The sequence below is a fragment of the Bos grunniens genome, chromosome 29, assembly GCF_055505025.1.
Source record: "Bos grunniens cultivar Pamir isolate PY7600 chromosome 29, Bosgru_T2T1.0, whole genome shotgun sequence".
NCBI lineage: Eukaryota > Metazoa > Chordata > Mammalia > Artiodactyla > Bovidae > Bos > Bos grunniens.
Genome location: NC_141193.1, coordinates 7,210,678 through 7,277,714, shown reverse-complemented (window position 1 = coordinate 7,277,714; position 67,037 = coordinate 7,210,678). Strand labels below are relative to the sequence as shown.

The 67,037-nt window shown below is 54.0% G+C and overlaps 4 protein-coding genes and 3 long non-coding RNA genes across 18 annotated transcripts; 3 read left to right on the top strand and 4 right to left on the bottom strand.

Annotated features, from left to right (window-relative positions):
- Positions 1-2,755: 2,755 nt before the first annotated feature.
- Positions 2,756-5,254, top strand: LOC147341875 (uncharacterized). 2 transcript variants are annotated; one of them, XR_015157942.1, is made up of 3 exons: positions 2,756-3,241; positions 4,413-4,580; positions 4,925-5,254. It is a non-coding gene; the product is annotated as an uncharacterized LOC147341875 (long non-coding RNA). The 2 variants fall into 2 exon arrangements; XR_015157943.1 differs by lacking the exon at positions 2,756-3,241 and adding an exon at positions 3,266-3,550.
- A 2,056-nt stretch (positions 5,255-7,310) lies between these two features.
- LOC147341874 (uncharacterized) lies at positions 7,311-11,013 on the bottom strand. The gene is made up of 3 exons (XR_015157944.1): positions 10,821-11,013; positions 8,624-8,706; positions 7,311-8,264 (listed from the first exon to the last, which is right to left on the bottom strand). It is a non-coding gene; the product is annotated as an uncharacterized LOC147341874 (long non-coding RNA).
- A 257-nt stretch (positions 11,014-11,270) lies between these two features.
- On the top strand, positions 11,271-18,811 carry KAT5 (lysine acetyltransferase 5). 4 transcript variants are annotated; one of them, XM_086384835.1, is made up of 14 exons: positions 11,271-11,301; positions 11,401-11,467; positions 11,795-11,863; positions 11,950-12,086; positions 12,373-12,528; positions 12,618-12,692; positions 12,794-12,868; positions 13,216-13,464; positions 13,549-13,638; positions 15,620-15,760; positions 15,844-15,937; positions 17,805-17,964; positions 18,089-18,170; positions 18,263-18,811. In XM_086384835.1, exons 1-14 carry the CDS (start codon positions 11,290-11,292, stop codon positions 18,395-18,397), a joined length of 1,542 nt encoding a protein of 513 aa, XP_086240961.1. In that variant the 5' UTR covers positions 11,271-11,289; the 3' UTR covers positions 18,398-18,811. The 4 variants fall into 4 exon arrangements, with proteins under 4 accessions (XP_086240961.1, XP_086240964.1, XP_086240960.1 ...); XM_086384838.1 differs by lacking the exon at positions 12,373-12,528; XM_086384834.1 differs by having other exon boundaries at positions 11,271-11,467.
- Positions 18,812-18,863: 52 nt separating this feature from the next.
- On the bottom strand, positions 18,864-20,069 carry RNASEH2C (ribonuclease H2 subunit C). The gene is made up of 4 exons (XM_086384839.1): positions 19,831-20,069; positions 19,459-19,637; positions 19,254-19,373; positions 18,864-18,995 (listed from the first exon to the last, which is right to left on the bottom strand). The coding sequence occupies exons 1-4, from the start codon at positions 20,000-20,002 to the stop codon at positions 18,969-18,971; spliced, it is 498 nt and encodes a 165-aa protein (XP_086240965.1). The 5' UTR covers positions 20,003-20,069; the 3' UTR covers positions 18,864-18,968.
- A 9,739-nt stretch (positions 20,070-29,808) lies between these two features.
- On the bottom strand, positions 29,809-42,375 carry AP5B1 (adaptor related protein complex 5 subunit beta 1). 2 transcript variants are annotated; one of them, XM_086384827.1, is made up of 3 exons: positions 42,142-42,375; positions 32,534-32,701; positions 29,809-32,429 (listed from the first exon to the last, which is right to left on the bottom strand). In XM_086384827.1, the coding sequence occupies exons 2-3, from the start codon at positions 32,681-32,683 to the stop codon at positions 29,946-29,948; spliced, it is 2,634 nt and encodes an 877-aa protein (XP_086240953.1). In that variant the 5' UTR covers positions 32,684-32,701; positions 42,142-42,375; the 3' UTR covers positions 29,809-29,945. The 2 variants fall into 2 exon arrangements, with proteins under 2 accessions (XP_086240953.1, XP_086240952.1); XM_086384826.1 differs by lacking the exon at positions 42,142-42,375 and adding an exon at positions 33,062-33,114.
- Positions 41,060-52,139, top strand: OVOL1 (ovo like transcriptional repressor 1). Of its 5 annotated transcripts, XM_086384833.1 has the most exons (5): positions 41,769-42,102; positions 42,575-42,590; positions 47,772-48,019; positions 49,679-49,868; positions 50,024-52,133. In XM_086384833.1, exons 1-5 carry the CDS (start codon positions 41,890-41,892, stop codon positions 50,317-50,319), a joined length of 963 nt encoding a protein of 320 aa, XP_086240959.1. In that variant the 5' UTR covers positions 41,769-41,889; the 3' UTR covers positions 50,320-52,133. The 5 variants fall into 5 exon arrangements, with proteins under 5 accessions (XP_086240955.1, XP_086240959.1, XP_086240957.1 ...); XM_086384829.1 differs by lacking the exons at positions 41,769-42,102; positions 42,575-42,590 and adding an exon at positions 41,060-41,475 and having other exon boundaries at positions 47,802-48,019; positions 50,024-52,139; XM_086384831.1 differs by lacking the exon at positions 41,769-42,102 and having other exon boundaries at positions 42,421-43,011; positions 47,802-48,019; positions 50,024-52,139.
- On the bottom strand, positions 43,041-46,370 carry LOC147341870 (uncharacterized). Of its 3 annotated transcripts, none has more exons than XR_015157939.1 (4): positions 46,230-46,370; positions 45,879-45,958; positions 44,077-44,212; positions 43,041-43,376 (listed from the first exon to the last, which is right to left on the bottom strand). It is a non-coding gene; the product is annotated as an uncharacterized LOC147341870 (long non-coding RNA). The 3 variants fall into 3 exon arrangements; XR_015157941.1 differs by having other exon boundaries at positions 44,118-44,212; XR_015157940.1 differs by having other exon boundaries at positions 44,077-44,209.
- Positions 52,140-67,037: the final 14,898 nt, after the last annotated feature.

Sequence of the window (67,037 nt, the reverse complement as noted above, 5' to 3'; positions counted from 1 at the left end):
GGCACACTTCAGGATCTCCTGCTTGCCAGCCAGTGCTGCTGTAGCCACTCAGACCATGCCCCCAGTCTCTCTGCTGAGGTGGGGGATCTGGGTCCCAGGGTGTCTGCCCCACTGGCTCTGAATTTCCTGGAGCTAGGCTGCCAAGGGTTTGGATACTGGACTGGAAGGAAGGGCCTGTGTTTGAATGATGTCTCTGCTAATGCTTGGCTCCGTGGCTCGGTTGAGTCCTCAGATTTCTGAGCCTTCGTGGTTCCCCTGTTAAATGGGTACAGCACCTAACCTGAGGGGGACGTCAGGATCAGGTTCATTCCTCCAGGAAGTGTTCACTGACAGTCTCTTTTGTGCGGGCACCTGGCTGGCTCTGGGAAAATAGGGATGGATGATGCAGAAACAGCCCCTGGCCCCATGAAGGCTGAGTTTGAGGAAGCCAGGAGGGAAGTAGATGTCATTGGTTGACAAGTAACTGGGGCTATGAGGTCTGGAGGTCTTCCTGAAGGAAGAGGCATCTGATCCGAGAAAGCATAATGGAGGGGGAGACAGAAAGAGCAGGGACCGGCCTAAGAGAGAGCTTGATGGGGGAAAGGATAGAGTCCAGGACATGGTTTGAAAGCCAACAGTCCTTACTTTGTCTCCAGCTCTAGAGGGTGAGTCTCTCTACCTCCTTCCCTCTCTCTCTTATTCTTTCTCTGTTATCCTCTCTCTCTTTCTTCCCCTTCCCCATGGATGATCCTGCTAAAACCATAAGTTAATCTTTACAGCATTTTTCTTAATACTTCATATGATTTCAAATAAAAATGACTGGAAAAAAATAAAAATGACTGAACATACGTACTAAAAGTTTCTGAGGTTTCTGTAAAAAAAGATATAATAATAATTCAAACATTTATTATTATGAACTAATACATCATAAGACTATGTCAATGACAAATAAAAATAATCTCTATCCGATTCAGACCTCCGATAGAAAAAAGAAAAGAATAAAAGGAAATAAACACATTAAATGTAAGTTAGAAGCCAATGATTGAGAAATAATACTGGATACATTTAACATTTAGAATTACCATTCTTAAAATGAAAAGATAAAACATACAAAGTTGATAACTGTTTCATAACAAATATTCCAGATGGAAAAATTTTTCTTTCATTTTGCATCGATCTTGGTCAAATTGTTGAATGGGCATCCACAAGCGTCTTCAACTAGGGAGTACGCATTCCTTTGTGAAAGCTCACTTCCTTAATCAGGAAAATGTTTTGTCTACTAGTCCTGATTTTGGTTTTGCTGTTGAAATCAATACTGTTAATTCAGATCAGTTTCTGGTTTCCTTTTGGAGTATTACATAACATCCACATCTTTTTTTTTTCTCTCTCTCATCTTGAAGTAGTCACAAAGAACTGTAGCCTACCATGAATATTTAAAATACTAGGCTACTGTGAACACTGTTGGGTAGTATTTGAATAATGTAACATTTGGGTCTTATAGCAAGATTAGCAGAACTACACAAAATCCCTTGGTGAAATGACCAAATTAAGAACCAAAAGGTGTTATTTCTTGAACACTATTCACAAAATTTGTATAAAGAATGCAAGCCTATAAATTTATTCATTTATATTTTAGTTGCCAGAATGATTCATTCATATGGAAAACTGGTCAACCTTAAAAAGGAATGAAATTCTGATACATGTTACAACATGGACAAATTTTAAAAACATTATTCTAAGTGAAATTGTGTGTGCGTGTGTGTGTGTGTGTGTGTGTGCACACGCATGCTCAGTTGTTTTCAACTCTTTGCGACTCCATGGACTATGGCCAGCCAAGCTCCTCCGTCCATGGAATTTTCCAGGCAAGATTACTGGAGTGGGTTGCCATTTCCTCCTCCAGAGGATCTTCCCAACCCAGGGATTTAACCCACGTCTCTTGTGTCCCCTGCACTGGCAAGAGGATTCTTCACCACTAGCGCCACTTCCTAGCAGTCCGACTACAAGGAGATCCAATCAGTCCATCCTAAAGGAAATCAGTCCTGAATATTCATTGCAAGGACTGATGCTGAAGCTGAAACTCCAACACTCTGGCCACCTGATGTGAAGAACTGACTCATTTGAAAAGACCCTGATGCTGGGAAAGATTGAAGGCGGGAGGAGAAGGGGAGGACAAAGGATGAGATGGTTGGATGGCATCACCCACTCAATGGACATGAGTTTGAGTAAACTTTGGGAGTTGGTGGACAGGGAGGCCTGGCGTGCTGCAGTCCATGGGGTCACAAAGAGTCGGACATGAGCGAGCGACTGAACTGAACTGAACTGAGCGCCACCTGGGAAGCCCAAGCCATATGCAAAAGGACAGATATTCTATGATCCAACTTGTATGAGGCGCGTAGAGCAGTGAGATTCTTAGAGAGAGAAAGCAGAAAACCGGCAATCAGGGTCTGGGAAGGGGGCACTGGGAGTTAGTGTTTAGTGGGTACAGAGTTTATGTTGGGGATGGTGAAGAGACTTGGAGACGGAAAGTTGAGATAGTTGCACAACAAAGTGAATGACAATGTCACTACTGCACACTCAAAAATGGTTAAATGGTAAATTTTAGGCGACGTGTATTTTACCATAACTTAACAAAAAATGACTCACTGTTATTAGCTAGGACCATGAACCATGACTCACATATGGTAACAGCCATTAATACAAGAAGCAGGACTGACTTCATCATGACTTCTCGCTTTCATAGTCCTACTTCTGCTTTTTGTTTTTAACTGACATTGGTGAGTTCTTCTGAAGCAGAATCGTTAAGCCTTAACTGTTGAGGCAGAGTTATAATACCTTTTTTTTCCTGGTTTTTTTTTTTCAGAATCAAGTCCAGCCATGAAATTTGTGGGGCCTGATACAAAATGAAAATGCAGGGCCCCGTGTTCAAAAATTAAGAATTTTCAAGATGTCAATGACAGAGCATTAAACTAAGTGCAGGACCCTTCTAAGCTCTGGGCCCTGGCTGCACTGGTCTTACACCCATGATGTCAGCCCTTCTCAGGATTTAGCAAACACAAATTTCCTGAGAAATGCCAAGAATGCATTCCCCCTGGAGACAGGGGGTGTGAAAGCAGAGCGTGTGGCCCAGTGACTGCAGCAAGCATTGGGCTGCCCCGAGGGGAATCCTCTTGGAAACAAAGCCAAGACACTGAGCAGGTGTGCGAAGGCGCCATCTTTGAGTCACAGAGTTGACCAGTCTTGGAGCTGCTCCACCTCCAGGGAGGTAAGAACTCCAGTTTATCTGAAGCTTATTCTTTTGTTTCCTGTTATGGTTGCCATTTCCTTCTCCAATGCATGAAAGTGAAACGTGAAAGTGAAGTCGCTCAGTCGTGTCCGACTCTTCGCGACCCCATGGACTGCAGCCTACCAGGCTCCTCCGTCCGTGGGATTTTCCAGGCAAGAGTACTGAAGTGGGTTGCCATCGCCTTCTCCGATTTATAATGCATGCACATCTCATCTCTTTTTTACATAATTTATTTATTTTGGGTTGTGCAGGGTCTTTGTTGCTGCGAGTGCCACTTTCTCCACTGGGGTGAGTGTGACTGCTTTTCATTGCCGTGCGCGGGTCTCTCACTGCAGTGGCTTCTTTTGTTGGGGAGTGTGGGCTTCCCTGGTAGCTCAGTTGGTAAAGCTGGTAAAGAATCTGCCTGTAATGCAGGAGACCCTGGTTCGATTCCTGAGTTGGGAAGATCCCCTGGAGAAGGGAACAGCTACCCACTCCAGCATTCTGGCCTGGAGAATTCCATGGACTGTATAGAGAGTTCCATGGACTGTATAGTCCATGGGGTCGCAAAGAGTCGGACGTGACTGAGTGACTTTAACACGGGCTTTAGGCGCACAAGCTTCAGTAAGTGCAGCACGCAGGCTCAGTAGTTGTGACACACAGGGTTTAGTGGGATCTTCCCAGAGCAGGGATCGAACCTGTGTCAAATCACTCTGCACTGGCAGGTGGATTCCCATGCACTGTGCCACCAGGGAAGTCCTGATGCATGTCTTAAAGAAAGGCCCTTTCTCATCTGTGCAGCCCCCTCTGGTTCCCCTCTAATCACTCTCCCTAAAAAACAACAACTCATATTAAAAATTTTTTTTTCCTTTCAAATGTTTTCTTTTCATGCAATCTCAAATGTGCTGCTTCCGTTTCCTTGGCCCCTACACAGCCTGACTTTCTCCCCCCAACCTCTGCAGAAGGTGCCCCTGAAGTCTGGGATGACCAGCCAACCGCCCAGCCCAGCTGGTATTTTCCTACCCTTGCTGCCATCCACGCTGAGGAGTCCCAGGCCCAGTCGGCAGCCTAGGAACCCCTGGCAAGCAGCCTTTATCCCTACGTTTTTGTTAATGTTTGTTTGCTTTAACGCTTAAATAATTTTTTTTTCGTTTATTTTTTGTCTGTGCAGCTTGTGATGTCTTAGCTCCCTGACCAAGGACTGAATCCAGGCCCGCAGAGCCCTAACTACTGGACCATGGGGAGGTCCCAATTTCTTATTTTTAAAGTTCCAATCTACTGAGAAATTAACACCTTGTCAATCTAGAACAACACTGGCAGTCATTCCTCATGCACTTCGGTAAGTCCCCTAGTTGGTAGAAGAAGGTTTATGCTATAGCCTCTCCTCTCCCATGGCCACAAACCAGCTTCCATGATGGGCCCCTGCTGCCCTCGTTCCTTGCCCCATCCCCACCAGCATTCACCTTTCCTACTCCCAAAAGTACAGCTCATGGCAAGCTTTTAAAGAAAATTTTTTTTAATGGGTGTCCCAGAAAATGCACTTTTAAAAAAGCCCTCTCTGAAAACCAGAGCTAATGAAAATGAATTGTGTTCATGGATTTTTTTTTTTTTAAGCCTTCTCTGGGTCAGAAAGGTATCGTTCTGAACACTTGAGTTTTGTCTCATGTACTTGTTTTCCTTTAGATTTCCTGAGATCTCAAGGAGAGCTCAAGCCCATTTTCCTCAATGAGAGAGCCTCTGAGCTCGGTGGGGCTCAGCTTCCCGGCCACTTCCTGCCTTGGATTCTTTCCCGTGAACCAGTCATTGCTTCCATGACACTGACAGGGAACGTTCCACAAAGGCCATGAGCCGGATCACAGCCCACCTGCTATGACAACTCTGTGCTGGAAAACACGTGAGCCAGAGAGCTCTTACCCAGAAGAAACACCTTCAGCTCTCAAGATCACAAGACAGAAAACAACAAAATTCTGTAAAGCAATTATCCTTCAATAAATAAATTAATTAATTAAAAAACAATCTCTCACACATCATTAGTGCAGTTTAGAGGAAGTGTTTCTTTACTCCCACTTTGAATTCAGCCAGCATTTCGATGGGTCTGGATCTTATAAGCACAACCATAGCACATGCATTTGGAAAACAGATGTCTGTGTTCCTCTCTTCCAAAGAGACTATGGAATGAGGGTTCTCATTCTTCAGGATCCGAGGCGCCCAGAGACCTGGGGCCCAGGAGGGCTGCCAGCCCCTGCCTTCTTGTGCCCGCCAGGCCTGCTTCCTCACCACACTGTTGGCCATACCTTAGTCTGCAGCCACCGTCAGTCCTTGCCCCTGTAGCAGCAAGAACCTTCTAGCTACATTCAGGCACTACACACATCCTGTTCCCAGAAGTGTCATTTCCTCAGCCATCTTTGAACCTTTAATCAGATACATTATGTTCTTTCTTTGTTTTTAACTTTTTATGTTGGAGTACAGTTGACTAACAATGTTGTGTTAATTTCAGGTGGACAGCAAAGTGACTCAGTTACACATATACATGCATCTCCTCTTTTTCAAATTCTTTCCCCATTTGGATTGTTACATAACATTGAGCAGAGTTCCCTGTGCTGTACGATAGGTTTTTGTTGGTTGCTGCTAAGCTGCTAAGTCACTTCAGTCGTGTCCGACTCTGTGCGACCCCATAGACGACAACCCACAAGGCTCCCCCGTCCCTGGGATTCTCCAGGCAAGAACACTGGAGTGGGCTGCCATTTCCTTCTCCAATGCATGAAAGTGAAAAGTGAAAGTGAAGTCGCTCAGTCGTGTCCGACTCTTAGCGACCCCGTGGACTGCAGCCTACCAGGCTCCTCTGTCCATGGGATTTTCCAGGCAAGAGTACTGGAGTGGGGTGCCATCGCCTTCTCCCCTTGTTGGTTATCCATCTTAAAAAATGTGTATGTATCACTCCTGAACTCCCTAACTATCCTCTCCCCTGACTCTTCCCCCATGGTAACCATTAGTCCGTTCTCCAAGTCTGTGAGTCTATTTCTGTTTGGTAAATAAGCTCATCTGTATAATTTCTTTTTAGATTCTGCACACAAGTGTGTGTGCTGTGTACGAAGTTGCTTCAGTTGTGTCCGACTCTTTGTGACCCTATGAACTGCAGCCTGCCAGGCTCCTCTGTCCATGAGATTTTCCAGGCAAGAATACTGGAGTGGGTTGCCATGCCCTCTTCCAGGGGATCCTCCCCACCTACAGATCGAACCTATGTCTTTTATATCTCTTGCATTGTTTGGCAGGCGGCAGGTGGGTTCTTTACCACTAGCACCACCTGGAAAGCCCCACATACAAGATATATACCATAATTCTCTTTCTCTGACTTCATCAGTATGATAATCTCTAGGCCCATCCATGTTGCTGCAAATGGCATTATTTCATTATTTTTAATGGCTGAGTAATATTCCATTGTCCTAACCTCTAGAGTACTGTGGCTCAGACAATAAAGTGTCTGCCTGCAAAGCGGGAGACCTGGGTTCAATCCCTGGGTTGGGAAGATCCCTTGGAAAAGAAAATGACAACCCACTCCAGTACTCTTGCCTGGAAAATCCCATGGACAGAGGAGCCTAATAGGCTACAGTCCATGGGGTTGCAAGGAGTTGGACACAACTGAGCAACTTCACTAGTTCAGTTCAGTTCAGTTCAGTCGCTCAGTCATGTCTGACTCTTTGGGACCCCATGAATGGCAGCACACCAGGCCTCCCTGTCCATCACCATCTCCTGGAGTTCACTCAAACTCATGTCCATCAAGTCAGTGATGCCATCCGGCCATCTCATCCTCTGTCGTCCCCTTCTCCTCCTGCCCCCAATCCCTCCCAGCATCAGAGTCTTTTCCAATGAGTCAACTCTTCGCATCAGGTGGCCAAAGTATTGGAGTTTCAGCTTTACATCATTCCTTCCAAAGAAATCCCAGGGCTGATCTCCTTTAGAATGGACTGGTTGGATCTCCTTGCAGTCCAAGGGACTCTCAAGAGCAACTTCACTAAAATAAATACTCCATTGTACATATGTACCACATCTTCATCTATCCAATACTTAATTTTCTTGCTCTAAATACCCCATTGACTCCCACTCCTCTTAAAGCAAAACCTGACTTCCTTACAAAAGTGCCATAAAAGGCCAGGATTGGCCAGCTTTCTGATTCCTGGATCATCACTCCCCCCATCCCCCAACCCCAACCCAGGTTCTCTCTCCTGGGATACACTGAACTGCACCCCACCCCCACCCCTGCTGGTGGGCCGTGGTTTGTGTACACCAGTAGAATTATCCTGGTCACAGACATTGGCTGCGGCAGAGGCACATGCCCCCAAATGGTTCAATCCTAGGGCTTTCCTTCCACAGCTTTTCTCCACAGACAAGGCCCTGGACACATGTAGGCTCTGGAGCAGTGGTCCCCAACCTTCGTGGCACCAGGGACTAGTATCATGGAAGATAATTTTTCCATGGACCGGGAGTGGGGTGGGTGGGTTAGGGATGGTTCAGGCAGAAATGTGAGGGACGGGAAGCTGCAGAGGAAGCTTCGCTGGCTTGCCTGCCGCTTACCTCCTGCTATGCGGCCCAGTTCCTAACTGGCCATGAACTGGCCAGTTCTAGAGCGAACCGGGGCAGCTGTGCTGTGACTATAAGAAGGGGCCACCTTGAATGTAGGAGGAGACTAACCTGTGGAGGCCAGACCGGAAACACAGAACCCACATTGCTGGTGACTTCATCAAGTCTCCAGATGAGACCATCCTGAAGCCCACATGTGTTTGATCCACATGGATGGAGACATTCCCTCTGGAAGCGGCTGGCGAGGGACACTGTGTGACTCTCTGTGGCAGGAATCTTGCGTGACAGCTTCTAGAGAGGCCCCAGTTGACCAGCTCCTCACACTATTTCCACATTGTCACAGTACTTACCGCTGTCTGAAGGGGCTCTTTATGCTTTGAGTTGTCAGCTGCTCATGTCTGACCCACTAGAGCAGGGGACTCATCTTTACTTGTTCAAGTTGTTCCTACAGGGGAGGCACACAGTGGGTGCTCAGTGAATAATGGTGCATGCCCGATGACCTGTTCACCAACTCTTTTATTTTGACCAGGCCACGTGGCTCGTGGGATCTTAGTTCCCTGACCAGTGGCCCCTGCAGTGGAAGTACAGAGTCTTAACCACCGGACCACTAGGGAAGTCCCATCACCAAGTGTTTCTTTTCTCTCTGCTGTTGCTGTCCTCACTGCCTGAAACAGTCCCAACCCCTTTTCCCAGCCAACGCTACCCCACTTTCAACTGCAGGTCACTTATCAGATGCTCTGAGACCCCTGCCTGGGCCCCCACCTCAAGCTGTCTTTCCCGAGTCCCAGGGAGAGCCCAACTTACAAGACTGATCGCTCTTGGCAGCAAATGTCAGTTCACATCTCTGGCTCCCCATTCTTCATCCATTTGACAGTTTAGCTGAATACCTACTATGAGACAGGCGGTATGGAGGCTGGGAAAATAGCACTGGGCAAACCACATAAATACTGCAATTCATGGATCTTACATTCTAGTGAGGGAAAGACAGTAACAAGCAAATAAGGAGAAGACATGATCTGACAACTGAATACTCTGAAGCAGAGGAGGGGAGGGGAGGTGGTGGGGGATGAGCAGACAACTGGGGAAGTCAGGGGTGACTTAAAGGGAAAGGTGACATTTGAGCAAAGACTTGAATGAGGTAAGGGAGTAAGCCAAGTAACTAAATACTGAGGTATAAATTTGAGAAACCTCAGCATGTGAATGGTATTTAAAGCCATGAGCTTCTAGGGCATCATGAAGGGAGTAATTGTGGATATACAGGTGGAGTTCAGGACCGAACCTGGGGCCTGGGAAGGTTTAGAGGTTATGGACAAGAGGAGCAACCCATAAAGGAGATAAGGAGCAATGGGAAAGCTGGAAAGAAATCAGGAAAGCCTGGTATCCTAGAAACCAAGACAGGAGAGTTTCAAGGTAGGAAGTAACCAACCATGCCAAATGCCACGGACAAAAGGTTTGAGAAGTGGCCATTGGATGAAGAATATGGGGGTCACTGGTGACTTTGATAAGGGGGCAGAGAATGAAACTGCTAACATGTTGGGATGAATATGTGAAAAGCTGTATGTATCAAGATGCTCTTTGTGGCACTGTTTGTAAGATGGGAAATCTGGAACTTGAATATTCAACAAGAAGAAATTGGTTGTGGCAGATAAGGTACATATAAGCAACAAAACACTATGTAGCCATTAAAATAGTGCTCTAGAATGTGAGAAGTGTTCGATTTATGCTACTAAATGAACAAGCTGGTCACAGAACAACATACACATTATGAACCTATTTTCGTATTTGATATGTGTTAGTTGCTCAGTCCTGCCTGAACTCTTCGAGATCCCACTGTCCATGGATTTCTCCAGGCAAGAATGCTGGAGTGGGATGCCATTTCCTCCTGCAAGGGATCTTCCCCATCCAGGGATTGAGCCTGTGTCTTCTGCATTGCAGCCAGATTCTTTACCACTGAGCCACCAGAGACGCCCTGTTTGATAGCACAATAGAAGATAAAGCATGGGTTGGCAAACATTTTTTGTAAATGGCCAGACAGTAAATGTTTTAGGCTTTGTGGGCATTCAGCTTTAACGTGGAAGGAGTCATAGACAAAATGTCAATGAATGAGATGGTGGCTATGTTCCAATAAAACATTATTTATGGACCCTGAAATTTGAATTTCATGATTTCCATGTATCATGAAATATTCTATTTATGTCTCCCCAAGCTTTAAAGTCCAGTGTTCTTGCCTGGAGAATCCCAGGGACGGGGGAGCCTGGTGGGCTGCCGTCTATGGGGTCACACAGAGTCGGACACGACTGAAGTGACTTAGCAGCAAGCTTTAAAAAGAGTATAAAGACCAATCTTTGCCCACTGAGTGCAGGAAAACTAGAATAGGATTGGATTTGATCTGCAGGCCATAGTTTGCCTAGCTATTCATTCCCTGCACCGTGTGTGTTTCCTTGTTGTTGCTTGTTTCCCAAAACACTTATCACTCTTTAATAGACTAGATAATTTATTTAAAAAATACATTTACTGTTTGTGATCCACACCCCTCTTTTCCCTCTCAGCCTCCTAGAATTCAAGCTCCAGGAGCGGCAAGTTATTTTATTCACTGATGTATCCCAGGCTCCTAGATAAATGCATGGGACACGGTAGCAGATTATTAAAGTTGTTGAATGTATGAATGAATAATATATTAATCAATCCTAAAATAAATCAACTCTGATTATTCATGGGAAGGACTAACGCTGAAGATGACAACTCCAATACTTTGGCCACCTGATGAGAAGAAAAGACACTGATGCTGGGAAAGTCTGAGGGCAAGAAAAGGGGAGGGCAGAGGATGAAAAGGTTGGATAGCATCACTGACTCAATGGACATGAGTTTACGCAAACTCCGGGAGATAGGGAAAGACAGAGAAGCCTGGCAGTTCACGGGGGTCACAAAGAGTCGACACGACTTAGACGTCCGAACAATACCAACTCGTATAATTAGCAACCTAATATACAAAACAACAAACCTATAAACCTTCTTCCGTGAGCCCCCAACCCTAAGAAAGTCCACAACTTGAGAGGATCCTGGCGCCCACTTCTCGAAATCCGCCCCTAAATCCCCCAGCCGAGCACGCGCAGTTCACTCCCCGCGACGCAGCCTTGACGCCACTAGGAGACGCCCAAGCAGCCGCCCGCTAGGCACAAACACCAGTCCCACGTGACCGGTGTCGCACCCGGTGAGCGTCACGTGAAGGACTCAGTTTTCCTCCAATCGTTGCACACGTTATGGGGATTCCACCCAGGACCTGACCTGAGTCTTAAAACAACCTATGCCCCCGCCAGCCAAACTGGCCAGCTCCGTCAGCAAGCTGGGCAGCGGTGTCTCTTAAGCGGTGTCTCGTAAAGCCGCTTCGGGGAAGACCGGGCCCACAACGTGCTCAATCCCGGAAGTGACGGCTCCCAGAGGGGCCGGAAGTGGCAGTGGAGGGAGGGAAGATGGCGGAGGTGGTGAGTCCGGTGCCCGGGGCGGGGCGGAGGGAGCCAGGGGAGGTGGGTAGAGCCCGAGGCCCCCCAGTAGCCGACCCTGGCGCCGCGCTGTCTCCCCAGGGGGAGATAATCGAGGGCTGCCGCCTGCCCGTGCTGCGGCGGAACCAGGACAACGAAGATGAGTGGCGTGAGTGACGTCGGGGGGCGGGGCTAAGGAACCTGAGGGCGAGGGGCGGGGGGAGAGTCAACCGAACCCCGGGGAGGGGGTGGGGCCTCTAGAATTCTGGAGCGGGCGGGGCGCAGATACTCAGGAGGGGCGTGGCTTTTAGCCTTTAGAACTGGACAGGGCAGGGCTTGAAGAGGGGATGGCACTTGGTGACTAACCGGGGCTTGTGAGAGCGGTTCCAAGTGCTGGGGCTTTAGGGTTCGGGCCTGGTGGTGGAGTGCGGGTCGTAGGAGGGTGGAGCTTCATGGCCTGGCCCGTCTAAGGCCCTTGCCTTTGCTGTTCCCACAGCACTCGCTGAGATTCTGAGCGTGAAGGACATCAGTGGCCGGAAGCTTTTCTACGTCCATTACATTGATTGTGAGTTCTGGACCGGGATGAGGTGGGGCTGGAGGGTTGGGGGGCAGCCTCTGGCACTCCTTCCTGAGCCATACCCACTGCTGCAGTCAACAAACGCCTGGATGAATGGGTGACCCACGAGCGGCTGGACCTGAAGAAGATCCAGTTCCCCAAGAAAGAGGCCAAGACCCCCACCAAGAACGGGCTTCCTGGGTCCCGACCCGGCTCTCCAGAGAGAGAGGTGGTGAGTAGGTCCCCTGCTTCACCTCTTCTCTCCTGCCTACTTTTAAAATCTCTTGGCCTCAGTGGCTCCCAGATGGGCGAGAGGCTGTGCCCTCCCACCCTGGCTTCAGCTTGTAAAGGATGGGGGCCAAACTGCAGATGTAGTTCCAGAGTCCACTGACTGTACCTGTGTCCTTGAGAGGGCAGAGGGTGGGGTTTGATCACTCCATGCCGAGGGGGCCCTACTCCCCTTCCCCATCCCACCACCAACCCAGCCCCAGAGGAAGACCCTGGACCTATCTCTACAGCCGGCCTCCGCCCAGGCCAGCGGGAAGACCTTGCCAATCCCGGTTCAGATCACACTCCGCTTCAACCTGCCCAAGGAGCGGGAGGCCATTCCCGGTGGCGAGCCTGACCAGCCGCTCTCCTCCAGCTCCTGCCTGCAGCCCAACCACCGCTCAACGGTACCCTCAGCAATTCCAGGGACCTTGCTTTCCTCTCAGGTCCCGCCTTCTCTACCTTCTGACCCACCTGTCCTGGTTTCTCTCTGCAGAAACGGAAGGTGGAGGTGGTTTCACCAGCAACTCCAGTGCCCAGCGAGACTGCCCCGGCCTCAGTTTTCCCCCAGGTGAGTCCCCCAAGCCATCTCTTCTGCCCTCCTACCCTCTGGTAGCCCCTTTTGGGCTCACCTCACAGCCACCCCTTCTGTCCCTCCCCTATCATTTGCAGAATGGATCAGCCCGGAGGGCAGTGGCAGCTCAGCCGGGGCGGAAGCGGAAATCGAATTGCTTGGGCACTGATGAGGTAGGTCTGGGGGGAGGAGGGAAGCTGGGTGAAATGAAGGGGACATAAGGAGGGCACGGGGTTTAGTGACTGCTTTAAAAATGAACAAGGGGTACTGGGCAGAAAGGGTGATGGAATTAGGAGTGAGGCGGCACCGATTGAGGTCCCGCACTAGGCGCTCTTTTTCACCTTCCAGGTGAAAACCATCCAAGTCTTGGTTTCCTCAGTTGGCAAATGGGGATTACAGTGCCCCTCCTAAGGGGGCCACTGTTAGGTGGACACGGAAGCCTGCGGAAGGGCTGTGAGCTGTAGAGTGTGCTGCTTGAGTTGTCTTCTGTAACCTGGTATCTTTCACGGGCCCTGGGCAGGACTCCCAGGACAGCTCAGATGGAATCCCGTCCGCTCCTCGCATGACTGGGAGCCTGGTATCTGACCGGAGCCACGACGACATCGTCACCCGGATGAAGAACATCGAGTGCATTGAGCTGGGCCGGCACCGCCTCAAGCCCTGGTACTTCTCCCCGTACCCTCAGGAGCTCACCGCGCTGCCTGTCCTCTACCTCTGCGAGTTCTGCCTCAAGTATGGCCGAAGCCTCAAGTGTCTGCAGCGTCATTTGGTATGGGGAATCCCAGGGGTCACCCTCCGAGCAGCCCCCACCCCCCACCTCAGCCCCTGTGCCTGATTCTCCTGTCTTCCTCAGACCAAGTGTGACCTGCGACATCCTCCCGGCAACGAGATCTACCGCAAGGGCACCATCTCCTTCTTTGAGATCGACGGACGTAAGAACAAGGTCAGTGGCCGAGGGGCAGTGGGAAGGCTTTGGTGCCGGGAGTCTGGGGGAGTCGAGTGAGTAGCTGCTTCCAGCTCAGGAAGACACTGACCGTTACAGCTGACAGATCTCTTCACCGCATTTACTGCATTCCTGCCGTAGGGCGGGTGCTGGTAGATACAGAGTGACCAGGAATTTGACAAAATCTCTGTTCTCTGAGAGCTCACAGGGGAAGACAAACAGGCCAGTAGCAGTTTGGATCCCACTGTGATATGTTTCATGAGAAAAGTGGGCTGTCAGGATCCTGGGGTGATCAGCAAGGCTTCAGAGAGGAGGTAACCTCTGAACCTTGACACAGGGGTAGGGTGGGCACAGGAATCCCCAGCAGTGGGTTCTGAAGGGCAGGAGTGGGTGTCCTGGCAAAGCCCAGAGACCCTGCAGGTTCAGTTCCAGACCACTGTGATAAGGTGAACGTTGAAATAAAGCAGTCACGCAAGTTTTTCTGGTTTCCCAGACTATATAAGTTATATTTATGTTGTGCCATAGTCTACTAAGGGTGCAATAACAGTATCTAAAGAAAATTACAGTGGTAACCTCAAGAATCACTGATTACTGTAACAAATACAATAATAATGAAAAGGTTTGGAATATTATTGCGAGAATTATGAAAAGGTGACAGAGATGCAACATGAGCAAATGCTGTTGGGAAAATGGCACTGATAACTCAAGGCAGGGTTTGCCACAAACCTTTGTTAAAAAAGCAATCTCTGAAAGCCAGTAAAGTGAGGTGTGCCTGTGCAGACAGCGAGCATCGAAGAGCTGTCCTTCCAGCTGGAGTGCAGACAGGATGAAGGCAGGCTCTGTTACAAGGACAGAGTTCAGGTGGTGGGACTGAGGTCAGCTGGGAAGGGGGAACGCTACAGGTCTGGGGCTTCACATCTGCCTTATTCTGGCTGTGGGGAGGAAGAAGGGAGTAGCCTGCAAGGACCTTCAAGAGTGAAAGGCCTCCATCCCTGGGTCCTGGAGGGTGGGGAGGGAAGGACAATCACTGACTGGCAGGAGAGAGCTCTGGCTTGAGTGCTGGGGGAGCTTAAGAGAAAGATGCTATTTTAACCACCGTTAACTGTGTTAGGTGCGGGCTTGGGTATCCCAAGTGGCCACGCCTGCTGCTGCTAAGTCACTTCAGTCGTGTCGGACTCTGTGCGACCCCATAGACGGCAGCCCACCAGGCTCCTGTCCGTGGGATTCTCCAGGCAAGAACACTGGAGTGGGTTGCCATTTCCTTCTCCAGTGCATGAAAGTGAAAGTGAAGTCGCTCAGTCGTGTCCAACTCTTAGCAACCCCTTGGACTGCAGCCCACCAGGCTCCTCCGTCCGTGGGATTCTCCAGGCAAGAGTACTGGAGTGGGATGCCATTGCCTTCTCCGAGCCTAGCAGCTGCTTAAAAAGCCTCTGGTGATATGCAGGAGAGTTGTGAGCATGGAGTACAGTAGCAAGATGAATTTTACTGGGCCAGCCCTTGAGAGACCCCAGACTTCTTCACCCATGTTGTAGACAAGCCGATGTGTTTTCAGGACGTGTGACTGGGGAAGAGAGTACTGTGGCTTTTTGACAGCCGGACTCCTGAGACTGCCACACAGGCAGAGCTTTTCTCATAAGCCTTGGTCAGTCTTCCTGGTCACACATCAGTTTGCTGACTGGTAACTGGCAGAGGGCAGTGGAGGCCTCCAGGCTAGTGAGGTGGAGGTGCGGGGAGTAGGGGCACACCTGCCCAGCTCACCGGAGGTCGGTGCCTGAACACCGTCACAGCTGGGGCAGGGGCTCCTGCACGCTGAGAAGGGCTCATGCCTAGGGACAGCCTGGCCCATGGATGGGTTCAGGCCTCAGGGAGGAAGGCTTACCCCTTTCAGCCTGGGGGACAAAGAAGCTCCAGGCTGACACCAGCCTGACGGCCACACTCCAGGAGAGCTACCCGGGGTGGTGACAGACCTTGTCTTTTGCAGAGTTATTCCCAAAACCTGTGTCTTCTGGCTAAGTGTTTCCTCGATCACAAGACGTTGTACTATGACACAGACCCTTTCCTCTTCTACGTCATGACAGAGTACGACTGCAAGGGCTTCCATATAGTGGGCTACTTCTCCAAGGTGAGCGCTCCTGCAGGCGGTCCCTCAGTCCCGCCCTGAGCTGGGTCCCTCCCCTCACGCTCACTCCGGCCTGGCTTTTCCAGGAAAAGGAGTCCACGGAAGACTACAACGTGGCCTGCATCCTGACCCTGCCCCCCTACCAGCGCCGGGGCTATGGCAAGCTGCTGATCGAGTTCAGTGAGTACTCACGCTGCTGGCCCGGGGTCGGGGCGGGAGCAGGCAGGCCCAGGCCCCGGGGCTGCACATACGGACACACGGGGCTGCCATGTTCCCAGCTCTGGCCTTTGCAGTCCAGTCACCGGGGAAACTGGCCAGAAATAAAGGTGGGCCCCTCCCAAGGTTCTCTCCGTTCTGGGGTGACTCCCCTGCTCGTCTGCACTAGGCTCTCAGTCCCTCATAGTTCCTTGGCCATGGTGCTGAGCACCACTCAGCCTGACTCATCAGCCCCTGCCCAGGGCCATGGGCAGAAGCTGAGTGAGCCACTCTTGCTCAGCTGTCTGGTCCTGTGCAGTTGTACACGTTGCTAGGCAAGGACCTGTGGCTCATTTCCCCACTTGTCACCTGAGCCTTGCGGACAGTGGATGTCACATCAACATGATTCACAGGGGATCTGGCCTCTGCCCCTTGTCACATATGAACTCCACACTGGCCCCCAAGGTCCCCTTCACTGCCCAGCCTCCTCCCCTCATTCTGTTCACCTCACCGTTCACTGCACCCTTGGGATAACCAAGCTCTGACCTGGGAGATGAGGAGGGAGCCTTGGCTCCCTGATGAAGGCGTGGAGGCCTGACTTGATCACGGGTCACCTTGAGAAATTTTATTGGTAGAAAGATGCCAAGATTGCGTCATGTCTTCAGGAAGTCCTCTGCCTGGCAGGGCAGGAGGATGCTTAGGAAACTCAGCTTAAGCCTTGGAGCTCAGACCCAGTGGAGACGGGATGTGTGTGGGGCCACCAAGGAGACGTGCTCGTTGTGCCTGGCAGGAGCAGATAGGATACCAGAAGCACCAGTCCAGGCAGCTTCTGAGGGCGGGGGTGTTCACTGGGAGGGGCCAGGAGTCCCTGTCGCTAAGGAGGCAAGCATGGCCTCCAGCTGATCGGTCAGGACTCTGCATGCCGGCCCAGCAAAGCTCAGTGAGAACTCCAGTGTGCCCCTTCTCTCTTCCCTGCTTCCTGCCTCCAAAGCAGAGGCCTCTCTGTACTCCCCACCAGGCTGTTAGGTGGAAGTCACAGGAGGCTGGGCAAGAGGGTCAGACTGGCTAATAAAGACGTATCAAGGGGAAAGCAGAAAGGCTACACTCCAACACAAGGCTTGTGATGACTGAGGGTGAAGGGCTTCTAGAAATAGTGGAGACATCTCAGGGCCCTGATGGGAAAAATGAAGACTCTGTCCAACAGATGTGAAACCACTCAGGGTTTTGCAGGGCCTGAGGGTCTCACCAGGAACTGCCTGCCAGTGCCCAGTGGTGACCCGGGTAGAGGAGGGCAGAGCAGTAGAATTGGGAGGGCGAGAGCCCTGGCAAAGGCAGTTACAGCTGAGGAATGGCCTCCTCTGACTGGGAAGTGCTTTGGCATCACTGCTTACTTCCTCCCAGCCACCCAGCCTGGTCTTAGAGCCGCTGATTCTTCTCTGCTCACAGCTGGGGGACTGTTGTGACTGAGAATCTGAGCATCCTCAGGCCTGGACTAGAGGTGGGGCCTGGCCCACTCTTCTCCTCATACACCCAGACAGAGTCTGGTAGGACCGAGGAAAACTGGAGGCACTTTCATTCCATAAGCCGTTCTCTGCACTTCCCTGTCCCACCTGTAAGCCCTTGCTGGCTCCTGGTGACTGTAGCTTCAGCGCACAGCTGAAGAGTAGGCGTGCTAGTCCTTTACGATGAAACTAAGGCACCGAACAGACAAGCCACATAGCCCGACCACAGAACCACCACGTGGCAGGCCCGAGACAGGACCATGCAGTCTGCCCGGTAGTCTGCGTTCTTAAGACACTAGTGACATAATACTGTGATCGTTTATACACTTCCTCCTGCTCCATTGCTTTAGGCTATGAACTCTCCAAAGTGGAAGGGAAAACGGGGACCCCTGAGAAGCCCCTCTCGGACCTTGGCCTCCTGTCCTACCGAAGCTACTGGTCCCAGACCATCCTGGAGATCTTGATGGGGCTGAAGTCAGAGAGCGGGGAGAGGCCACAGATCACCATCAAGTGAGCCTGGCCCTGCCTACCCGGGGGTGCATGGCATGACCTTCTGTTCTCGGGCTTTCTCACTCCTTGGGGCCTGGGGAAGAGATGGAGGCCCCCGGGGGATCTGATCTTTGCCCTCCCACAGTGAGATCAGTGAAATTACCAGCATCAAGAAGGAGGATGTCATATCTACTCTGCAATACCTCAACCTCATCAACTACTACAAGGTAGGGAGGCAGGCAGGGGGAGACAGGTGTGTGCAGGGATGCCGAGTGCAGGCCTGCGTGGGCTGACCTGCCTGGCCCCATCTCCTGTCCAGGGCCAGTATATCCTCACCCTGTCGGAAGACATCGTGGATGGGCACGAACGGGCTATGCTCAAACGGCTTCTTCGGATCGACTCCAAGTGTCTGCACTTCACTCCCAAGGACTGGAGCAAGAGGGGAAAGTGGTGACCGGACACTGCCCTGGGAATGCCGGCAAAGGCAGCAGAACTGAAGCTGGCAGCCATCCCGCCCCCAGCGGGGTCTCCAAGAGGCACACCAAGGGAGACAGGGCTGAGGACCACTCCAGAAGGAGAGGACGGGCCTGGTCAAGGCCGGCTGGTGCCCAGCACCAAGGCGAGCTCAGGGCTCACGGCAGCTCTGCGGTCAAATGGCTGCAGGCCCAGGCCTGCTGTGAACCAGGGACCAGAGGGAGCCAGGCAGCTGTGTACAGTGAGATGGGGGTGGGGGTACCTTGTACAGAGGACTGGCGGCTGTACAAATTTCTTTTGTAAAGTAGGAGCTGGGGTGTGGTGGGAACTGGCTGCAAAATTCTGGCCTCTTCTGCCCCATTGCCCCCTGGCAATAAATTGGTTCTAGAGGTCAGAGCTACGGAAGGTTCTTGTGGGAGAAGGGGCAGTGTTGGCAGACTCACAGGTTCTGTGAAAAGCTCCTTTATTGGGTGAAGGACTCTGGCTTCACACTGAAGAAGAGGTTTCCTGGGGTTTGGGGTTCGGTGGCTTTCAATGTCAAGCTCTGGTTCTCAGTCTTCGGGTACCTGTGCGTGAATCTGCAACAGGAATCACCTCTATTATTGGATTTCTGCAGTATAGTGACTTGGTGGCCCAGATATTCAGAATCATAGCCCTTCTAGAAGGCCAGAGAAGTGTGCTGAGGAAGCCATGCTGTCCCTACCCAGTCTAATCCTCCAGTCAGACTGGGTCTCCATCTGCCCCAAGGTTCGCCCCAGCCCCAAATTAACTCCGGCGGGGCGGGGCGGGGGCGGTGTTAGATAAAGCCTGGGAAGAAAGCCCATCCATCTACTCACCGCTGCAGCGAGGCTGGGCCAGCTTAGGGCCCCACGCAGTTTGGCATCCGGACCAGGGATAGATTCTAGGCCCCACACGGTGAAGCTGCTGAAACTGGCTGTGGCTCCCATAAAGCGGTCCTGGGGACGGGAAGGGGCCCCGGCTCAGCATCCGGGCTGCGGTTCCCACCCGCGCTCCCTTCCAACCCTATCCCCTAGTGCTCACGCAGTCCCGCTCCAGCGCCTCTGGGGGTTCCAGCAGTTCCTGCTCCTGTCGCTCGTGATCATCCTGCTTCCCCATCAACACCTCTGCCTTCTCTTCTGTCACCACATATCCCACAAAGCCGGGCGGCACCACCACCTCCTCGCCACGTAGACTACGGCCTCGAAACGACGCTTCTAGTCCTGGAGGAGGCAGGCGCAGGGAGGGCCTCAGTGAGGGTCTGATCCAGGCCTAAGGGAGCAAGCCCGGCAGCGGGCCTCCCGCCGCCTCCGGTGGACCACGATCCCCAGGAGGCCTGGCGCCGTTCCTGGCGGAGGAGAGCGCGATGCCGGCGCGGGGGCTGCTGGGAGCCGTAGTCCGGCCGCGAGCGCTCACCGTCAGGACCCATACGGATGGCTGGGGTGAAGAAGCGCCCCACCGGCGTGGGCCGGTTAACTGGGACCTCGCAGGGAAGAAGGTGCAGCGAGGCGGGGGCGGGATCGCGCAGCGTATCAGGGCGCAGGTGGACGCGGCGTTTGTCGATGGTTTCCTCGTAGCTATTCTCCATAGTCCGTCACGACTCTGCAGCTGAAGGCTGAGGCCAAAGCTGGCGCGTAAAGCGCGCGGAGCCTGTCGGGGGCAGTCAGCGCAGAGCCTCGTGGGAAGCGTAGTTCTTCTCTGAGGCGTCTCTGTTATCCTGCCTCCCAGCGTTCCAGTCCCAGGGTTTTTTTTTCCTTGAATTCCCCGCCCCCGCCCCCGCCCGAAATACATTCTTCCTGTAAAAAATTAAAACGATCTCTAAGAGTACACCTTTTACATTGATTAGTACAAAGTGTTGTGCTTTGTTTGTGGTGTGTGCAAAGAAGGGATATCAACCATTCTTCACCTGTGAAGATATTTTACCCGAGTTTGTCTTCCAAACCTGTATATTGGTCATTTTTATTACAGAGAAGAGTTTTATGTATTTATTTTTTAGTCACATATTCAATGTATCTGCCTTTTCTTTTCAGGCCTAGTTTTCACAGTACTCTTTCCTTGTTCATTTCTTAAAGTTAGTCGCACAGTCGTGTCCTACTCTTTGCGATACCAAGGACTGTGGCCCGCCAGGCTCCTCTGTCCATGAAATTCTCCAGGCAAGAGTACTGGAGTGGGTTGCCATTTCCTTCTCCAGGGGATCTTCCCACCCCAGGGATCTAACCCGGGTCTCCTGCATTGCAGGCAGATTCTTTACCAACTGAGCTACTAACTCTTCTCTAATGTTAATATGTCTGGATACCCAACTTAGATAGATTTTGACAAGTACTCTCATAAAACGAACTCATACAAAACTGGTAATTAAGATTGAAATTGCATTTAATTTATAGATTTGAGAAAGAGAAAAACATCCTTAGACTTCCAAGATCTGGCTTTGGTGGTCTGTTGAACAGGAACAATTTCATAGAATATCTGACGAGGTCACTCTGATGTGAGTGATGAAAACAAAAGCAAGATCATTCCGTACTCACCTGAACACTGACAAAAACACAAATATTGTCCAAAACACAAGTAATGAAAATTGTTCTATCTTGGATAATATAGTGACTGTTGCTACTTTACCAATTACAGAGTTAGCCTCCGTATAGATGTTTGTTAACATATCCCATTGTAGAAATACTCCCACTCTCTGAAGGCATCCAATCCAGAGAAAAGTCCCACTTCCTTAAACGCTCCCTCAAATTCCCTAAAACACAAGTCCAAATCCTAGAAATCCTTCCTGTTGTTTTTCAGTTGCTAAGTCGTGTCCCACTCTTTGCAACTGCATGGACTGCAGCATACCAGGCTTCCCTGTTCTTCAGTATCTCCTGGAGTTTGCTCAAACTCATGTCCCTTGAGTTGGTGATGCCATCCAACCATCTCATCCTCTGTCGCCCACTTCTCCTCCTGCCCTCAGTCTTTCCCAGCATCAGGGTCTTTTTCAATGAGTCAGCTCTTCGCATCAGGTGGCCAAAGTATTGGATCTCCGTAGTGGCTATACCAATTTGCATGCCCACCAACAGTGTAAGAGGGCTCCCTTTTCTCTGCACCCTCTCCAGCATTTATTGTTTGTAGATTTTTTGATAGCAGCCATTCTGACCGGAATGAGATGTTACCTCATTGTGGTTTTGATTTGCATTTCTCTGATTCTTACATATTAATTTTTTAAACATATCTAGAATTTTAAAATTTTTCCTAATAGTTTTCTTTTCTTTCCTGGGTCTCCCAGAATCAATCATCTCACTTTCAAATAATGATCATGATCATTTTACTCCCTCATTACATCACATGTTTTCTTTTCTAGCACATCAACAGATATCTTTTCCTTTTTCCTGACATTTTCATGGGAATTTCACCAATACTCATGAAGTTGCTTTTCAACTTGTTTATATATATCTTGTTAAAGCTGTACTACTAAAGGTTTTTATCAAATTTTTTTTTATTGCAGTAGACTGGCTTTACAATGTTGTATTAGCTTTTGTTGTTTCCATCACTAAGTCGTGTTTGACTCTTTTGTGACCCCATGGACTGTAGCCCGCCAGGCTCCTCTGTCCATGGAATTTCCCAGGCAAGAATACTGGGTTGCCATTTCCTTCTCCATAAGGGTTTTTTTAATTTGGAAGTAGATGTTTGATTTATCTTTACATTTTTGGTTCTGTTAAGTTTCCCATAGTCTGGATTTTAGTGGTTGCTTTCTCATGTTATGTTTATCTGCCCTTATTTCCTATAAATTAGTAATTAGATCTAGAAGCTTCATCAGATTGGGGAGGGGGTGCTGAGGAAGACTGCTTCAAGGAAGGCAGTGTGCTTTTCCATCTGGAGGGACCTAATACCTCATGTTTCCCTTTTTCTGTGAAGTTAACAGCCCTGGACGATCATTGCCCAGCTGTTTCAATTCACTACGGTTGCAAAACTGGTATTCTAAGTTCACATCTCTTCTTCATTTACTTTATTTTGTTGTTCAGTGGCTAAGTTGTGTCCAACTCTGTGAGATTGCATGGACTGCAGCACACCAGGTTTCCCTCTCCTTAACGAACTCCCGGAGTTTGCCCAAACTCATCATCTCCATTGAGTCGGTGCTGCTGCCCAACCATCTCATCCTCCATCGCCCTCTTCTTCTTCTGCCCTCAATCTTTCTCAGCATCAGGGTCTTTTCCAGTGAGTCAGCTCTTCACATCAGGTGGCCAAAGAATTGGAGCTTCAGCATCAGTCCTTCCAATGAATATTCAGGGTTAATTTCCTTTAGGATTGACTGGTTTGATCTCCTTGCTGTCCAAGGAATTCTCGAGTCTTCTCCAGCACCACAGTTTGAAAGCATCAATTCTTTGGCACTCAGCCTTCATTATGGTCCAACTATCACATCCATACATGACTACTGGAAAAACTATAGCTTTGACTATACAGACTTTTGTCAGCAAAGTGATGTCTCTGCTTTTTAATATGCTCTCTAGGTTGGTCATAGCTTTTCTTCCAAGGAGCAAGTGTCATGGCTGCAGTCACTGTCTGCAGTGATTTTGGAGCCCAAGAAAATAAAATCTGTCACTGTTTTCACTTTTTCCCCATCTGTTTGCCATGAAGTGATGGGATGAGATGACATTTACTTCTGAAAGGAAAACTTCCCCATATCAACTATTTGGCTCCCCCTTGGTACAGTGAGTATAAGCAAGGCACAAGTATTGCTCGATACTTTCCTTCCATTTCTCAGTTTTTGAAATGACTTGTTTCCCTGGCATGCTTCCATGGTGACTTTTTTTTGTGTGAGTGAGTATTATTATTAAATAATGTATTTTTAGCATTTTGAATGCTTCAGTTACTTGTGTTTGTTATTCTCACTGATTCTGAAACTGTCCCACCTTTTTCTAGTGGGAACCTCTTCAAGTGAGCTTCTGAGTCTTTTGATGTGACCCTAGTATTCTTGCCTGGAAAATTCCAGGCAAGACAAAGGAGTCTGGCAGGCTACAGTCCATGGGGTCGCAAAGAGTCAGACACTACTTAGCAACTAAGCAACAACACAAAGTAGGCTTTTATAGGTTTCCTTGTTTCACAGAACCACAAGATATTCTTGGGTTGTCTTGAAAATAGTTCCTGCTCCAGACTTGGACTCATCCAAGGATCCTTGGTTCCTTTTACTAAGAAGTGATATTTACTAATTCAGTTTGACACTAGATGTGCTCATGACTGCTGGATGTTTTCAGTGGACATTTCTAAATGTTTTCTGTGAAAATATGTATTTGTCTTTTTCAAAAAGAAAATACATCATGAGTTTATGCTATTATATCTAGGATTATAGGGTTTTGGGGGCTTCCCTGGTACCTCAGTGGTAAAGAATTTACCCGCTAACGCAGGAGACACAGGTTTGATCTCTGATCTGGGAAGATCCCCTAGAGAAGAAAATGGCAACCCACTCCAGTATTCCTGCCTGGAAATCCCCACGGACAGAGGAGCCTGGTGGGCTGGAGTCTATGGGGTCACAAAGAATTGAACGCAACTTAGCGACTGAACAATAACAGAGGGTTTTTACTAACCTCATTGCTCTTACCTTGGTATCTTTTTCTCCCACATGAAACATCCCAGTTCTCTTCAGCCTTGTTCCACATTACATACACAATAGTCTCAATAAAATAGCAACACTACAACTAACAATGTGATTACCAGTTAAAAAATTCTTTTTGTAGTTCTTTTTGTCCTTAAGATATATTCCACTAGGATGTACAATCAGTTTACTGGTTTTAAGTTCTATGATTATGCTACCAGTTAGATAAAAAGTTAGGCTCATTTGTTTCATGACTTTTGACTTTTAGAGATAGATTTTAAAAGATTTAGTTTTACTTTGTTGATTATTTTCATTTCCAAAGTCAAACTACAAAGATATATTTAGAGAAACCTAGTGTCTATCCCTGGAGAAGGCAATGGCACCCCACTCCATTGTTCTTGCCTGGAGAATCCCATGGACGGAGGAGCCTGGTAGGCTGCAGTCCATGGGGTCGCTAGGAGTCAGACACGACTGAGCGACTTCCCTTTCACTTTTCACTTTCATGCACTGGAGAAGGAAATGGCAACCCACTCCAGTGTTCTTGCCTGGAGAATCCCAGGGACAGGGGAGCCGGGTGGGCTGCCGTCTATGGGGTCGCACAGAGTCGGACACGACTGAAGCGACTTAGCAGCAGCAGCAGCAGTGTCTACCCCGTCCTCTCTAACCTGTTCTCTCCTGCCCTACGTAACTTTTTAAATATTTTACTTTACTTTTCTGTTGTTTACTCTTCTAAAGTATTAGCGTACACGTAAGTATACTGAATTCAATTTCCTAATACTTTGCGGAGGATTTTTGTACCTATGCCCGAGTGATATTGTTCTGTAATTTTCCTTTCTTGTGATGTCTTTATCCGGTTTTGGTATTAGGATAATGCTGGTCTCAGAGAATGAGTTAGGAAGTGTTGTTCCCTCTGCTTCTATTAATATTTTCTGAAAGAGATTGTAAAGAATTGCTATTGTTCTTTCTCAATTTTTTTTTCACAAGTAAAATTCACCAGGGAACTATCTCATCTGTTGCTTTCTTTTTTAGGAGGTTTTCACTATTTTTTGTTGTCTTTCAAGAGATTTTTTTTTCAACTTTACTGAGATATAATTGACATATAAAATTAGAAAATATTTGAAGTGTACATCATGATGAATTGATATATATGTACATTGTGAAAGGATTCCTCCCATCTAGTTTAACCCATCTCACATATTATAGTTTAATTATATATTAAGAACATAATATTAACTATTGTCATTATTAATTCACTTTCTCTAGAGATAGCTCTATGCAAATCTTTTATTTTCCCATGTGTAAGGGTTATTTTTTTTCCTTTGTGTAAATTTTGTTACTTTGTGTCACTTGAGGAATCAGTCTATTTCATGTAAGTTATCAGACTGTGAGCATACAATTGTTCATAATATTTATTATCCTTTTACTGTCCATGGGCTCAATAGTGGTGACCCCTCTTTTATTTCTGATATTAGTAATTTGTGTCTTCTCTCTTTTTTTCTTAGTTAGCCTGGCTAGAGGCTTATCAATTTTACTGATCTTTTCATAGAACCAGCTTTTGGTTTCATTGTTTTTCTCTGTTGAAATTCCATTGTGATTCAAGAGCAAATGTATATTTTTTTAAATCTGTTAAGGTCTGTTTTATGGCCCAAATGTGGCCTGTCACAGTGGATGTTCCATGTGCCTTGATAACATGTATTCTGCCCTTGTTGGATACAATATTCTGTAATCTATAAGTGTTCTATCATCTACAGAAGCATTCTATAACTCAATCCAGTTGACTGATGGTGCTGCTCAGTTCAACTACATCCTTACTGATTTTCTGCCTGCTTGATCTGTCAAGTTACTGATTAAAGGATGTTAAAGTCTTCCTCAAACAGGGCATTTGTTTATTTCTCTTCACAGTTTAAAAATACTGTTGCATTGTTGTGCTGCTTTCCACATCAGTTTTTTTTTTTTATTCAATTTTAATTTAAAAAAAATTATACATGTGTTCCCCATCCTGAACCCTCCTCCCTCCTCCCTCCCCATACCATCCCTCTGGGTCGTCCCAGTGCACCAGCCCCAAGCATCCAGCATCGTGCATTGAACCTGGACTGGCATCTCGTTTCATACATGACATTTCACATGTTTCAATGCCATTCTCCCAAATCTTCCCACCCTCTCCCTCTCCCACAGAGTCCATAAGCCTGTTCTATGCATCAGTGTCTCTTTTGCTGTCTCTCCACATCAGTTTTTAAAAGTCTCAATTCAGTTCAGTCGCTCAGTCCTGTCCGACTCTGCGACCCCATGAATTACAGCACACCAGGCCTCCCTGTCCGAAGTCTAATGCCCTTCTAATTCTTTTGCCTTTGTAAGTTATTCATTCTTTCTGCCTAGAGATCTTGGAAACTTAAAAAAAAAAAACTCTGAAATCTGTTTTGTGAGGATATATCTCAAAATTGATAGTTCAGTCAGTTCATTTCAGTCGCTCAGTCGTGTCTGACTCTTTGCGACCCCATGAATCGCAGCACGCCAGGCCTCCCTGTCCATCACCAACTCCTGGAGTTCACTCAGACTCACGTCCATCGAGTCAGTGATGCCATCCAGCCATCTCATCCTCTGTCGTCCCCTTCTCCTCCTGCCTCCAATCCCTCCCTGTATCATTAGTTCTTCTTTGCTTTCCTCCACTAGGGTGTTGTCATCTGCATATCTGAGGTGATTGATATTTCTCCCGGCAATCTTGATTCCAGCTTGTGCTTCTTCCAGCCCAGCGTTTCTCATGATGTACTCTGCATAGAAGTTAAATAAGCAGGGTGACAATATACAGCCTTGACGTACTCCTAAAGTTGGTCATTCTGGGTTAATTTCCCAAGGTTCTCAGTGGGCCCTTTGAATGTGCAGATTTTTTTTTTTCTTGGAAAGTTTTCTTAGATTATAGTCTTAAATACCAGTTCTGGTTCCCCTGGTGGCTCAGACAGTAAAGAATCCGCCTGCAGTGCAGGAGACCCAGGTTTGATCCCTGAGTTGGGAAGATCCCTTGGAGAAGGGAATGGCAACCTATTCTAGTGCTCTTGCCTGGAGAAACCTAGAGACAGAGGGGCCTGGCAGGCTACAGTCCACAGGGTGGTGAAGAGTCGGACACAACTGAGCGACTACACTTTCTGGTTCATTGTTTAGTTTTTCTCCAGGGACTCCAATAATACAAATGTGTTTCCTTTTTGACTATCTTCTGTTTCCATTACTTCCTTCTGACCCCTTCTATGTATTTATCTCATTTTCATTCTCTTGTTTTTCTTTCTTCAATGCCGCTTATCATATTTTTATTTGAGTCTGTTCTCCAAGCATCTTATAATGTAATCTTTAGTTCTAGTTAATATTGTCTGTTTCTTCCATTTCTTTCCTGAGTTTGATCTCGGGTGGCCTCCACTTGCAGTGGCTTGAAGCAGGGTTTCAGTTCCTGGTCAGAGTTGAGGTCGGGCCATGTCAGCAAAAGCTGAACCCTAGCCACACAAGCAGTGGTCAATGACAAGGCCCTGGCCCTTTAGCTTTGCAGAAATGGATTCCCACAAAAACAGAAAGTAGTGAAACAAGTGAAGTGTTTTTTAGGAGGAAATGAGAGTGGTACGTGTGCATAGACACTCAGGTGGGCTCAGAAAGACAGTAGCACCTGATGGGAGTTTGAATCACTTTTATGGGGCATTTCTTCTGGGTTTCCTTTGATCCATCATTTCGATTTGTGTGGTTCTGAGTCCGTTTGTGGTATATCTCAGGATCCTCTCTTGTGTCCACTCACATCTCAGCCAAAGTGGATTCCAGTGGGTAGCCTGGAAGGTAGCCTTAGCATCACTCCCCTTTGGATCTCCAAGGAGCTTTCTAGTCAGGAAGGTCCTTTTGACTTCAAGAATGAGAAATATGGGACCTCTTTTCTATTTTATCTGGGCAGGGCCCATCCAGCCTCCTCTCTCAACTGTCCTATTGATCTTTTGGAGTTTCTGCCCACACGGAATGAACTCCACCTGCTTACCTCCTGCCTCCAGTTCAATCAACTCTCTCTCTTCATTTTGTCTTGGCTTTTTAAATTTCTTAGGTGGCTTTGCATGCCTTCAAATGCTTGTTTTAGTTCTGAGTGTTATATTACAGCTTTCTTTTCCTTCCTGGATATTTTTGTTCAGCAATGTGTGTGAGTTGGGCTTCATAGATATGTCACGAAATTCGTTTTCTCATATTTTGCAATAACTCTGTATGAACCTGTTAATCTTTTTCTTGTTCTGTCCTGTGGGGCTAGGTATTTTTTAAGAGCCCTAGTTTAGTGCGCCCTCTTCTGTCAACACTGAAAAGTCCAGACACTTCGAAGGATTTGTTTGTTTTGAGCGGGGGAGGAGCGTGGGTCCTCTGATCTTGTTCTTTTGTCTTGCGGAACTTGTGAAATTTCTCCATTTGTTTCCCCTTTTATACTCAAATGCCAAAGCATAATCCCTTCCCTTCCACCTCTTTGCTCCCCAGAATTGACGTGTTTCAAAGGTCGTGTTTCAAAAATCCTATAGACAACTTCCAGTCTCTTCCCTAGTCCAAGCTCTAACCTACTCCAGACACTCTTCAACATTGGCAGACTTGGCTTCTGTTTCCTGGAACTGAACACTTACTGGTTTGGCAATGGCTTGCCCAGATCACATGTCAAGTTACTGCAGCAGCTCCAGCTTGGGACAGACCTCCTCCTGACCAGCTCTGCAACAGCCCCACTTGTCCTGAGCCCTTCTTTCCTTCCCTCGCCCACCCCAAACAGGAGGGGAAGATTGGGTGCCCAAGAGGCAGGGGCCAAAGAGCCCCTTTTCCCAGAGCAGTAAGGCCCAAGCCTCTGGCCATTCTCCACCCAGCACTCACGACTGCTGCTCCTGCAGCCTCTGGGGAACATCCAGGGCAGGGAGGGGTGGGGACGCGGCCCTGTGGTAATGGAAACCTGCTCCACGATGACAAAACATGATTACCAACCAGCTGGGTGACTGTAGGAAAATCACTCAACCCCTCTGGCCTACAGATTTCCTCATCTGTGGGGCCCTGCTGAGCTGTTGCAAGGATGAAGTGAGGCAATGTGTGCGGAAAACAGCTTGGTGACTAGTAGCAGAGTTGGCCTCAATACATCTGAACTCTAAGTATCTTGCATATTTGGAAAGAGGACTAGGGGAACTGTCTCCTTACCTGGCAAGATTCTTAGGTCCACAGAGTGGGCTTATCCCTGGGTCGGGAATTTCCGCTGCAGGAGGGCATGGCAACCCACTCCAGTATTCTTGCCTGGAGAATCCCATGGACTGAGGAGCCTGGAAGGCTGCAGTAAGGCAGTCATCCTAATTTCAGCCCAGATCATGGGAGGTCCGTTCCATCAGCCCCCAAACCTTACTACCAGATCCTTCCGAGTTGGCTCCAATCAACACAGCCTAGGAACCCCTTCCCTAGGGCAGGGAGCACCAGGCTGCTGCAGCTTCCTCTCACTGCTTCTCCCATTGGCCCACCATCCCAGCTAAACTAAGCTCGGGGTGTAGGGATCTTGCAAAGCTCTGGAGTTGAAAAGCACTGGCTCACAGGTCAGGTCCAAGCTCAGCTTCATTTCCATTCCTAAGTTGCTGGGTGGTTGGGGCAAGGATTTTCCCTCTCTGGGAAGCAAAGATGTGGCTTTTTTTTTCTTCCACCTCCTGGGCAGGGATTCTAGACAATGCTAGGCATATCTGGGCAGGAAGGAAGGTTGATGTCCTGCAGTCTGGGGGTTTCATAGCTTGGAAGCTCTCCTAGAGCCTCTGATCCCCATCCCAGATGCCTGCCCCGAGTCAGGTCCCAAAAGGAAACAAACCAGTCAGTGCTGTTAGCAAATGTAATTTTTTGTGTGTTTTAAAGAAAGGAGCCACAGTGCTGTGTCCTGGTTCTCAGAAACCCTTCCTGGGCAAGAGCCTGCAAAGGGGGTTCCTGCACCCCCACCCCAGCCTGGCTCCGGGGCTCAGCCAGCCGCTGACAGCCCACGGAGGTAGTCCCCCGCCAGGGGCAGCACGGCCCAGTCGTCAGTCCGCAGGGCCACAGGCACTCCGTCCGCCTGGGCTGCCTCCAGCCGCAGCAGCAACCTCGAGTCCGGGGGCAGACGGATGGCTACAAGGTAGCTGACGGGGGGCTGGGCCACCACCACAAAGGGCTCCAGGTGGCGGGACACCAAGGCCTCCAGCCCCTCTGGCCCGAGAGGGCACCACAAGCGACTCTCGGTGCCCTTCGGTAGGCAGGAGTCCCAGAGCTCCTCAAAGAAGTCCAGCTGGGCCCCCTCGGGGGGCTGGGGGAAAGGCAGGAAGAGGTCAGCGAAGGCCACAAGCAGGGGTGGCAGGTGAGCATGGCAGGTGAGGCCACTGGGTGTGCTATACAGGGCACGCACAGCCAGTCTCGCAGGAGCCGGGCGTCGGGGCTGCAGAGGCAGGAGCAGAGGGCGGGTGGGGCGGCCGGGGCACAGGCAGGGCACGTGGACAGCCCCCAAGGGTGCGTAGAGCTGTCCTTCCACACGGAAGCGCAGCTCCAGAGAATACACTGGCTCCAGCACCTCCACCTGGAGCCGCAGCACCGGGACTGCGCCCTCGGCTCTGCGAGGACCCACACTTAGCCGAATCGGGGCAGGAGCCTCCTGCACCATCAGCGCTGCAGCAAAGCCCTGGTTCTCGGCCACCAGTGAGGAGGCCAGTGCGGGTGCAGCAAGGGAGGGCCCCAGGGCCACCCCCAGCTTGGGCCCTGCCAGGTGGGCCAGGAGGATGTAGTAGAGGCGCGCATGGTCCTGCCCATCAGGGTCCTCCAGTTGCCTGGCCAGCTCCTGCAGCAAATCCGCCAGGCCTCCCCCAACGCCTGCCCGCAGCAGGGCCCGGCAGACCCGCAGCAGGGCCTGCTGGAGGCCCCAGTCTGTGCAGTGGGCGGCTGCAGCCCGCAGAAAGCTGAGGGTGGCACTCTGGGCATCCCCGTCTGCCACCCTGGCCAGCATCTGCAGGTGCCAACGGAGGGCCTCCTCTCTGCCTGGCCTGGACACCACCTCCTGTCGCAAGGCCACCCTCAAGGGTTCCTGCAGCTCAGGGCCCACGTGATCCAAGAGATCTACGAAATGGGGAGCCAGTGCAGGCCGGGTTTGGTACAACTGGGCCAGTCCCTGGGTCAAAGGTATCAGTACCACAGGTTGCCCAGCCAGGCAGTGAGCAACTAGGTATGAGGCCTGGAAGCAGAGAGTAGCCAAGGCCCGGGGGCCACCGTCCAGGGCCGCCCTCTGCCGCAGGCCAGCCAGGAGCTCCTCCAGATAGTGCCGGGGACTCCGATCCTGGCCCTTTCCCTCCTTTTCCTCGTCTTCCACACAGAGCAGACACAGCAGGTGCAGGCGGGCCAGGAGGGCCATCGGCTCATGCAGGAGGCTGGGCAGGAGGCCACGGCAGAGCTGGGACCCCAACAACAGTGGGGCGGCCTCCTCCCCTGTGGGTCCTAGCGGCCAGTTCTCAGGGAAGTTCAAGAGACAGTGCAGGTAGAAGAGATGGGTGGGCAGCGGCAGGGCCGGGTGCTGAGCAGCCAAGGTGAGCCGGCGAAGCAGCAAGGCCTCGTCCTGGGCTGTGAACAGGGCCTCGCCGAAGGCCGCCTTCAGAGCCAGCACGGCGTGCAGCAGTGTCAGCTGGGCTGTGCCCAGCAGCCGTACCAGCTGTGGCTTGAAGAGCACTGGTGGCTGTCCCCGAAGACCCTGCAGGGCCCAGCCCAGGAGCCACAGAAGCTGGGCCTGGGCCACAGGAGTGAGCAGGTAGGAGGCGTCCAGAAGCTGGGCCACAGTGGCCCGCAGCTCCCGGGCCTCCTCAGGACTGAGCTCCAGCGCCGCAAGGCCACACTCGTCCTCCTCAGCCGCCGGCCAACTGGGTGCCTGGGGCTGAAGGTGGACCTCACCCTCCTCAGCTAGCATCCAGTTCCAGGGGCCACCCTCCATGGAAGACTCCCCAGCCGTGAGTAGGCCCTGCAGGCCAGCCCCGGCCCTGGCTTGTATCACCAAGGCGTTTCGCAGAGCAAGTGCCAGCAGCAGGCTGAGGGGCTGGGCCGGGCCCTCGCGTCCCAGCAGGGCCCGCAGCAGCCCCAGGCAGCCCCCCAGCAGCCCGGGCCGGCAGCTCTCCAGTTCCCGCAGGCACTCCCACGCTGTGGCCTGAAGGGGGCGCTGTTCCGAGGCAGGGCAGAAGCTTCGCCCCAGATCGCGACCCGAGGCCAAGCCCAGTAGCAGGGGCAGGAGCCGACCGGAGGCTCCCGAGGCGGGGTTCAGCGCACCTCCTGCCGCCAAGGCTGTGGTGGCCGCCAGCAGCAGGGGCCGCCGCAGAGCTGAGGGCCGCGGGGGTAGGAGGACCAGAGTGTCCAACAGAGACGTGGCGGCTGCTTCGGCTGCAGGGGCGTCCGGCCACAGCTGGTCTGGGTACTCCAAGCTCAGAGCCAGCAGGGCAACCTGGAGATGGGGGAGGGCGTGGGGTGGGCATCACGAAGTTGAGGGTCAGGACACGGTGGGCTGGGATAAACACCTGGGACCAGGGCTCGGGCAGGGGGGCCTACCTTCATCGGCTCGCTCAGCTTCTCACTCCTCAAGTCGCTCAGCAGGTCACGACCCAGATCCTCACCCTCGGGACCTGCCATGAAGGCGGACGGGCTGGCCCGGAAGGTGCCCAGGCGCTGGGCCCAGGTTTCCCGGCCGAGGGGCCCCATGGTCGGGCACACAGATCCCTGCAGAGAGAGGCGAGGGAGGAGGGTCAGACGTGCGGCCCAGGGCCGCGCAGGGGCCCCAGGGCCGCTAGAGGGCGCGCGAGCCGCTGCGCGGACCCCGAAGGGGCCGCCCTCAGACACCAGCGGGAACCCGGCACCCGGGTCCCGAGATGAAACCCAGAGGCTTCAGGGGTGACGCTGGGGCGGGCCGCCAGGGTCCCCGCGGGGTAAGAGCGCGGGGAGCAAGGGCGGGGGTGCCGGGCGGGCCGCTGGCGCGGGGTGCGTGCCGAGAGCTCATTAGGCCACCTGCCCGCAACCGGCACCGAAACCACAGCACCGCCCCGGCCCCCGGCGCCCGCGGTAACGGGCCAGCCCTCTCACCCTGCCTGACTCAGCTGACGCTGGCGCTAGGGCCGACCGGCTCCTTCCGGGCTGGCGGCACGGGGCGGGGCGCACGGCGCGTGGGCGGCCGAGACGGGGCGGGCCCCGCGCGGGGGCGGGGCCGTAACGGGGCCACCACCTCCCCCGCCCTCCCGGCCGGCAGGTGCCGACTCGCCGGTTTCGCTGGGGCTGAGTAACTGTCCCGCTCTGCGCAGGCCCCCCTTCCCCGAAACCGCCGCAGGCCCAGGCAGAGGCGGTGGAGTTGGGTGGGCCCGGGCTCCCGGTGCCCGGGTCCCCGTGGGCGCGCCGACTGCAGTCTCGGGGAGCTCAGGTGGCCAGCGGCCGGGGGCCCGCGCGCCTGCCGGGATGCCGAGAATGGCAACCCGCGCGCCCCGCGCCGGCGCCTGGGTGCAGCGCACCCTAGTCCAGCGCCCGCAGGCTCAGGGGGTGATGTGGATCATGAGTACTTGGGGCTCTCGGTGTGGCCGCTGGGGGGTGTGCGAGGTGCAGTCCCGGGCGGCCGCGGGCCTGGCGGAACCGGTCGGGCAGGCGCCGCAGGACTTGGCTTCGCTTCCCCGACGCCAGCCCCGGGCCCCCCACCCGCTCGGCTTGGGGGCGCGGAGCCGGCGCCGGAACGAGGCAGGCGGAAGCTGTTGACCTTTGCCGGAGGCCGTGCCGACGGTCGGCTAGGGTAAAGCTGGCGGGGCCAAGTCACCAGCTGCAATGAAGCAGGAAGACAACGGGATGCAGACGTGCGGACTGGCAAGGCCCGGCGGATCACGGGGCTCCTAGGACGCTTAGCACGGACCGGGAAACTGAGGCCTTACGCCGCAGATCTGGGGTCAAGCAGTGCCCGAGCCCAGTACCTTGACTTCCAGACGGCTGGACCAGGGCTTTTTGGGGGCACTCAGGAGGCTGAGCCGGGGGCTCACCTAGCAGCCTCTCCTGGGTCCGGGGTCCAGGCTGCAGAGGCCCCACTGACCGCCGGTTTCCAGGGCACAGAACCGCAGGTGTCCAGACCCCACACCCACAGCCCACCGGTCTGAGAAACGCCCCAGGCTCTAATTAGCCTGCTTTGAAGATGAAACAGGCCTGAGCCCCCATTCTAGCTGCCCCCAACTGGTTTCTCTCCTTGCCCCAGGCTTGGCAGGCCCCTCCCTATTCCCATCCCGCTGCCCTCCAGAGGAGAGGTGGTAGGGAGTGGTGGGGTAGAGAGCTGGAGAAGAGGCTTTCTGGGTGCCCAGGGTGCCAGGCAGATCCACCCCAAAGGACAAGTTCAGCTGGAAAACCTAGTCCCAGCTCCTCTAGGCCCCGGCTCCACAGTTGACTCATAGGCGGCAGCCCCACACTACTTCCCTCTAGGTGCCTCAGTTTCCCCACCTATAAAATGGGAGTGATGACTCCTGCCTGGGAGGCTGCAGGGTGGGGCTGTCGGCTAATTAAGTCTAAGATGAAAGAGGCCGGGATGACAGCAGCCCTGGGAGGGAAGGCAGCTTGGGGGTAACAAGGAGCCAGTCTGGTTTCCCTGTCTGAGGCCCAGAGGGTGCTGATAACTGCACATGCCCAGCCCTCACCACTTACAGGGAGGGAAGAATGATTATTAAGCCCCTTTTTACAGTGGAGGAGCCAGGCTTCAAAGGGTCAGGAAATAGGATGCTGGCTCTGGCCCCCGCTCTGCCTGACAGCCACCAGTCTTTCAAAGCCTTGGCTCCTTGGGGCCCAGGGTCTGGAGGGAGGGAGCTCCTGGCGCTGTGCTTCTGGGTACTATGGTGGGAGCACCTGCATGGATTCACGGAGGTGGGGACCTGAGGATGGGGTCCATTCACAGAGAAGGAAAGGGAGGCCCAGCCGGGTGTAGTCACTTGCTCAAAGTCACAGAGCTCCTAAAAGGTGGCGTCCAGCCTTCAGGCAACAGCCCTGTGCTACCCCTGACTTGGCCCGCCACTCAGGGCGGCTACTCTCCGCCTTCACCTGCCTGCCCAGGTGTCTGCTCCCATGGGAGGGGGCTGCTGGTACTGCCCCTGGCACAGGCCAGGCATTACACTGAGCTCAGTCCACCAGCACTGAATCTGCAGTCAGCAAGCCCACCCCTAAGAGTGACCTCCCAGCCCAGAGGCCCCGGGTGTGGGCTGCAGCAGGGAACTCCCCACTCCATCCCCCCACTCATTTCTTCTCTTTCTACTGTTTCCATCCTCCTCAGGGCAGCCCAGTTCTGGGGAGACATGAGACAGAAGGCTTAAAATAGGGAAAGTCCGTTTCCAGAGGGGTCCTGAGTCATGGTTTTCTCCTCTGTGAAATGGGAGATAACCCATCCTCACAGCCCTAGGACTAGCGATTCCGAAGCGCTTTAAAAAGAGCACATCGGGGAGCTTCAAAAGGGAGGGGATATGTGTATACCTATGGCTGATTCAGGAGAGGGCAATGGCACCCCACTCCAGTACTCTTGCCTGGAGAATCCCATGGACGGAGGAGCTTGGTAGGCTGCAGTCCATGGGGTCGATAAGAGTCGGACATGACTGAGCGACTTCACTTTCACTTTCATGCATTGGAGAAAGAAATGGCAACCTACTCCAGTGTTCTTGCCTGGAGAATCCCAGGGATGGGGAAGCCTGGTGGGCTGACGTCTATGGGGTCGCACAGAGTCGGACACGACTGAAGCAACTTAGCAGCAGCAGCATGGCTGATTCATGCTGAGGTTTGACAGAAAACAACAAAATTCTGTAAAGCAATTATCCTTCAGTTAAAAAATAAATAAAAACTTAAAAAACTATTTATGTAAAAAAAGAGCACATCAATTTGCAAATCCATAGAGAGCAGAGCCATGGGTACCAGGGGCTGGGGTGTGCAAGGAACGGACAGTGGCTGCTAACAGGTAGGGGGTTTCTTTAGGGGGTGATGAAAGTGTTTCTGAAGACAGTGGTGACGACTGCCCAGCTCTGTGCAGATACTAAAACCCACAGGGAATTCCCTGCTGGTCCAGTGGTAGGTCTCTGTGCTCTCACTGCTGAAGGTGCAGGTTTAATCCCTGCTGGGGGAACTAAGGTCCTACAAGCATGGCCAAGAACAAAACAAAACCCCACTCACTGACTTGTACACTTTGAAAGGGTGAATTTTATGGGTATGTGAACTATATCTAAATAAAGCTACTAAAAATGATGTTAAAAGAGGCCCCTCATGTACAGAACTTACACTGGGGGAGAATGGAACAGACAAGACAAATCAAAATTTCATGGAAAGAGATGCTACAAAAAAGAATAATAAAATAAGGTAATGGGACAGAAGTGACTGGTGGGACAAGGATTTAGCTGGGGCGCTCAGAGAGGCTTCTTAGAAGAGGGCATGTCTGGCTGAAACCTGAGTGAGCAGAGAGAGCCAGTCATCAAGTGGGGAAATGCCTTGGGGCAGAAGGAGCAGCGGAGGAGAGGCCTGAGCTGGGAACCAGCTTTGGCCAGTTCAGTGGCCAGAGAGCCAACAGCGTGGCGGGCACACAAGAGGCCAGCAGGGCCAGAGCACGCTGGGCCCCAAGGACTCCATTCAGTTCCCAAGGATCGGAGTGGGAAACACGGAGAGTGAGGTGTGGGCAGATTCCAGGTGCCCTGGAAACTGACAGGACAAAACTCAGCAAGCGATGGCAGCGTCGGTGCTGCACTTCATAGCTTGCCAGGGGCTTTGCAGCGTCCTCGGGGCTCCTGTCAAACAGGGCTGGAAAGGCCGCTATTTGAGCCAGGCAGAGGCCTCAGCGGCCCGAGCACCAGCAGTCTGCTTTAAGGCTGAGTCCATTCTCAAGAGCTGCTAGTCCCCCCGGCCAAAGCGAATCAGAAGCATCTCTTGACAGCAGGGTTGGAACTTGGAGCCCTCCGTACAGATGTGGCTTAGCCCAAGTCCCTGGCTGGGGCAGCCCGACTCCAGGACCAGTGTTCTGCCTGTTTTCTCAGCACAGCTTCTGGAAGCTCTTCCATCTCCAGCCACCATGCCTCTAAGCCTAAACCCCACCCTCACCCCCTCCCAGTTCCTCCCAGAAGCCTTCTCTGAGAACAGGAAGGGGTTAAAACTTCTCCATCCGACTCCTGCCCTGGCTCTCCCCAGAGCTGCTCAGGATGGGAACCAAGCACTGAAGATGGGTGCCAGCCACCAGTCTTTGGGGAGCATGGTCCTTACTTGCCTGTTGGGGTTCTGTCTCCTCACACCCCTGTCCACTGTACCAAAGAGACAGGTCTGCTGAGGACACTTGGAATCAGCACTCGTGGCTCGTTTTGCAGCCAGCCCAGGCCACCATCCCCTCCTGCTTGGACCATGACAGTGGCTTCCTCGCTGATCTCCCCACTGCCACCCTCAGCTCCCCTCCCCTGTCGATGCACTCCCTTCTCCCCATCACAGACCCCAAGGCTGCCCATCGCCCTGAGCCTCACATGACATGGCAGACCTGCCTCTCCAAGCTCAGACCTTACACCCTCCCATCCTCTCACGATCCAGCCACCCTTCAGTTCATCACACACAGACACCTCCTGTTCTGGGGCCATTGAGCCATCTGATCCATCTACACTTCATGCTCTTCCCTGCTCTGCACAGCTGGCTCCTACCTCGAATTCAGATCTCAGTGCCCCTTGCCTGTCACCTGAAATCAGTCCTGAATATTCACTGGAAGGACTGATGCTGAAGCTGAAGCTCCAATACTTTGGCCATCTGATTCGAAGGACTGGAAAAGACCCTGATGCCAGGCAAGACTGAAGGCAGGAGAAGGGGTGACAGAGGATGAGATGGTTGGATGGCATCACCAACTCGATGGACATGAGTTTGAGCAAGCTCTGGGAATTGGTGATGGACAGGGAAGCCTAGTGTGTTGCAGTCCGTGGGGTTGCAAAGAGTCAGACACAACTGAGTGACTGAACTGAACTGCCTGTCACCATCCACCACTAACGGAATGTCCTGCACCACACTAATCGTTTCCATCTTTGTTTGCCTTGCATCACAGGATACCCAGTGCTAGCATATAGTAGGTGTTCAATGAACATTTGTTGACTGAATTAAGGAAGGAGAGAGTGATATTGAACCGGTGCTGTATGAACAGAGCAGAAGGCACTTGCCCTTACGGAGCTCACAGTTCGGTGTTTACCCAAGTTCACATATACTGCCTAGTTCTAGATGAACTAGAACCAGAGCCCATGAACCAGAAGCCACACACTGACAGCCCATAGGTCAAATCCGCCCCACAAATGTATTTTATTTGACTCATTTCTTTTTCTTTTTTTAAGCTGAAGTCAATGTTTAAAAACTGGTAGGTTTCAAGGAATTCTCTGGCGGTTCAGTGGTTGGGACTCCAAGCTTTTGGTGTTGAGGGCCTGGGTTCGATCCCTGATTGGGGAACCAAGATCCTGCAAGCCACACAGTGAAGCCATAAGTAAATGATAAAAACTGGTAGATTTCACACACAAATTTCGATTTCCAGTTCCCAAATGGACGGAAGTGGCACCACTGGGTCTCTGTGCTTGAACGACATGCTTGCCACTGGCACTGTAGACAGTCACATTCTCCATGGCGCCCTCAGTTTCAGAGAGCTGCCTTTTGTCACTGAACTGACATTATAGTTTTCCTTATGATAATAATAATAATAAAAAAAGTCAGCTCTGCATTTATGCCTCTAGCAAAAGTTGGAACAGGAAAGGCTGTGTCACACGAGTCAAGAAACATAGGCTAGGGGCTTCCCTGGTGGTTCAGTGGTGAAGAATCTGCCTGCCAGTGGAACACTGATCCACGATCCAGGAAGATCCCATATGCCATGGAGCAACTAAGCCCGTGGGCCGCAACTATTGAGCCTGTGCTCTAGAGCCTGGGACCCGCAGCTACTAAGCCCACGTGCAGCAACTACTGAAGCCCGAGCACCTAGAGCCCGTGCTCCACAACAAGAAAAGCCACAACGAAAAGCCCGAGCAGCAACAAAGACCCAGCACTGCCAATAAATAAAGCATTTTTTTTAAAAAACAAACATACGCTATTCATCCATTCAATAAACATTCATTGACACCCACTATGTGCCAGGCACTGTTACAGATGCTATAGATACAGCGTGGACAACACAGACAAATCTCTCTCCTTCGCGGGGCCTCATTCTATACACTGGGTACACTGGAGAACTTTCTTTCCACAAGTGAAGACATCTGAGTTCTTTCCCCATAAAAAGGACTGCCCGTGTCCAGCATTATCCATGAAGACTTCATCAGAGTTTCCACGAAGTCCCTACTGTGTCCCAGCTCCTGTCAAGGTCTGGTACAACCAGGGTGCTCAATAAACATTTATCGGATGTCTGAGAGTTCAGGGTAAGAGTTGACAAGGTAAGTGTGGGCTGTGGGAGGCAGAGTCTTGGGAAAGGAAGGGGAAGGGGGCGAACATTAATGCCCCTGCCAGATCTCACACCATCCTCAACAGGGCCCCAGGACTTAGACAAGGGATTCTCAGGTCACAGACAATACAGGCTGGAAAGGAAAGCTCCTCCGCAGGCCAGACTCCCGGGTTCCAGGAAGATGTAGAGGAGGAGGCCCATCTGGCCCCTAAGTCCACCCTTTCCCCACCCACCCAGGGTGTGTGCCACAGAAGTTCTGTGGGGGGATGTTAAGGGCCTCTGGAACCTCCCTCTTAAAAAACTACCTTCTTTCACTACATGCCTGAAAGTCCACCATAGGCAGGCTGCTCCTTTTCTGACTCCTGACTTTTGAACTGTGTGAATTCATTTATCAGATTCATTTCCTCCTAATCTGTTTCAGCAAACATTTAATATGTGAGAAAGGTGTGTGTTGTGTAGCCGGGACTCTGAAATATTAGTTTATTTTACATGGCGGAAGCGAGGGGAGCTAAAAGAGGAAGGGGTCCCATCCCCTGCCCTTACTGGTCAGCTGGTAAGAGAAGCCCAGTGGCGCAAGCGTCACAGTTACTGTGCCTCACGGAGGCCACCAGGTGCTTCTGAGGAGGGCGGGGGGCTCCCTCCAGGAGGCTGGGCCTGGGGCCTGGGCAGGGCATGGTGAATGGTTGGAGTGAGGGTCCCAAGCTGAACCTGAGCCCTGGGTAGGACACAAGCTCTTTGCCTGCCGTGGCTGCAGCCAGGCGAAGGAAGCTGGTCCTCCACCATCCGCTCCCCTCCAGTCTTGCTGCACCCGAAATCGGGCCATCTGGGACAAAGACGAGGGCTTTGGGGGTGGGGCGCGGGGTAAGCCCCAATGGCTAAGGCGCTGGGGTCTTTCGGGAAGGCGGCGGACTCAGAGCGCTTTAAACGACCCTTCCTCCACGAAGCCTTCCACGCCTGCCCGGCGGAAAGGCGGGCTCTCGGCGGCCCCGGGCCCGGCGGGTTCTCTCCGCTTTGTATTGCGGCCGGCGCGGCCTGGCCTGCGGGTCCACCCGCCTGCGCGTTCCTGCGGCCCCGCGTGCCATTCCGCACGGAGCCGGCGACCAGCCAACACCTCTGGGCTGAGCCACGAATTGCTCAGCCAGGCCTTTGAGACCCGGGGCCGCCTGGGCCCAGGCCCGGTTCAACAAGTGTGGGCCGGGCCGCCCAGTCTCGCCCGACGGCTTCGCGCCTCCCCAGGCGCCCGGGGCGCGCCGGGCCTCGTCGGGCGAGTTTCACTTCATCACCCGTGGAGCGTGCGAGCGCCGGATAACGTTGCCCCTTCCCCTTCCTCCCCTGCTCGTCGGCTCTCTCTCCGAAACTCCGGTTGGCGAACGCTAGCCCTCCCGCTGGGCGGCAACCGGGCCGGCCCGGCAGCCGGGTGCCCTGCTCCCGCCCCCGCCCGGCCACCCCGCCCAGGCCGCGAGGCCACCTCACCGGCAGCGGAATGGAAACCGGTTCGACAGGTAACAAATAGGTGGGTTGTCACCGTTATTTCCCAACGCATGCGCCGTCGCTCCCCGGGCCACTCCAAGCTAATTAGCTCCGATCACCCCCTCCCCGCCCCAGCCACCAACACACACCGCCGCGAGCCAATAAAGCGTGAACCCGTCCGGCCGGCTAGCACTTTAAGACTCCGCGAGCGGCCGCGAGGGACGCCAGTCGCGCCGGGAGACGCTTCCCCGCCGGCCGCTGCACCTGGCTGCAGGGGACCTCATTGGGACCGGAGGACGCAACAGCTCCGCCGAGCAGAAACGGGCGCGCGCCGTCCCGGGCACGGCCTCCTGGAGGAACGCGAGGCGCTTTGGTTACTTCTTCTCCGACCTACTCGCCTCCCCACCCCGGCCACCCCCCGCCCGCCTCCAGCCCGGCCTGGGAAAGGTGGGACGACTCCGGCTCTAGTTGCGGAAGCGGCCCGTGCCGCGCGAGGAGGGTTCGAAGATGCCCCGCGCGTTTCTGGTGAAGAAGCCGTGCGTCTCCACGTGCAAGAGGAACTGGAGCGAGCTCCCCGACGAGGAGCGCGGCGAAATCTACGTGCCAGGTGAGGCGCTCGGCCAGCGCGCCCCGAGCCCCGCGCCGCTGAGAGGACGCCGGGCCCCGTCGAGCGGGCGGCGTGCGGGGCGCCGTGGCGCAGAGCCCGGCGGCCGGCGCAGCAGCGGCGCCCGATTTAATGTTTAAGCGGCCGCGGCCCCGTTAGCCCGCGCGGGCGCGGCCGACCCCGGGCGCAGGGGGGAGGGGAGGGGAGGGGAGGGCGGGCGGAAGGAGCGGCCATGTAGGGGCGGGGGTGGGCGCGGGGGGACAGCGGTTCCCAGGCTCCGGCGGGGGCGCACGGGCCCGCGTGGGGCCGCCCTCCCCTCCACCGGCCCGAGCCGCGGCGCAGGGGAGGCAACGGGGTGTGTCACCGCCCCGGCGACCCTCCACTCTCGCGTCGTAAATCCAGAAAGCCGGGGCTTTTATGAGGCGGGCGGAGGGCACTGGAGCGGTGTCACTTTGGGGGAGCCGGGAGCGAGCTGGAGTTTGGGCTGAGGTTTGTGCAAAATGGAAGAGAAGACCCAGAGCGTTAGGCCACCTTCATTGCTCTCTCCGTTTCCCCCACAACGCGGGTGGCCAGAAGGTCCCCGTGGGGGTCGGGCAGGCAGGGAGCCCGCAGCCGTGGGGAACGCCAGACGCGACCAGCCCTTAAGACAAAGGTGGGATCGGGTCTCACCTCGGTTAGAAACGCGCCTCCTTCAGGCTCGAAGAGGAGGACACCAGTGAGCTGAAGGGGGGTTTAAAGAACCCATCCCACAGCCAGGGACCAGCCTGGGGGAAGCTGGGGCAGCCAGTTTATTTTCGGAAGACGCCTTGACAGCGTCGGAGTCAACTTGGAATGAGTAACCCCAGTTGTTTCTTGCCCCGGCGGCATCTTCCTTGTTAGCCTTCTGTCCGCCCCACCCCCAACAGAATCTTTGGTCGGGAGCGAGCCGGTTTCCTTCGGAACTCCCCCTCCCCAGGCCTGGGGGGTGGGGCGAGGGATGCGCTGAACACTCTGCCCAGCGCCTCCAAGGGGGGAGAGGTTGTAATTAACCAACCGACTTTGACCCTTGATCTGCAGGCTCCCCGGCACCGCCCCAGGCCTTGTAGGCAAGTGGCGAAATGAGGGCGGTGAGGGGCCCTGTGAGGGCTCTTGCCTCAGTTTCTCTCCTGAATGCACGGTTGGAGACAGTGAGTGGAGCGGTGGCCTGACCGATATCAGGATCCTATGGCCTAGGGTGCTGGCAGGGTGTTTCACAGCTGAGCCTTGTCTCAAGCTCCTTGGCCCCTGTCTACAGCCTCCTTAAGACGAGGGAATGTTCCAAGCCCTGATGATCCCAGTGGGGAAACTGAGACATCAAGGGAAGTGAGCAGGCCCAGGATTCTCTGTGCGGTTTCTAGCTTCTCCAAGTTCCCCAGGGAGTTGATGCTGTTTCAGGTCCGGAAGGGGTGAGGGTGAGGGCCAGGGCCCCCTTCCTTGCTCCTGCTCCTCCCTCACCTGTGTTTGACTTGCTGCTTAGCTGCTCCTTGGGATCTGATAAACCGAACTTGGACTGTGTTAAAGGTGAGCGGAGCCTTGCTGGAGACTCAGTGTGCTGTTATTTTTAGTTTTATTTCACATCCCAATCAGTAACAGGTCATGTGTTGACTTTTACAAAGGACAAAGAAATTCCGCTTGTTCAAATCATTGGCCGCCTTGTGTCCTAGTGGTTTTCCCCACTGCAGTTCTGGCGGCTGTGGTGGGAGTGGCGGGGGGTGGGGGGTACCTACACCCAGGGGCAGGCCCAGCAGGTGCGGAGGAGGGCATCTGGATGTGTGCCACCTGCTGCTGCTGTCCAGGTGAGGGGAGCTGCTCAGCCTGCAGGACCACCCTGGACGTAGGGTGGGGTCTGACCTGTAGATGCAGGTGAGAATTTGCCAGGCACAGTCCTGTGGGGTCAAGCAAAGAGCAGAAGTCAAAGAACTGACTTTTGTCCCTCAAAGCCATGTGGCCCACTAGCAAGTTTTCCCACAGTTTTTGGAAATGAGAAAGCGAATGTTCTCGGGCTACGCTCGGGCGCCTCAGATGGCTGGAGAGTGGGGAGTGTGTTTTGTGGTGGCCTGTCCCCTGACTGGGCCATTCCATCACCAGCGGACCGTGACCCCAGGAGCCGGCTGGGCACGTTTCCTTCACCCCACCCCACAGACTCAGCACGTTGTGACCAGCTAAGCATTGACCCCGTCCGGTCCCCCGGGAGAGGCACTGGGAGGGCAGGGGAATGAAGCGTTTGAGGTCTGACCTTCCCACCCCAGACCTCTGAGACCCTCAGAGCAGCAAAGAATGCCTGGAAAGAAGGGCTTTACTGACTGAAGGGTCTGGCCCCTGGCCTGGCAGGTCTGACTCCAGGGCCCCAGCCTCTTCTCTAAGGCACAGTTCTAGAGGTTTCCCACCCTCAGTCCCCTGGCGTCAATCTCCCCCGAAAGCTGAGGGAAAGGCCCACAGGTGGGCACAGGGGCTGGAAGGCTGTGGGGTGGGAGACGGTGCCACTCCTGCTGGGAGCATTGAAAGGGCTCATGGTTAAGAAGCCCCCTCTTTGGGCTCCCCTGGCCCCCATCTCCCTGGCATTTCTCCTGTTGTGTCAGTACTGACTGTGAGAGGGCTGCTGGTTTCTTGAGGATGAACTCAGGCACCTGTACCCAGGAGCTAAATTCCATCTCCTGGACCAAAGAGGAAGCTCCAGGAACAGACAGGAACGCGGATGAAGCGGGGGTCCTCCTGGCCCCTGCTGAGAGAAATAGGCAAAGGCTGGGAAGGCCCTGGAGGGGCAGACCGAGTCTGGAAGCTGAAGCACACGCGCCAGCCATGAGCGTCCCGGGGCCTCTCCCCTCTCCCTAGCTTGGGACACAGCGTCTGTGGGCCCTTCTGCCAGTTCCCCAGCACGTGCCCTCCCCAGGGAGGCAGCCAGGCTGAGGTGGGGGGGCCTGGAGGCCGTGCGGGTTGCTGGGCAGCTCTCTTTCCGGGCCAGCGGAGATAGGAAGGCTGAGAAAGTCAGCTTGGGGCCCCAGCGTACCCATGTGGGGGTGGGACGGAGTGGAGCTGGGGTGCGATTATGCCTCTGCTGGTAATTATTCTAATTCCTGGGAAGGGTTGGCAGTGAGGTCTCCGTGCAGCAAGGCTGGGAAGGTAGGCAGCCAGCCCACGGGTGGGAAGGGTGGGCTCGGTGGGCTTCCTGGCTGTCCCATGGGGTGCTGTCACCCAAGCTGCCCTTGCTCTTTGTCCCTCGCTTGGGTGACCTGAGGCAGAATCCTGCCAGACTGTTTGTCCCAGAAAGAGAGCAGGTGAGGACGAGTCCTCTGGGCACAGGGAGGACAGGAGCAGAGTGTGGCCATTGTTGACGTCAGGCTTCCTCTTTAACTCTGTTCACTCTCAGCCGGGGTTGCGTGGCCTCCCACAGGGGGCTCCCCGTGCTGCCCCGGGAGGGAAGGTGGGCAGCACGCAAATGCTGCCCAGTCCCGCGGTGTCTGCCCGGGAGTGAGGGCTGGGGTGCGCCGGGTGACCTGCACTGTGGACTCCGTATTAAAAACGGTTGGCGGAGGGGGAAGGTCCCGCCTGAGGGGAACACTTGGCGTTCACAGGATGGGAACCACGGGCTGAGAGACGGGCCCGTTGTGTTTGCAGGGCTGCCCACTTCGGGCAGTTGGTTTCACTGGCTTCCTTTGAGGCCCTGCTAGCTGACCTGGGGGCGGGAGGAGATGGGTGCGGGAACCCTGCCCTTCCTGATGAGGGTGCAAGGCCGCCTGACAGCCAGGGCTGTGCTGACACTTGGGGCTCCCTCCGCCCCGATTCAGGGCTGAGCTGAGCCCCGACCCGCTCCCAGGTCGGCGCAGCCCCAGCCTCTGGGAGGCGGAGGCTGGGTGTCCTCACGCCTCCTTCAGCTGCTCTGCCCAGAGAGCCTGGCCCTGGCCTGAGGCCTTGGATGGGGAGGACCCAGCACCCTGTCTGGTATTTGGGCCAGGAGCTTGAGGGACTTGCTGAAGGCCGAGGAGCAGGGAGAAGGCCTTTTGGGGGGGTAGAGGGAGCTGCTCTGAACCCCTCATCCAGGTGGAGGCAAGCTGGGCAGACAGAAGGAAAGCCCTCAAACCCCTGAGGCTGCGGGGAGAGGGCCCAGCTGGCGCGGCCTGGCCACGCTCCTCAGCCGTGGGCGGGCGAAGAGTAGCCACAGCGGCCGCCACCTTGCCGGAAATGTCTAATTAGGGGACAGAGAGCAGCACCGGCAGGACCCAACCAGTTCTGCTTCCTGCGACTCGGTGACACCCAGCCAGAGGAGCGGCACGCGGGCGAGCACTCCCTGTGCGTGCGGCGGTGGCGGGGACACGCTCCTGGAGGTGGCAGGAAGACAGGTTTGGCGGGGCGGGTGGGAGGAGGTGAGCACCCCACCCTGATGGCCTCACCTGCCCCTGGCGCGGGGTAGAAGCAGCGTGGAAGCAGGCCAGGTGTCCCTGGCTCCCCAGCACCGTCATTTCGGGGGTTTCTGTGGAATGAGAGAGGCAGGCACTGGTCCCTCCCCAAACGGGCTGAGATCTCAGAACCCTGGCCTCGGACACCACCCCCCAACCCTGGTGGAGCAAGGGAGCCAAGAGTGACGACTCACTGGGGTGCAAGCCAGTTAAGCCTTGCCTGCTGTCACGCCTCCGTCTACTGCTCCGTGTGCAGGCGGTGTGGCCCAGCTCCAGTGCTGGGGAGCCTCGCTCATGCTACCCGATACTGAAAGAGAGAGAGTAGAGGTTCCCATTTATCCCTACCTGGATTGAGAAATGGAAATTGTCATCCAGCTTTGAATTCCCAGGCAGGATCTCCAACAGCCGTGTAAGCTGGCATCAGCTGAAGCTGCCAGCTCTCAGACACGCCCGCCCTCAGCAGCCCCCGTCCCTGTGGGAAAACTGGAGGGACCCCCGAGAGCTCCGGCCTGACGTCCAGCCGCCCAGGGCTTGGAGAGAGGCCAGGCCAGGGCCAGGCGCTGGTGAATCAACTCCCAGAATGAGGTGGCTCATTAGAATCCCCGAACGGACAGACAGACGGCGCCAGTGCCAGCCGAACGGGTTTGGGTGTCGGGCAAGCACATTCTTCCCCCGTCAGACCTTTGTTGTGCTTTGAGGGGGCGAGAGCCGGGGCCTCTCCCGAAACTGGGGTGCCTCCACAGCTGCCTCTCTTCCATCAGTGTGTCCTCCGCCCCCTCGGGTCCCGGCCCTCCGCCTCCAGCCTCACCCGCTGCGTCCTGTCTTACCGGCCAGGGGGCAGCGGCGCAGGGGTCTGTTCATGGTTCTGAAACCCTAAGTCCACTTCCCGAGTCCCCTCCCGGAAGCCCACTCATCCTTTCCTCCCTGTGCCCCTCTTGAGTTTTCCTTCTGAGGCTTGGAGAATGTTCCTGGCTTAGCCTCTCTGGGGGAAAAACACTAAGTTGAAACATTAGATTGTTTGCCTTGGCTCTGGGGGGTGTGAGACTCGTCTCTTCTTTGTCACTCGGGAGACCTCCCCGCCTCTCTAGTTGGGACGGGGTCCAAGCCCCCGTGTGTGAGGTGTCTGCTCGCTGTCGCTGGTGTCACTACCCGGGGGGAGCCCAAGCCCTCTAGGCGCCACCGTGAACTGAGCTTGGAGCGGTGAGGAGCGGTCCCTGCTGCGGGGGAGGCTTGCGTCACAGGCAGGCAGGCTGCCCAGGAGACTGTTAGGCCACATCCACCTGTTGCTCCCTGACCTCCTCCCTGCTCTGCCCCACCCACCTGTCTGCCTGCCAGGCTCGGCCCACAGGAGTGGGGAGCCTGGAGCCCCAAACAGCCGCAGTGTCCGGGACAGACCGGCCTGAAGGAGGGAGGGGTTAGGACCACCCCGTTCCCCACAACCAGCGGCTGAATCTGCCTGGAGGAGAGTCCCTGAGTGGCCCTGACCACCAGGACCCTTCTGGGGCCGCGATGAGTCCCGGGACCCCGGGCTTCCCATGGTGCCCTTTGTCCCTGTGGGAGCGTGGATGAGGCCTGGAATCCAGGGGGACTGGCCCAGGTGGAGCCAGCAGACAACTCAGGAGGAATAATTGGTAGCGCAGGTTCGGTCCTCCCAGTTCCGCTAAGACACAAATTACTCAGTGGGCAGGCCTGTGGGCCGTGGCGCTTGGCTGGCGTCACCTGTAATTACCTTAATGGGGTGGGAGGGAGGTGCGGCGGGCAGTGGGCTGGGGGCAGCCCTGCTCTGCCACATGCCTGCGAGGGGCGGGACAGTGGCTCGCGGTTCCAGCCAGCTCACTGCCAGGGAGCCCTCCTGAAACCCCACAGAGTCCCCTTTTCTCTTCCAAGCCCTTCACCTGGCTGCTCTTCTTTTCACAGTCAGCCTGGGCTTCTGTCCGCCACAGCCCTACCAGGAACCAGAGCCATCGGTGGCCGAACCCCCTTCTTGCCCCCTGGCTTTGGACATGAGCCTTCGGAACTCCAGCTATAGCGTGACCCCCGGGCCCTGCGTGGTGGCCCAGCTGCCCTCCGAAGACATGAGCCGTCTGGCAGGCCCGCAGAGCAGAGACCACGGCTTTCTGCGCACCAAGATGAAGGTACTGACCCTCACAGTGTCCCTGAGGCCCAGCGCACGTGGGTCCACATGGGTCCCACCCACGAGATGTGGCCCAAATGAGATTAGGCAGACTGGCTTTGGATCTGGGTCCATATTTCTACAGATGTGAACCTCCCTGGGGCATAGACAGGGTGGGAAAGAAAAGTGAGTCTGAAGTGAGAATGCCATGCATTGGGGAGAAGCAGTAGGGTTCAAGAGATGTCCAGCCCTTTGGAGTCCTTTGTGGGGGTTGTTTAGTTTTGTTTCTGGCCTTGAGGGGAGGCAGCCCTTACACAGAAGTCCTTGGAAGAGCGGGGAGGCGTGAGCCTGGCTCTGCGCCTTGGCCTGGCCTGCGTCTCCGCTGCCTCAAGAGTGAGGTCTAGGGTCTGCCCAGTGGTCAGCTGTCCCCTGAGGCGTGTGCCCAGCAGTCTCTGCCTCGCCTAAGTGTACGCTTCCGACCCAGGGCCTTGCATCTGGGGCGGGGCCTGGTGAGCCCCAGTTCAGCAGCCGAGGCAGGAAGAAGCACAGGGTGGCGGAAACGGCCCTGCTTTCCAGGAGCACGAGGCCTGCATTCCTGAAAGTGCTGGAACCTGGAAGCAGCTGCCAGTGGTGATCTAGTGGAAGGGCTCTCACGGAGCTTCCTGTGAGCCAAGGGACTGGAGAAAACTGGCAGGGAAAGGCTGCTCCTCCTCTCTCACCCGTGGAGGCCAGGTGTTGTAACCTGCCGGGCATCACCAGGAAATGCGCTGGGCGGCTGACAGGGGAGCTGACACGGCGCCCCGATCCCCAAGGGCCTCTCCTCCCAGCCCTTGAGCCCCAGCAGCTAGGGAGCACGTGGAGGGAAAGCAGAGGGCACGGGACCGTAGACGAGCCAGAGAAGTGAGTCCTGACCCCAAACAGCTTGCTCAGTGAGCAACACAGCCTCTACCCAGTGCCAAGGGCAGCGCAGGGCCAGGCGGTATGGGTGATGGGGGGGCCCCTTGGGCCCGGGGAGCTCAGGTGGCGTCGCCAGCGACGAGGCCACCACGAAGCACAAGCAGCCTCTGAGCGTTCAGAGCTAGGGCCTGGAGCCCACGTCTCCATTCCTGAACAGACCTGAGGTGTTGCACGGTTACCCTGAATATGAAAAACCTTTATAAAGAGAATCATCAGGGTGGCAAAGGGACTCAGACTAGACCATGTCAGGCTCAAGAAAGGCCGGGGCTGGGCTGGCCTGTGAGGCGAGGCAGCTCCGGGCCCCCAGCGGTGGCCTCAGCCTCGGAGGGCGGCGCGGAGACCAGGACCGCGTGTGGAGCCTTCCCCGTCCTGAGGCGCAGACTGAGAACTGAGCAGCAGCTAGAGGACGCCCAGGCTCAGCGAAGCGGGGCTTTCTGCCAGGGAGAGTTGCCCTCTTTCTGTCGGGAGCTGGCCGGCTGTCTTTAGTGACGGCAAAGAAGGGCCTCGCAGAGGGACTCAGGAGCCCAACAGGAGGCTGACCGAGGACCCAAGGAGGCTTCCGGCCCCACCACCCCATCTCCGGGAGCCAGCGGCCCAGAGGTGTGGCCCCTGGGTGGGCAGCGCCCCTCCTCGGGGCTGGGGGCTGGCACAGTGCATCTTCCCCATCTGCCACCTGCAGCCCCAGCTCCTGGGTGTCTATCACACACACCGCCCTCGCCCACAGGTGACACTGGGGGATGGTCCCAGTGGAGACCTCTTCACCTGCCACATCTGCCAGAAGGCCTTCACCTACCAGCGCATGCTGAACCGCCACATGAAGTGCCACAATGACGTCAAGAGGCACCTCTGCACCTACTGCGGGAAGGGCTTCAACGACACCTTCGACCTCAAGAGGCATGTGCGCACCCACACAGGTGAGAGGGCCCGCCCAGCGCGAGGCCCAGCAGCTGCACGGCCATGGCGGGGGGCCGGGGCGTTCGGGGCGGACTTCCTCGTCCCCTCTGTCAGGCCGCTGGGACTCCTGTGCCCCAGAGCTGGGTCCCTGACGCCCGCGCTACCCTCCCCGCAGGCGTGCGGCCCTACAAGTGCAGCCTGTGTGACAAGGCCTTCACGCAGCGCTGCTCTCTGGAGTCCCACCTCAAGAAGATCCACGGTGTGCAGCAGAAGTACGCGTACAAGGAGCGGCGGGCCAAGCTGTACGTGTGCGAGGAGTGCGGCTGCACGTCCGAGAGCCAGGAGGGCCATGTCCTCCACCTCAAGGAGCACCATCCCGACAGCCCACTGCTGCGCAAGACCTCCAAGAAGGTGGCCGTGGCCCTGCAGAACACCGTCACCTCCCTGCTGCAGGGCGCCCACCACGTCTGAGCAGTGACGCCCCGAGAGGGTGGGGGCCGCCTCCTCGCTGCCCCGCCAGCCCGCCCTCTGCGGCTTCCTGCCGGAGCACCCGAGGACAGGCCTGGAGCTGGCCACGCGTGCTTGCTCAGGCTAGCGCTACTGACCTCTGTTTGTATTTGCACTGGTGTCTTTGAGCAGAGGCCACTCTGAGCCTGGGCAGATGTGTGGGGCAGGGCGAGGCCAGGACTGCCTTCCTTGTGGAGCAGCTGAGTCCAGAGATAGGACTTCCTTCCCAGATGAGGTATGGGAAGGTGATTCTCTCATCCCTCGCTTCTGCAGCCCCGGGGCAGGGGCAGCTGGTTCCCCGTGGATGGCAGTCGGGTGCCCTGACAAAGGACACCCCGGTAAACGCCAGCGGTGGAGGAGCTGGCTTTGGCCCACTCGGCTGTGTTCCTCTTGCTCAGGGCTGCAGGGCTCTGCTCGTTGACAGGGAGATGCACGCGCGTGTGCACAGCCGTGGACGTGCGTACACAGGAGGCCTTGCCACGTATCACCTCATTTTTAAGAAATCAACTACTGGTGCCAAGGAGGTTTTATTTCTTTTTTAAAAAGATGACAAGTGTACAGATATTAATATATTTTTGGTGCCGATGGCGACTGCTTTTGAGAGAGGATGGAGCTGAATTTCTCCTCCCCGCGCGGTTGTGTTTATCCTGGACATTTCACACCGCCCCTGTGCCTCGGCTGTGGGGTGGCTGCCCTCCCGCACCCTCGTCTTTCCCCAGATATTTAATCGAAGACTTCCCTCCAGCCCTGGGGGAGGGTGCACTGCGCCCCGTTCTCTCCTCCTGATGGGACAGCCCGTCACAGCTTCTGCTCTTCCCTCCTTATAATTCGGCCTTCCTGCATCCTTTCAAGGCCAGCCTCCGGGTGACCGAGAGCCCTCTGGCCTCCTGATGACAGACCATGGGTGGAACAACTCACCATTCCAGAGGCCGAGGGTTTGTCTGGCTGGGGTCGTGGGGCTAAGGCCAGTGGTGGGGTTGTGAGTCTGTGATGCGCCCAGGGGCCCACCGCTGGCAGTAACAGGAAGAGTGCAGGGCCAGGCTGCGAGGCCTGCCTTTTCCTGGCTGAGTCAAAACCCTAGGACAGGAGCAAAAACATGGGACAGAGTAATAACCAAACACATCAGAAGCTTCTGGAGGGAGGACAGTATGAGATGGTTAACTGGTTATCTTTGTAGCCTTTTTGCTGTTTTTCTAACGGCAGGGTTGGCCCTTGAGCCCCTGAGGAGGGAGCCACCCCTGCATTAGAAGGACTCCGTTAGAAGGACTCGGCCAGGCTCCCCTGGCTTTAGCCGGGTTTCCTACTAAGAACAGGAAAGGGCTGTGGGTCAAAAGGGAGAGACAGGCAGGGGCTGGAGCTAGTCTGCCAAAGAGTGAGAAGGCAAACTCGAAAGAGAACACAGAGCAGGTGGAGTCGCCCTGCAAAGCCAAAGCCCAGGTGGCCCCAGTCTTGGCCTCTCCTGCAGCATCCACCCAGCCTGGGATGCGGGAGGGGGCCTTCTCTGACACAGCTCGGAATGTGTGTGGATGGTTTTGGAAGAGTCTTGCTTCATTTTACTCTAGAGCCTGCAAGAGCTGCTGTATTCTGGAAGTTGTAATGTATAAAATAACTTTCTCTGGAAGTTCTGTCTTGTTTACATGTCTGGATCCCTGTGTTTGTTGCCTGGTCATTGTTCATCTCTGTGTTCCTTGCCTCTCCAAGGAAGTTGCAAAGCTCTGTGTTGTCTGTTTTATTTTATAACTTTCCCCTCAGCTAGCAAAATAAAAGAACTGTCATTTTCTGTGTTTCAGTGTTTTTGTTTTATAGGCCTTTTTTTCCCCACCTACAGGGAAATTAATCAAAACAGTGGATACATTCTATTCAAAGTCTTAGCCTTTTACAGGTAGCAGTGGCCCTCAAGTCAAGACAAGAACCTGCTCAATTAAGTGGTCTGCCCATGGTCTAAGCAGTCAGTGCCTGCTGACCCGAGGGCCCCGTTCTGTTCTCTGTGGTGGCCACAGGGTCCAGTCTCTTCCCCATACCCTGCCAGGACCATAGGAGGAAGAACCGCATTCCCTAAATAGTAGGGCATGAAGTTCTTGTCAGTTCTGGGTCAGACACGTAGCTGTGGGGACGGTCACACCCACATAGCCTTTGTTCCAGGCCAGGCACATTGTGTATTAGCACCCTTGACCTTCCAGCCACACTCTGGGATGGGTGCACACTGCTGATGGGGAGGTTGGCAGATGGCATGGCAACTCAAAGTAGAGGGAAACTTAAGAGATCACCCGGCCATGCCCATCACCTACCTAGGATCACTGCAGAGACCCGATCGCTCGGGGAACCCGGGTGCCTGAGTGCCCGTTCAGTGTTCTTCCATCACAGCCTCGCCAGGGATGGAGGAAGCGGCCGCCAGGCCTGGGCCCTTGGCGTACGTTCTGGGAGAAGGGTTGGTAGCCCTGGTGCAGTGAGGAAAAAGGAAACCATTGATCTGACCTCCACGGCTCTTCTGTGTGAAGGCAGAGGGTGGAAGGGCCCCTGGCGCTCCGTGTGTCTCTTTAAATAGCCAAGCACAGAGGATTTCTTTTTATCTCTGGAAGCCTCCCAATGTGAAAGGCAAACCAAATCCCATTTTTCTGTGTCCCAGGATGAGCAGAGCCCATTGTCGAAGCCCAGATGATTAACTGCTATGTAAACTTTAGCAGGAGCAAGGTTTCCTGGAAGCCAGGGATGGGGGTGGGGGGAGGGCTCCCTCTGCGGCTCTGCTGTCTCCCCCTCCTCAGCAGGGCTCAGGGGTGGGACACCACCCAACAAGGTCAGGCCAGGCGGTCACATTTTGAGGGCCGGTAATGATCTCTGGCTTCTGCAGGATGGCTGCCGGATGTGAGCCTCCGTGGATGGGGAAAGAGGCCGCAGCCAGGCAGAGGGGAGAGATTAACGCAAGTCAATGTATAACGACGGCCAGACGACCAATGACCAATACTGCGGGACCCAAAAAGGAGGCTTTTGCGTTTGAAAGAGTAAAGATTTCTTGGAAGAGGTGGGGTTCAGCTGGGCCGGAAAAAATGGGAGGGTCTGAAGAGAACAAAAGAGGAGGGAAGGCGTTTCTGGGCAGGCGTGGGTAGGATCAGACCCAGAAGAGAGGAGGTGTGCGCCCTGCGCTGGGCGGAGGTCCTCACCGGTCCCATTGCCAGTCCCGACGCTGTCACTCATTCAGTCACACCATGGGTATTTTTTGAGCCCTGCCCAGGTGCCAATAAGAACTGGTAACAAAACAGGAGAGACAGAAGAGCTGGCTGGGACCTAGCAAGACGTCTGGTCTAAAGGAGGATGGAGGGAGAGTCCGATTTATACAGCTAAAAGCAAAGCAACCAAGTGCAGGGCAGAGGGGACTTTACAACACCAGGAAGTGTGGCAAAGATTTAGACTGTATATTTGTATGCATTTTCTAATGTTTTTACAATGAACATATATTATCTTTTATAATCAGGAAAAAATTAAGTTATAAAACAATTCGGGGCTTTTAGTCAACTTGAAGTTCAACACGTCACTGGGGACGGAGCTGCCCAAAGGAGTGCCAGTGTGACCCTGGAGTCAGTGGGGGCGGGGAAAGAGCAGAGATAGGGCTTCCCTGGTGGCTCAGATGGTAAAGGATCCGCCTGCAATGGGGGAAAACTGGGTTCAATCCCTGGGTTGGGAAGATCCCCTGGAGGAGGGCATGGCAACCCACTCCAGTATTCTTGCCTGGAGAGCCCCCATGGACAGAGAAGCCTAGCGGGCTGCAGTCCATGGGGTCCTGGAGAGTCTGACACGATTGAGCGACTAAGCACATGGGACTTGAGGCCCAGCCCTGTCTCTGACTGCCTGTGGGGCCTTGGGCAAGTGACTGAACCCCTCAGTTTTTCATCTATAAAATGAGGCGGCTCCCCAAGTTGAAAGGTCCGTTCTGTCCTAACGACTTCATGTCTCGAGGCCCCCATCTCAATAAAACCCTTGAAGAAACTCACTGACAAACTGCGGTGGAGGAGGTGCAGAAGGCCGAGAAGGTTGTCCTGCAAGTGGGGGAGATCTACCACTCGGCTGCCGACTTGAAGCAGGGGGAAAGGCTCATTCCGGTGGATCCAACGGGCAGAACCTGGGCAGAGAGGTGAGCATCAGAGGGGCGTGGGCCCCCACTGCGAGGAGCCCTGGGGCAGCAGCTCAGGAGGGAGGCAACCCCAGAGAGGGTGCCTGGGATCTGCTGGCTGTGCCTGGGAAGCCATTTGTCAGGAATTTCTGCAGGGACTCAAGTTGGGGGGCTGAAGGCTAGACAGAATAATCTTCAAGACTTCCACCCATGGAATTCTAAGAGGTTGAGCAGTGGTCAGGACTTCCCCGGTGGCTCAGATGGTAAAGCGTCTGTCTATAATGCAGGAGACCTGGGTTTGATCCCTGGGTCGGGAAGATTCCCTGGAGAAGGAAATGGCAACCCACTCCAGTACTCTTGCCTAGAAAATCCCATGGATGGAGGAGCCTGGTGCAGGCTACTGCCCATGAGGTCGCAAAGAGTCGGACACGACTGAGCGACTTCACTTTCACTTTCATGACTTCCAAGCCCCAAAAATGCGAGTGAAGAGAATGGAATAGAAAAGGAAACCCTGGATGGGGAAGACCAGCTGGGAGCCTGGGCTTGGGTGGTTTTGCCAAGAGAAGGGCTCCCCTGGCTGGTCCTTGGGGCCACCCAGGAGGAGCCCACTCCCTCAGGCGGGGGCAGTCACCTGACCTAGGATGTCCCACCTTCTTCATGTCCGAGACCAGCCTGCCCTCTGTACTCCTCATCCCAGCCCGCTTCCCCAGTTCCTAGAGTCTGCTTTGAATTTTTTCTTTTTTGACCGTGTTGCATGGCATGCAGGATCTTAGTTCCCTGACCCCCTGCACTGGGAGCATGGAGTGTTAACCACTGGACCGCCAGGGAAGTCCGCTAGAGTCTGTCTGATACTCCATCCGTCAACCCACCAGTCATCTCCCTCAGGGACGGCCCTCCTTGTCTGGCAGCCCCCTGCCCCCAGGCGGCTGGCTCGCTGACACGTTGGGGCTCAGGTCCCACGCCAGCACTGGAGGGGACGTGAGTCAGATGTGAAGATTTTGGCCCTGGCCCAAGTGGGACATGGACAATGACGTCTTCCAGTTTCTATTTCCTGAAAACGTAAGAGCTGGGTATCAAGCGATCCGTGTCCTCTCTTCCCCACGTGTTCTCTGCACAGAAAATGAGGGAGACGACTTCTACCCCGTCAAGCTTTCACGGCAGGACACACATCAGGCATCTAGAAACACGCTTAGAGATGTGAAGGGCGGGGAGCCGGCTGCATGGTGCAACCTGCCGAACCCTCAAGCGGGAGCATGCAACTGTCCACAGAATTCTCTGGTGACTTAACCTTTGAGGGTGGATCGCCTGCATGCCCCCCCCACTCCCACCTCCACACAGAGGAAGCCAGGGCAGGGCGGCCCAGGGCAGAGAACAAGTGAGTAAGCTCTGTGTCCAAGCTGCGGGTCTACGCTGCCCGTTGGTGGACAGACGGACCATGGCATTCAAGGTGGGAGACCAAACCGGGAGAGGCTCTGGGTGCTGAGAGATGCCGGTGTTGCTCACTGCTGAGCCTGGCACTCCTGGGGCCACGTCACCGGCCCTTTAATAGCAGCTAATCACCACTGGCGTTTATTGAGCTCCTACTACACACCGCGCTGCGCTTCCCCTCTGACATCATTGCTAACCACAACAACAACTCTGGGAGGTGGCTATTATTGTTCCTATTTTTAGACAAAGAAATGGAAGCTCGGGGAGATGAAATGCCTTGCTCAGGGTCACATGGGCTCCAGTCTGAGGCCTGACTCTCAGGCTGGGACTCCTGTCTCTCCAGCCCTTCACGATCAGGCGGTGGGAGAACCTTTCCTCTCCATGAGCACCTACTCTGTGCCGAGCCCTGTGCTGAGGCCCTGGGGGTGCAGGGGGATGCGGTCCCTGCACCCCGGGGTTCACCTTGCCCTGGGGGAGCCGCACTAGAGCATAAGAGCCAGGGAGCAGGAAGGGGTGACCCCATGTCAGCAGAGCTGGGGAAAAAGAAAGGTGGGAGAAACCCTGACACGAATGAGCCCCCACGACTGCCTGTCTGGTGATTTGTGCCCTAGCCCCAAGGTCTGGACTCTCCAGATGAGAAACAGCACCTTCGTGCTCAGTCACGTCTGACTCTCTGCAACCCCATGGACTGTAGCCTGCCAGGCTCTTCTGTCCATGGGGTTTTTTGGGCAAGAATACTGGAGCGGGTTGCCATTGGGAAAGTGATGCCTAGAAGCATTAACAGGAGGCCAAGTTCACAGTGGCTACCCTGCAGAGCCACCACTGTGCAGGCACCTGGCTGGAGCCTCCCAGACTCTCACTGATGGGTGTCACACTATATTCCTATGCGTGAAATGCATGAAAATATAAGAAAAGAGGGTCCCAGAAACTCCTAAGCCCAAAGGTCCTCGGTGAGAGAAAGGGGCCAAGGGTGTCGGGGTCTAGCTCCAGCCACAGCCATCTTCAGATATTCCAAACCCAGAGGAAGGACAGGCAGGGAGATGCTTGGGAACCAGGATGTTCCAAACCGGCAGGAACTCTGAAGGGAGCTCCAGCACCTGCCCCCACGCCTGCCCTGACCTTCTCCCTGCAGACCCAGATTACCAGGTAGTGATCTTGGCCTGTAAGAAACTCATCCTTTCCTCACCCCCTTGGCCTGTCCAGTCCAGCCCGCTCCTCCAGGCCTCCCCCAGGACTCCAGGCAACAGGCCCGGGCACCTCCCCCTCCCCACGCGCAGGTGAGTTGGTGAAGCTGGCCAGGAGAACTGGCAGGACTCCCGTCCCTTCTGCCAGAGGCAGAACCTGCAGCAGTAATCACAGGGCAAAGGAGCGGGCCAGCCGGAGACTCAGGAAGAGGAGGGCAGGCTGGGGGCCCCAGGCTGGCTCAGAAGCAAGAGGGGCCCTCGGAGAGTCAGGCTCTCTGTTCCTGCCCCGACAGACCCAATCAGTACAGCCTGCCCTGCCGGACCCTGATGCTAATACCCCGACATAGTCTTCTTCTCCACCATCCTCCAGGCTTCTGAGAAGTTCACGGCCGGGTTTTCTGATGGAACCTCTGAGGGGCCCACCATCACCCACAGGAAGCAGCCTGTGAAAGAGGAGGAGGCGGTGATGTCCTGGAAGTTGGGGGTGGAGGGACGGGGGCTTGGTGCCCAGGCAAAGAGGAATGGCCTTCCCTAAGGAGGCCAGGGTGCTTCTGGGGGTGGGCACTGGAGGTGGAGTCCTCTACAAAGTTTGGTCTGTTGCTGGGGAATTTGTTAAAGAGACAGCAGAGGAGAAAGAGCATCTATGGCCTGGTTGGGAGATGTGGGGGAAATCCATACATTCCCACACTCAAAATGGTGCATGAAGATGTGGTGTCGAGAGGATTTCCCTGGTGGTCCAATGGTTAAGACTCTGCCCTTCCACTGCAGGGGGTGCAGGTTCAAACCCCTGGTCAGGGAACTAAGATCCTGCAGGCACAGTGTGGCAAAAAAAAAAAAAAAAAGAGAAAGGGATTTCCCTGCTGCTACAGTGTATAAGAATCCACTTGCCAATGCCAATGCAGGGGACAGGTTCCGTCCCTGGCCCAGGAAGATTCCACAAGCCACAAAGTAACTAGGCCCGCGCACCATAACTACGGAGCCCTCGTGCTACAAGTACTGAAGCCTGTGTGCTTAGAGCCTGTGCTCGGAAACAAGAGAAGCCACTGCAATGAGAAGCAACGCAGAGTAGCCCCTGCTGCAGCTGCTAAGTTGCTTCAGTCGTGTCCGACTCTGTGAGACCCCATCGACGGCAGCCCACCAGGCTCTCCTGTCCCTGGGATTCTCCAGGCAAGAACACCAGAGTGGGTTGCCATTTCCTTCTCCAATACATGAAATTGAAAAGTGAAAGTGAAGTTGCTCAGTCGTGTCTGACTCTTCGCGACCCCATGGACTGCAGCCCACCAGGCTCCTCCGTCCCTACTCACGGCAATTAGAGAGAGCCTGAGCAAAGCAACGAAGACCCAGCGCAGCCAAAGATAAATACATAATTTTAAAAAAAATAAAGAAGAAAAGAAAAAAGACGTGGTGTCAAAATGAGTTTCACAGATAAAATTTTAGCCCTAAAATAAAGAATCCATGCATATCAACAAGAAAAAGAAAATACAGACTACTGAAAACTGGGAAATAATACGCAGGAGCTGTTTATGAAAGAGCTTCAAGTGATAAAAATCATGTAAAAAAATAAACTTCATTCATAATCAAGTAAAGAAAAATTAAAATTAAAATCAGATATAGAAGTCTATCATAAAACTGATTATTTCAATGAAAAAGCAGGAAAAATCCAAATGTTTACCCCTAGGTTACCATCAAAAATTATAACGAAATGTTGTGTATCCATTAAATACGATGTTATGAAAGAATTTACTAAAGGGAAAACGTTTACAATATATAAAGTGTAAAAATCAGCGTTACGGGTAGGTGCACCTTCCACTTTTGTAAACACAGACAGGCTGACGTACACATCATCAAAGCTATGGAAGACCAGACACCGTGACCTTCACGACACTAAGTTATTCCTCAGTGGTGGAACTAGGATTTTTGCTTTCTTCCGATTGTCTGTCTATACCTGGTACTTTTCTACAATGATCCCATATCGCTTTTGTAATGAAAAGAAACCTTCTTGGTGACTCTGAAAGGGTCCTTGGCAGAGGAGATGTAAGAATTGTTGCTTTCTGTATACACTCATCCCCAAGAAGTGGACAGCTTCTCCTGCTTGGTCATCACAGAGCTGGGGTAGGGTGGGAATAGGGGGAGGAAGGCTGAGGCCCAAGGTCAGCTGGGGGTCAGGAAAGGGGTCCAGGAATCCCAACTCTGAAGCTGCTCTGAAGCCCCCAGGGGCCCACGACCTTGGATGGAAGGTACAGAGGATTTGGAGGTAAAGAACGTGAGTGGATCCCAGGTCCTCCATTTGACACAAAGGAAGCCACTTTATCTTTCTGAAAATCAATGTCTAGAAAGTGCAAGTAACAGTAATGTAGGATATTGTTAAAGACCAAATAAGATGATTATTTTCTTTTCAAGGTACAAAGCCCCACTGGACTTCCTGGTGGTCCAGTGGTTAAGACTCTCCACTGTAGAGAGCATGGATTGGATCCCTGGTTGGGGAACTAAGAACCCAACTGCCTTGCAATGAGCACCCCGCCCCAACAAAAGCCCTAAACAAATGTTAGCTGTTGTAGTTATAACGTTCACCTCCGGTTGAGCCAGAGCAAGAAAGCTGGCCAGCTGCTGCCGTCAGGGCTGCGCTGGACATGCGGGAACTGAGGGGCAAGTGTCCCTATGTGGCTCAGGAGAACTCTTGGATTTCCCGGTCCGGTCATAGCACGTAAAAATAAAAATAAAATGAGCCTGAAGGAAAGTGTGCAGGCATTCACTGGCTACTCTTTGAGGAAAGAATTTGTAATAAGTGATAAGAACTCCCTGGTAGTCTGGTGCTGGTGGTGGAAAGGAGGAGATGGATGAAAATGCAAAAGATCTTTGGTCCCCTTCACCTAGAGTTGTTTACTGATGTTCGGGCAAAATGCTTGGGGGCTGAGGCAGGTGGACCAAGGATGCCACACTCGTCATCTAAGGAGACTGGGAGAGGCTGGGTGGCGGCTCCGGTTAGATGGGTCCCCACCCTGCATGAGATGGGGGAAGCCATGGCTTGTGGGTGGAGATGGCAGGCACGCCCGTGAATCACAAGCCCCTCTTGTTCAGAACCAGGGAGCTGGCTCTTACAACGCCTCACAGCTTTCATGCAGGGTGGCCTCAAACATCCCCAAAGAGCACCACTTTCTTCATCTCACCAGAAGAAGGGGATTTACTGCTGACAAGCTTTCTAATACTGACCATGTTTGGAGACTTAGTCTTGTTTTCAGTATTCATTTTTATTTATTTATTTGGCTGTGGGGTGTGGAATCATACTTCCCTGACCAGGGATCAAACCCAGGCCTCCTGCCTTGGGAGCGCAGAGTCTTAGCCATGGGACCACCAGGGAGGTCCCTGGAGACTCCTTCTTGACTGTGCCTCCCCAAGTCCTCCAAATGAGGTGCTTCATCTTCACGCTTCTTTCCTTGTTTTTCAGCTCCTATTAGGATGCCTTTCTTTCTGTTCACGCCCTTTTCTTCTTTGGGGCCATTTTGGTTGCTGCTCCTCTCCTCGATGCTCAGTACCCCCCCTTCTCCCCTTGTCCTCCTCTCCTCGATGCTCAGTACCCCCCTTCTCCCCTTGTCCACCTCTTCTCGATGCTCAGTACCCCTCCTTCTCCCCTTGTCCACCTCTCCTCGATGCTCAGTACCCCCCTTCTCCCCTTGTCCACCTCTCCTCGATGCTCAGTACCCCCGCTTCTCCCCTTGTCCTCCTCGCCTCGATGCTCAGTACCCCTCCTTCTCCCCTTGTCCACCTCTCCTCGATGCTCAGTACCCCCCTTCTCCCCTTGTCCTCCTCTCCTCGATGCTCAGTACCCCCCCTTCTCCCCTTGTCCACCTCTCCTCGATGCTCAGTACCCCCCTTCTCCCCTTGTCCACCTCTCCTCGATGCTCAGTACCCCGTTCTCCCCTTGTCCACCTCTCCTCGATGCTCAGTACCCCCCCTTCTCCCCTTGTCCTCCTCTCCTCGATGCTCAGTACCCCCTTTCTCCCCTTGTCCACCTCTCCTCGATGCTCAGTACCCCCCCTTCTCCCCTTGTCCTCCTCTCCTCGATGCTCAGTACCCCCTTTCTCCCCTTGTCCACCTCTCCTCGATGCTCAGTACCCCCCTTCTCCCCTTGTCCACCTCTCCTCGATGCTCAGTACCCCCCTTCTCCCCTTGTCCTCCTCTCCTCGATGCTCAGTACCCCCCCTTCTCCCCTTGTCCACCTCTCCTCGATGCTCAGTACCCCCCTTCTCCCCTTGTCCACCTCTCCTCGATGCTCAGTACCCCGTTCTCCCCTTGTCCACCTCTCCTCGATGCTCAGTACCCCCTTCTCCCCTTGTCCACCTCTCCTCGATGCTCAGTACCCCGTTCTCCCCTTGTCCACCTCTCCTCGATGCTCAGTACCCCCCCTTCTCCCCTTGTCCTCCTCTCCTCGATGCTCAGTACCCCCTTTCTCCCCTTGTCCACCTCTCCTCGATGCTCAGTACCCCTCCTTCTCCCCTTGTCCTCCTCTCCTCGATGCTCAGTACCCCCCTTCTCCCCTTGTCCACCTCTCCTCGATGCTCAGTACCCCCCTTCTCCCCTTGTCCTCCTCTCCTCGATGCTCAGTACCCCCCTTCTCCCCTTGTCCACCTCTCCTCGATGCTCAGTACCCCCCTTCTCCCCTTGTCCACCTCTCCTCGATGCTCAGTACCCCCCTTCTCCCCTTGTCCTCCTCTCCTCGATGCTCAGTACCCCCTTCTCCCCTTGTCCACCTCTCCTCGATGCTCAGTACCCCGTTCTCCCCTTGTCCACCTCTCCTCGATGCTCAGTACCCCCCCTTCTCCCCTTGTCCTCCTCTCCTCGATGCTCAGTACCCCCTTTCTCCCCTTGTCCACCTCTCCTCGATGCTCAGTACCCCCCTTCTCCCCTTGTCCTCCTCTCCTCGATGCTCAGTACCCCGTTCTCCCCTTGTCCACCTCTCCTCGATGCTCAGTACCCCCCTTCTCCCCTTGTCCACCTCTCCTCGATGCTCAGTACCCCGTTCTCCCCTTGTCCACCTCTCCTCGATGCTCAGTACCCCCCCTTCTCCCCTTGTCCTCCTCTCCTCGATGCTCAGTACCCCCTTTCTCCCCTTGTCCACCTCTCCTCGATGCTCAGTACCCCCCCTTCTCCCCTTGTCCTCCTCTCCTCGATGCTCAGTACCCCCTTTCTCCCCTTGTCCACCTCTCCTCGATGCTCAGTACCCCCCTTCTCCCCTTGTCCACCTCTCCTCGATGCTCAGTACCCCCCTTCTCCCCTTGTCCTCCTCTCCTCGATGCTCAGTACCCCCCTTCTCCCCTTGTCCTCCTCTCCTCGATGCTCAGTACCCCCCTTCTCCCCTTGTCCACCTCTCCTCGATGCTCAGTACCCCCCTTCTCCCCTTGTCCTCCTCTCCTCGATGCTCAGTACCCCCCTTCTCCCCTTGTCCTCCTCTCCTTGATGCTCAGTACCCCCCTTCTCCCCTTGTCCTCCTCTCCTCGATGCTCAGTACCCCTCCTTCTCCCCTTGTCCACCTCTCTCTGGTTCTGGGTTCAGCCAGCACCTTCACCTGTGCTCTTCAGGTCACAGATCCTCGGAGTCACCCGATGCCTGAGCCACAGCACAGAGGACAACTGTGTGCTGAGGCTGTGCAGGCGGCCACTGGTCAGTGGGGGGGGGTGCCCCTTCCCCGGGTCCACCAAGCCTGAGGGTTCATGCGCATTTCTCCTCGCCCCCTCACTAGTCCCTTCCTCAATTATCCAACAAGTCATTTCAAATCCTTCTCTGACTTTTTCTCATGATACTCTTGCCAGCCCTACTTCCTGGCCCCCAGGCCCCTCCCCGATCTGATCTGCGGGAGCCTTGATGTATCCAGGCCTTGCTGGTGCCGACATGCCTAGACTGAAAGCTCCGCTCGGCTGTGCGGTTTCGCCTGGTGAACAGTCACAGCCTCTTGCCTCCGAGGCGGAAGCAGCGGGGAGAGACCGGCGAGGACCGTCCTGCACTCCTGCTCAGCTCGGCGGCCTCCCTCCTGTTCTAGGCTCTTCTAGGCCTTTTGTTTGTCCCCGCTATCCAGCCAAGTGCCAGGACGGAGTTTCTCCTGGTCTCCTTCATTCCTGAGAACCTCACCCCACTGTGTTTTTTTCTAATCTGAATCTCATTTCGAAATCTCCTGCCCAAGGGGTTTCCCGACACCTCCCAGTTTTGAATCAACCCGCTGTTTAGCGCACACCCAGATCGAAAATAGAGATGTCAGGGGGGCCTGGATCTGACACTACACCCTGAAGACACTCCTGTGCCCATGACAGCTGTTGGACAGGTTGCACCTGGACAAACAAATCTATTCTCGCCTTATCTCCCATGAAAGAGGGAACCAAGTTGGCTCCAAGCTGCGAACAAGGCATGGCTCGAAGGCTGATGCCAACTCGGCCATATCCCTTCCCCAGGGGACACAGACGGGTGCTGTAACCAAGGGTCTGGCCTGCGTCTGGGCCATTCTCTCCAAGCAGCCCACGGAGCACTCTGCTCCGAAGTGTCCAGTCCCTCCCAGCTTAGCTCCCCATCCCTGAGAGAAGGGGTGGATTTCTGGCCACAGAGATCCCGAGACAGGAGCAGCCGCAAGAACAAACACAAAGAAGTGGGTCAGTGTTTTGCACAAGTGAAAACGGGTTGTTCTCTGCATACAAAGGTGACCCACCACCTGCCTGGTAACCTGAGCCCTGAGCGCTCCCTGCCACCAGCAAAGTGGCTCAGCCTGTGGTCCCAGCCGTGGGCTGTGCTTATTCTCTAGAGGAAGGAGTTTGAGGTTAAAACGGCAACCTGGGTTTCCGTATCGTGTCCTCGCCAATTTTATCTTTAATAGTCAAAGCCCCAGTTGTGCTTCTAATTCCCAGAGAGCCAGTCCCTTTGTCCAAGTGAGCAGAGTGACATGCAGACATCCAGCCAGCCTCTGAGGCTCTCGTCACCCTCTGACTGAGGCTGATGGTGCCAACCGGAACCAAGCCTTTCTCTCTGCTCCTGTAACTCGAGGCAAGCAAGCTCCCGCTCTTGGCGCATGGTGTCAACCCTATGTCATCTTGGTTCAGTGCAAAGCCTTCAAGGACTGGTGGCAACGACCCTACAGAGGAGAGGACTCTCCTGCGCCTCCCCCTGCCTCATGCGCCAGGGTCGGAGCCCAGCTGTCCTGGAGGGAGGGTCCTGACAGAAGGATGCGCTCCACGGCGAGGGGCTGGGAGCAAGGGCCCCATCTCCCTGAGCATGGCCTGGGTGGAACCTCGGCGATGGGAACTGTGGGTTGCGGACTTCACCAACATTTTCTTAAAACTCAGAACTGCTCAGCAGACAACCACACACATGCACACAAAAACACTTAAGTATTACTTGACATCAAAATGGCACATTTTGTTGGCAGAAACACAGGAGACATCCACTCATGACCGGCTCCCAGACTAGGGATTGAACCCTGGCTCAGGAGTGAAGGGCTTCCCTTGTGTGGCTCACCTGATAAAGAATCTGCCTGCAATGTGGGAGACCAGGGTTCAGTTCCTGGGTTGGGAAGATCCCCTGGAGAAGGGAAAGGCTACCCACTCCAGTATTCTGGCCTAGAGAATTCCATGGACCGTATAGGCCATGGGGTTGCAGAGAGTCCGACATGACTGAGCGACTTTCACTTCACTTCAGCAGTGAGAGCACTTATTTCTAACCACTTGGTGGGGATTCTTTGTCTGCCTCCTTTCTAAGGCATTGGCCCATCACACCTTTCTCAATCCCCAGGGCAGAAGTTAGCCATTTTTGTCTGCTAAGAACTCCTTTTGGCCACCCAGTGAATGTTCTAGTCCTTTCTAGTGAGTCTAATTAACTAACATAACGAAACCTCTCCTTCTGTGGCCCTCCAGCTCCACCATCTGCTCTGTCTCCCTTTCTTCAAACAACTGCCAGGTTCCTCTCAACAGGGTTTAATGAGCTCCCACTGGACTCTGGGCTCACTTCTACAAACCCCCCGACCCCCACTGTCGCCAGAAGATTCCTGTGTCCTTGGGGCTCTCCTGAGGCTCCCGAGGACAGCTCCTGAGGCTGTCCTGGGCTCAGTGGTTCCTCCTCTGGGGATGCGGATCGAATCCTCATAAGAAACCCAGCTCCTTAAATGACCCAATCAAAAAATGGGCCAAAGAACTAAACAGACATTTCTCCAAAGAAGACATAGAGATGGCTAACAAACACAAGAAAAGATGTTCAACATCACTCATTATCAGAGAAATGCAAATCAAAACCACAATGAGGTACCATCTCGTGCTGGTCAGAATGGCTGCTATCATAAAAGTCTACAAACAATAAATGCTGGAGAGGGTATGGAGATTAGGGAACCCTCTTACACTGTTGGTGGGAAGGCAAATTAGTACATCCACTGTGGAGAACAGTGTGGAGATTCCTTAAAAAACAGGAAATATAACTGCCATACGACACAGCAATCCCACTGCTGGGCATACACACCGAGGAAACCAGAATTGAAAGAGACACGTGTACCCCAATGTTCATCGAAGCGCTGTTTATAATAGCCAGGACATGGAAGCAACCTAGATGTCTATCAGCAGAAGAATGGATAAGAAAGCTGTGGTACATATACACAATGGAGTATTACTCAGCTATTAAAAAAGAACACATTTGAATCAGTTCTAATGAGGCGGATGAAACTGGAGCCTATTATACAGAGTGAAGTAAGCCAGAAAGAAAAAGACCAATACAGTATATTAACACATATATATAGAATTTAGGAAGATGGTAACAATGACCCTATATGTGAGACAGCAAAAGAGACATAGATATGAAGAACAGACTTTTGGACTCTGTGGGAGAAGGCGAGTATGGAATGATTTGAGAGGATAGCTTGAAACATGTATATTACCATATGTGAAACAGATAACCAGTCCAAGTTCGATGTATGAGACAGGGCCCTCAAAGCTGGTGCACTGGGATAACCCCCAGAAGGATGGGATGGGGGGGGGAGGTGGGAGAGGGGTTCGGGACCGGGGCATGTACACCCGTGGCTGATTCATGTACACATGTACACCCGTGGCTGATTCATGTAAATGTACGGCAAAAAACCACCACAATATTGTAAAGTAATTAGCCTACAATCAAAATAAATAAATTAATTAAAAAAAAAAAAAGAAACCCAGCTCCTCATGACCCATGAGGGAAGGTAGTCTGGGAGAGGCCTGACAGTCACAGACTACAGATTTAGTGAAGACACGACCCAGGGGGAGCTGGCGTGGGGAGGGCTGCCTGCCCAGCACAGGTGCCCTGCAGTCGCCCTCCCGCCGTAGCAGGCCACACTGTCACCAGCCCGGGAGGGACAACAGCATCTTGCTTATGAGGCCTGCAGTTTACCTCAATGGTCCCTGGTCCCAGGCCCCTGGCTGCCTAACTGGCTGTGCTGAGCGAGAGCCCCCAGGAAGGAGGGGTGTCCCTGTGCCCTCCCGCCAGAACTCTGGCCTCTACACACAAGGGAGTGGGGCTCACTGGTTCCCGGCTGCCTCATCCTTAAAAACACCTTGTCAACCTGCATCGGAGGAAACAATCTTCTCATTCTGCCTCCGTTTCTGGAACACTGGTGGGAACTGTGCGGCCTGGCAAGTCACGCAGGGGTGGCAGAGGGCTCACCTGACGAGGAGTCAAATCACCACTTATCCCACTTCTGGGGCTGAATGTCAAGGCCAAGGTCAGGAAGGAGCAATGCTGACCCACCCCACAGTACCACCCGGGGCTGTGTCCAGAGCATCTGCTCCTTGCTCTCCCGGCCTAGCCTCGAGGCCACAGAAGGAAGCCTGGACTGTGGAGATTCGTGAACTAACCCAAGTGCAACAGCAAGTCAGGCTGTGCTCTTCCTGAAATACTTCTAACTAACTACTTTACGACAAGTGTCTCATCGATCTGGCCAACAACCAAGGAAAGAAAGAAAAAAAGGAAAGAGA

Bases quoted from the DNA above. Each gene is read 5' to 3' on its own strand.
- KAT5 (XM_086384834.1), top strand. From the start codon at position 11,290: ATGGCGGAGGTGGTGAGTCCGGTGCCCGGGGCGGGGCGGAGGGAGCCA. The intron at 15,938-17,804 runs GTGAGTACTCAC...CCATTGCTTTAG, and splicing joins CAAGCTGCTGATCGAGTTCA to GCTATGAACTCTCCAAAGTG. The intron at 18,171-18,262 runs GTAGGGAGGCAG...TCTCCTGTCCAG, and splicing joins ACCTCATCAACTACTACAAG to GGCCAGTATATCCTCACCCT.
- OVOL1 (XM_086384833.1), top strand. From the start codon at position 41,890: ATGAGGCGGGCGGAGGGCACTGGAGCGGTGTCACTTTGGGGGAGCCGG. The intron at 48,020-49,678 runs GTACTGACCCTC...CCTCGCCCACAG, and splicing joins TTCTGCGCACCAAGATGAAG to GTGACACTGGGGGATGGTCC. The intron at 49,869-50,023 runs GTGAGAGGGCCC...CCCTCCCCGCAG, and splicing joins GCATGTGCGCACCCACACAG to GCGTGCGGCCCTACAAGTGC.
- RNASEH2C (XM_086384839.1), bottom strand. From the start codon at position 20,002: ATGGAGAATAGCTACGAGGAAACCATCGACAAACGCCGCGTCCACCTG. The intron at 19,374-19,458 runs GTGAGCACTAGG...TCCCGTCCCCAG, and splicing joins AGGCGCTGGAGCGGGACTGC to GACCGCTTTATGGGAGCCAC. The intron at 18,996-19,253 runs GTGAGTAGATGG...TTCCTGTTGCAG, and splicing joins GGCCCAGCCTCGCTGCAGCG to ATTCACGCACAGGTACCCGA.
- AP5B1 (XM_086384827.1), bottom strand. From the start codon at position 32,683: ATGGGGCCCCTCGGCCGGGAAACCTGGGCCCAGCGCCTGGGCACCTTC. The intron at 32,430-32,533 runs GTAGGCCCCCCT...CCCCATCTCCAG, and splicing joins AGCTGAGCGAGCCGATGAAG to GTTGCCCTGCTGGCTCTGAG.